This window comes from Vanessa cardui, chromosome 6, assembly GCF_905220365.1.
Source record: "Vanessa cardui chromosome 6, ilVanCard2.1, whole genome shotgun sequence".
Lineage (NCBI taxonomy): Eukaryota > Metazoa > Arthropoda > Insecta > Lepidoptera > Nymphalidae > Vanessa > Vanessa cardui.
The window spans coordinates 8922484-8992819 of NC_061128.1; the positions used below are offsets into that span (position 1 = coordinate 8922484).

The 70336-nt window shown below is 31.6% G+C and overlaps 9 protein-coding genes and 1 long non-coding RNA gene across 14 annotated transcripts in view; 4 read left to right on the forward strand and 6 right to left on the reverse strand.

Annotated features, from left to right (window-relative positions):
- Positions 1–5296: 5296 nt before the first annotated feature.
- On the reverse strand, positions 5297–6352 carry LOC124530215 (39S ribosomal protein L55, mitochondrial). Its single transcript, XM_047104261.1, has 2 exons — positions 6008–6352; positions 5297–5511 (listed from the first exon to the last, which is right to left on the reverse strand). The coding sequence occupies exons 1-2, from the start codon at positions 6200–6202 to the stop codon at positions 5368–5370; spliced, it is 339 nt and encodes a 112-aa protein (XP_046960217.1). The 5' UTR covers positions 6203–6352; the 3' UTR covers positions 5297–5367.
- Positions 6353–6914: 562 nt separating this feature from the next.
- On the forward strand, positions 6915–14914 carry LOC124530213 (choline transporter-like 1). 3 transcript variants are annotated; one of them, XM_047104258.1, is made up of 12 exons: positions 6915–7494; positions 7587–8124; positions 8220–8392; positions 8525–8584; positions 8661–8828; positions 8904–9030; positions 9126–9273; positions 10308–10448; positions 10670–10832; positions 11879–12100; positions 13369–13546; positions 14640–14914. In XM_047104258.1, the coding sequence occupies exons 1-11, from the start codon at positions 7390–7392 to the stop codon at positions 13510–13512; spliced, it is 1989 nt and encodes a 662-aa protein (XP_046960214.1). In that variant the 5' UTR covers positions 6915–7389; the 3' UTR covers positions 13513–13546; positions 14640–14914. The 3 variants fall into 3 exon arrangements, with proteins under 3 accessions (XP_046960214.1, XP_046960216.1, XP_046960215.1); XM_047104260.1 differs by having other exon boundaries at positions 9138–9273; XM_047104259.1 differs by having other exon boundaries at positions 6916–7494; positions 13369–13505.
- Positions 14915–15859: 945 nt separating this feature from the next.
- LOC124530590 (ribosome biogenesis protein BRX1 homolog) lies at positions 15860–17739 on the reverse strand. Its single transcript, XM_047104820.1, has 5 exons — positions 17509–17739; positions 17143–17419; positions 16719–17002; positions 16199–16436; positions 15860–16089 (listed from the first exon to the last, which is right to left on the reverse strand). The coding sequence occupies exons 1-5, from the start codon at positions 17629–17631 to the stop codon at positions 15893–15895; spliced, it is 1119 nt and encodes a 372-aa protein (XP_046960776.1). The 5' UTR covers positions 17632–17739; the 3' UTR covers positions 15860–15892.
- Positions 17740–19421: 1682 nt separating this feature from the next.
- LOC124530741 (D-2-hydroxyglutarate dehydrogenase, mitochondrial) lies at positions 19422–26869 on the forward strand. Its single transcript, XM_047105007.1, has 9 exons — positions 19422–19641; positions 20082–20229; positions 20610–20807; positions 23097–23290; positions 23651–23819; positions 24568–24697; positions 25170–25326; positions 25744–25906; positions 26465–26869. The coding sequence occupies exons 1-9, from the start codon at positions 19543–19545 to the stop codon at positions 26728–26730; spliced, it is 1524 nt and encodes a 507-aa protein (XP_046960963.1). The 5' UTR covers positions 19422–19542; the 3' UTR covers positions 26731–26869.
- Positions 26870–27340: 471 nt separating this feature from the next.
- Positions 27341–33303, reverse strand: LOC124530742 (polyadenylate-binding protein-interacting protein 1). Of its 2 annotated transcripts, none has more exons than XM_047105008.1 (8): positions 32991–33303; positions 32447–32661; positions 32034–32186; positions 31485–31703; positions 30760–30864; positions 30187–30385; positions 29399–29528; positions 27341–29249 (listed from the first exon to the last, which is right to left on the reverse strand). In XM_047105008.1, exons 1-8 carry the CDS (start codon positions 33097–33099, stop codon positions 29150–29152), a joined length of 1230 nt encoding a protein of 409 aa, XP_046960964.1. In that variant the 5' UTR covers positions 33100–33303; the 3' UTR covers positions 27341–29149. The 2 variants fall into 2 exon arrangements, with proteins under 2 accessions (XP_046960964.1, XP_046960965.1); XM_047105009.1 differs by lacking the exon at positions 32991–33303 and adding an exon at positions 32754–32858.
- A 1024-nt stretch (positions 33304–34327) lies between these two features.
- Positions 34328–36749, forward strand: LOC124530475. Its single transcript, XM_047104657.1, has 2 exons — positions 34328–35693; positions 35770–36749. Exons 1-2 carry the CDS (start codon positions 34328–34330, stop codon positions 36747–36749), a joined length of 2346 nt encoding a protein of 781 aa, XP_046960613.1.
- A 2265-nt stretch (positions 36750–39014) lies between these two features.
- LOC124530305 (iron-sulfur cluster assembly 1 homolog, mitochondrial) lies at positions 39015–40514 on the reverse strand. Of its 2 annotated transcripts, none has more exons than XM_047104415.1 (3): positions 40357–40514; positions 39905–40196; positions 39015–39562 (listed from the first exon to the last, which is right to left on the reverse strand). In XM_047104415.1, exons 2-3 carry the CDS (start codon positions 40194–40196, stop codon positions 39459–39461), a joined length of 396 nt encoding a protein of 131 aa, XP_046960371.1. In that variant the 5' UTR covers positions 40357–40514; the 3' UTR covers positions 39015–39458. The 2 variants fall into 2 exon arrangements, with proteins under 2 accessions (XP_046960371.1, XP_046960372.1); XM_047104416.1 differs by having other exon boundaries at positions 40387–40497.
- Positions 40515–40899: 385 nt separating this feature from the next.
- Positions 40900–50468, forward strand: LOC124530520 (pseudouridylate synthase 7 homolog). Its single transcript, XM_047104705.1, has 11 exons — positions 40900–41459; positions 41696–41906; positions 43947–44088; positions 44659–44779; positions 45294–45482; positions 46317–46491; positions 47008–47172; positions 47627–47765; positions 48151–48460; positions 49150–49295; positions 50177–50468. Exons 1-11 carry the CDS (start codon positions 41167–41169, stop codon positions 50449–50451), a joined length of 2166 nt encoding a protein of 721 aa, XP_046960661.1. The 5' UTR covers positions 40900–41166; the 3' UTR covers positions 50452–50468.
- Positions 50469–52387: 1919 nt separating this feature from the next.
- LOC124530476 (zinc finger protein 181-like) lies at positions 52388–55947 on the reverse strand. The gene is made up of 4 exons (XM_047104658.1): positions 55689–55947; positions 54407–54490; positions 53491–53576; positions 52388–52573 (listed from the first exon to the last, which is right to left on the reverse strand). Exons 1-4 carry the CDS (start codon positions 55945–55947, stop codon positions 52388–52390), a joined length of 615 nt encoding a protein of 204 aa, XP_046960614.1.
- A 12542-nt stretch (positions 55948–68489) lies between these two features.
- The window catches only part of LOC124530718, a 15006-nt gene continuing 13159 nt past the window's right edge, over positions 68490–70336 (reverse strand). The window contains exons 2-5 of the long non-coding RNA XR_006966480.1: positions 70044–70084; positions 69749–69901; positions 69227–69339; positions 68490–69032 (exon numbers count right to left, since the gene is read on the reverse strand). This is a non-coding gene — a long non-coding RNA (uncharacterized LOC124530718). The remainder of the gene's footprint in view (positions 69033–69226; positions 69340–69748; positions 69902–70043; positions 70085–70336) is intronic.

The following is a 70336-nucleotide window of genomic DNA, read 5'->3' on the forward strand; positions in this document are numbered from 1 at the left end:
TAGCGTTGTCATGGTGAAAAACCACACCCCTTCTGTTGATCAATTCTGGCCGCTTTCTCTCAATTTCTTGCTTCAATCTCATCAATTGTTCGCAATACAGTTCTGAATCGATGGTCCTGCCGGGTGGTAACAGCTCATAATAAATGATGCCCTTCCAATCCCACCATACACACAGCATTACCTTGTTGCGAGTTAATCCGGGTTTTGCCACAGTCTGTAAAGCTTGACCGGCCTTTGACCACGATCTTTTTCGCACGTTCTTGTCGTATGTGATCCACTTTTCATCACCAGTTATCAGCTTCTTCAAAAATGGTTCGGTTTCATTACGTCGTAATAAAGAATCACAAATGAGTACACGGTTCATTAGGTTTCTTTCAGTGAGTTCATGAGGCACCCATATATCGAGCTTTTTTGTGTACCCAGCTTTATTCAAATGAGTCAAAACCGTTTTGTGGTCAATTGCCAGTTCTTCAGCTACATCGTAACTACTAATATGCCGATCTTGCTCCACTTTTTCAAAAATGGCATCAATTTTGTCCGTAACAGGGCGACCAGAGCGAGATGCATCTTTGATATCAAAATTTCCGGCTTGAAAACGCTTAAACCAAACTTGCGCTACTCTCACAGATACTGCATTAGGTCCATAAACATCACAAATTTTTTTCGCGGCTTGAGTTGCATTTTTACCTTTTTTATAGTAAAATTTTAAAATGTATCGAATTTCTTCTTTAGATTCACTCATTTTAACAACAACAAAAACAAATGAAAATCACACAAATTCCGAATTTGAATTTGGAAGTGTCTTCTTTAAAATTAAAACTTTTTAATGATACCAAAACCAGCCAGATACAAATGGTATAGCCAAAGAGATTTTATTACAAGTTCATACATACTATATGCGAAAAGACTTTTTCCCCAACCTAATATGTCTACCTCGGGCAGACTTTGCGATTAGGTAGAAACAACCTCGAGGACGAGGTGAATAGAAGAATTCAGCTGGGTTGGGCAGCGTTTGGGAAGTTACGTCGAATCTTTACATCGTCAATCCCGCAGTGCCTTAAGACGAAAGTCTTTAACCAGTGCGTCCTACCCGTCATGACATACGGAGCCGAAACGTGGACACTCACGACAAGGCTAGTACACCAGTTTAAATTCGCTCAGCGTGCTATGGAAAGGGCTATGCTCGACGTTTCTCTGAGGGATCGCATCAGAAATGAGGTGATCCGTCAAAGAACCAAAGTCATCGACATAGCCCACCGGATTAGTAAGCTGAAGTGGCAGTGGGCTGGTCATATTTGTCGTAGAACCGACAACCGTTGGGGAAAACGTGTTCTAGAGTGGACACCGCGTCTCGGCAAACGTAGTGTAGGACGTCCTCTGGCACGGTGGAGTGACGATATACGCAAGGCGGCAGGCAGGAGCTGGTTGCGAGTAGCCGGAGAAAGACCACAGTGGCGTGCGCTTGGAGAGGCCTATATCCAGCAGTGGACAACAACAGGCTGATGATGATGATGATGATGATATGTAACTTTTTGGTATTGCTAATATTTGCAATATTTATTTATATATAAATTAGAATTCAATCCAACACCTTTGATGGAATGTTTGTTTTATGAATTCCACAATACATATTTCAGTATGGATTATATTTTCTATCCAGTAAACTTCTGTTCTTTAATTCTCATAATCTCTACAGGTAGACAACTTGTCAAAAGTTGTATATCAACCATGCTGGCAAAGGGCTGATCAGACCAGCTGGGATTGGGTACCTCAAGCTAGCTAGACCAGTAAACTATCAAACCTTCCTGCAAATTTTCAGAGGAAAATTTCAATTGAACATCAATCATAAGAATAATAAAATTATTTTATTATAAACATGCCTTGTTTTTTATTAATCTTGGTATTGTATGTCCCTATGGTATTTAGTAACTGTATTAATATGACTCAATATCTTTTATTCCTTTCTTCATCTAATTTGTTATAATAATATTTTTGTATAATTTAATAATTTAAATTTTAATTAATAATTTTTTTTTAACAAAAAATAGATCTCAATTTAATAAGCTTTAATTTTTATGCTTAATATTGTTACATTCTTGTTAAATTTTACATTCAATTGTGTTTTTTTACAATTTATTATGAACAAACTTTATACAAAAAAAACCTAAGGCCAATATTTTTATTATTCTGACTGCCTCATTTACAAAAAAAATTGCAAATATGAATTATACAATTAACTTAAAAAATATGATCTTAACTCTGTTAAACTGATTTCATGATGGAATTAGGATCTGGGTATAAAGATTCTTCTCAAGTTAAAAGACAAACTTAAGTTTTAGATCATTGATTTTGTTTTAACAAATTGAAAATAAAACAAATACATAATAAAATGATTGTATGGTTTTGGAACCACACATCATTTAGAATTGATAGTTTTATGGAGACCAGCTAGTTTGTGAGCATCACATTTAGGTAATGAGAACGACTTGTCTGTTTGAACGCTTTATTAATACTGACTCAATTATAACAATGCTTACATTTATATTTGCTTAGGAATGTGAAACATACAATGAAATTATGTTAATTTATGAGTGAACCCATACAATGATGTTTATTTTAATTTAAATTTTATTCTATGGTACCTCTAAGGGTTAAATCCTGGGGATGTCTGTGTGTGTCCCGCATATATTGTTCTATGTAATCACCTTCACAACCTACACATAATCCACACCTAAAAATTAATTGTTCATTCACTCTCGATAGCACTTGTGAGTTTGACTTAATCTGGTCGAAAGCCCAAGTGATTTTCTCCACTAACATTTCACGGCTTGTGATTTCACGTCCACTATACACCAATGTTTTGACGTGTCCCCATAAATAAAAATCTAATGGCGTGATATCCGGCGAGTGGCGACCTAGCGGGCCAGGCACGAGGTCCGCCGCGCCCAATACATCGACCAGGAAAATTGTTGTTTAAAAAATTCCTGACTTCGCGAGCATTATGCGCTGGCGCTCCGTCATGTTGATAATACATAACACGTAAATCAGCGAGGGGTATATCTTCCTCTAAATCTGGTAGTGTTTCAGTGAGAAAGCGCAGGTATGTTTCTCCATTGAGTCGCTCCAAAAACACAGGGCCTAGTAAACTGGAATTTACAATTCCTGCCCACAGATTGACGCTAAATCGGTGTTGAAAATGATGAGGTCTAGTTTCGTGTGGATTTTCATGGCACCACAAATGCTCATTGCGAGAATTGAACAAACCGACTCTGCCAAATGTTGCTTCGTCAGTCCATAAAATAGTTGGCCTCTCGATTAGCACCCAGTTACAAAAAGCAACTCGCGCGGGTTAATCGGGTTCGTTTAATTCTTGGACGCGAAGAAGGTGAAGAGGATATTTCCCTTCATTGTGTACAACACTCCATGCGAAGTATTGCGATACATTAAACCGCCGGGCTGCATCGTTGGTGCTCGCTGCTGGATTGGCTTCGAAGAACTCCAGGATGTCTTCTTCCTCTCAAACTGTGCGCCTTGGCGGACGACCACTATCTCTTAAAGGAGAACGGAATTGGCCGTAATCGCGTAATCGCTGTGTAGCAGCTAGCATTGTCACGTGGCTTGGAGTAGGCACATTTGGAAATTTAATCGCATATTGACGACATGCTTCTGAAACGTTGTCATCGCATTTCGCAAAAATGCGAACCATTTCAGTATATTCGATATTGGAATATGGCATAGTGAACTTATTAACTGAAATCAACGGACTGAAAACTGAAATTAGCAATAAGAACACGTTGCGCGGGCACATCAAAGCGTAAGACTGCGACGGCGCATCAAAGCGTTAATTATAGTAAAATTATTAATTCGAGTCAGTAAAATGACATTTCCAGTGTTGCAGGTTTTTAATCTCAAATAAATAGTGATGTGATAGAATCACGACTATAATTTTGGGAATTTCGACTAAAGCACTATTACTAATTCCAGTCAGTAAAATAACAAGTGCAACTGTCACTGATACTGTTCGGCAATCAATAGACATAGTCATGCTTTATTTTATTAAGTATCAAAGCGTTTTTTTTATTATAAATATTTAATACATATTGTATTAAATAATACGATTTTAGAAATATGGACCTTACCAGCGTATTAAAATTTCTCACTACAATATTATTACAAAGCTGACTCGAATTAAAAATCGTACTATAGGTTAAGTCAAGCGTGTTAACTCCGCTCATTTTGTAGGTGGAGCTAAAATCAGACTATTTTTTAACTGTTTTTTTTTTTCATTGCCGTATAGAGTTTTTAACATAAGAGAAATCAATTTTAATATTTTTAATTTTGTATGAAAGTAAAAATTAATGAGTTATGAAAAGTCATAAATCAAAAGTTGTTGTTTATGATGTTCTCAATCTAGCCCTGCGAGGTTGTTACTGTTTTACAAATAACCCTGTATATACCTTTATTTGAATAAGGGTTAAGCGCCGGTGCCGCTGCGGAAAAAGCTGAAGCCAAAAAAAGAACTAAATATTCGTGTATATCTAATTACTTTTTTGTTCCATTTGCTGTCGAAACGTTTGGCCCTTGGAGTAGTGGTGCTAAAAGCTTCATCAAAAATATAACACCTCGCCTCATTGTCTCTACTGGTGACAGGAGGACTGGTTCGTTTTTTGCCCAGAGGATCGTAATTGCGATTCGACGTCCTAATTGGGACGTTTGCTTTTAGTCGTTTTCATCATAATTATGCCAGTAATACGTTATAATATATCATAATTATGTAGTAATACGTTTTGCGTAATTAAAACATCTAGTTATCCCTTTTACTTATTGTTTTTTTTCAAGCTATCCTTTTTACTTGTAACGAAATGTAAAATAAACAATCCCCGGCGCGGCACACTTTTTTCTGTTGTTCAGTATGGCTATAACATATCTGTTTATTAGAATATCATTGTGATTTAGTAAATTAGTGGTAGTGTTTAATTAGAGTGTTAAAACTCTTATTAAAAATAGGAAAAATATAAACACAAGAAGACAAAATCAAATAATAATAACAAAAAAAAAATAGTAATAAAAATAATATTTGTAAAACAAACATTATTTTTTATTTTACTATGGTATATTTGTATAAAGGATCTGTTATTTTTTACTCTTGCCTCGCAGTGGCAATGTTATTAAATTTAAAGCATTCCTGATATTCAAACTTAAATTAAAAGTTAACATAAAGCAAAGTATATGCATATATTTACTTAGTTTTGTACTATTATAATAAATATATATATATTTGGAGTAATAAACTGTATCAAATACTGTTGTATATTTTTTAATTCTACAAATACATTAACTAACATATTAATAACTAATAATAATATACTATTTTTTCATATATTTTAAATATTTCTTCGCATTGAAGTTATCCTCAACTGAATCAGTAATTTTCACTTTTCTTCTTGGTTTTCTCTTTTCTAACCTAGCTTTTCGCTCTTCTTCAGGTAATGTACTTAAATCTAAAGGTAACTGAAAAAATAATATATGTAATGAAATTTGTTTAACAATATTAAACAATTTCATAAATTTAAGAAATATTAAATAAGAAAAAGGTAGACCTAATCCGACAGATCTAATACATATTTATGTACAAGTTTGTCTTTCAATCAAATCCATGCAAGCAGCTTTTGTGTATAAACAAAGTAGCAAACTAAGGTTATTTAAAACTCCAATGTTTTTATGTCAACATAACCATTCAAGATCATTTAAAGAGCAATTAATTTTCATATGCAAATGTCCAAATGTTAATAATTATATATTATAATATAATAATGCAACAACTCTATGAGAGATAAAATGTTGTTATCAACTGCATTTCTAAAGTAGAAAATTATGAATTAAAAATATAGAGGGTCTATGAGTTGGATAATATCTAACAGAATTGAACAAAGTACCATTTGTATTCATTACCAGTTTGAATAATATTGAATTGTAATTTATTTATAATAATATTAGAACTTTTTACCTTTATTATTTGTCTTGGTTCGTGATATCTAATATTGATTGAAGCTCCATTTGGTAGCACAACTTTCGTAGGATACATTCTTGTATAAATTTCTCTGTGAATTTTGGTTATACTAGATACATTGCAATTTAATCTTCGTATGCTACACAAATTGAATACAGAAGGACTAAGGTATAATATATTTTTTAAATTCATTATGTGTCTATGTTCTATTTTAAAGGAATATATGGATTTAGGTTTATAAATTTTATAATTAAAATTACAAGTCTGAAGCGAAGACAGTAATATCACGTCAAGTTAAATTGTCATTTGTCAATTTTTGACCTGCTTGTGTCATACCAACACAGAATTAAAAGAAAAGAAAGCCATAAAAAAAGAAGGGACACTTCTGTAATTGGAAAAGTGTTATGTCTAGATGGCTTTCATAATATATGAAATAAAGGTTACATAAATTGCATACATAACTTGGTTTCAAGCTAAGAAGAATTAATGTATAAAGTGCGATCTCTTTCTGAGCCTTGTGGAATTAGTCGTGACATTATCACGTAAGAGACGGGAAAGGGGTCGGGCTCGGGCCCGTGTATGGAACGTTACACGACTGTGTTAACACGCTGGCCCCATCTTATATCTGGGAAATAATGTTAAGAGTAGGTGCCGCTGAGGAAAAAGCTAAAGCAAAAAAAAATCCAAATGTTCGTCTCTCAAATTAAATGACTTTTTTGTCCCATTTGCTTTCGGAACACTTGGCCCTTAGAGTAGTGGAGCCAAAGGTTCATTAAAAGTATAACACCTCGCCGTATTATTAGTACAAGAAGGCTGGTTCGTTTTTGACCCAGAGGATAGGTTAGCGATTCAACGGGGAAATGCTGCTAGCATTCTTGCCACCATTCTCCGCGGTCATGATTTATACAGTATTTTTTTGAATGCTTATTTGTATATATTTAAGGACTCAATGTTAATAATTCTTATGTTATTAAATATTGTTTGCACCTTTACATGTAACAATATCAGCACTATTTCAAAATAGAGACTTAAGAAACTGTAATTTTTATCCACAAATACTTCTTATTATCTCTACAACCCAAAGTTATTTTTTAGAAAAAAGAATTCTGCATATGTTGAAGTAGTAGTTATTTGAAGTATGTAAAACATAATTATTTATCTATGGTCTACTACTTGTTATGGTAAACTTTAGTAAATTGTTTATGTTTTCATTTTGTTTGGCTTTGCTTGCAATTTTGGTAGGATTGTAGGCGTGGGTACTGGGTGTTTCTGTTTAGTAATTCAGTTTAAGTTATTGTGAATTATATCGTTGTGTGTGTTATAGCATTGCAAAATATGAAAATCGTATATATGTGAAACAGATATAAGAAAATAAAAAAATGGGCTGCACCCAAAGTGAAATTTCACCTCAAAATGAAACTCCTCGTAAAGGTTGTACCGATATATTATGGGTTGTAATTTACGTTATTTTCTGGATATTGATGGTATGTTATATTCCAATTATTAACTTTCTATTCTCCTCTATATTTCTCGTCATAAAGAAAATATATCTTATGTTATTAATTTTTTATTTCAGATAATTATAGCCTCTATATCATTTGTGTATGGGAATCCACAAAGATTAATAAATGGCTATGATTCATTTGGTAATACTTGTGGCGTCAAAACTAACAAAAAGCTTATTGATTATCCATTAGCTGGTATTAGTACTGCTGACAAAAGATATCTTTTTTTTTTAAATATAAAAGATATCCGTAAATCTCTCAAGATATGTGTGAAACAATGCCCAAATAGGAAGATGGAATCTTTTAAAGATATTCAAAATTTTTACAAGGAGACTGGTTCTAATCTCTGCAGTCATGACATAAACCTTGATAATACAACAAGTGCAAATGAATTGGATAATAGTTTAAAATGGCTGTGCCCTACTTTGCCTGTATACGACTCTTTTCCACTACTTAATAGGTGTTTTCCGAAATCGGCGAAAGATTTAGGAAAAAAGGTATTCGCAGATTTCTATGACTTGCTTAACAGTTGGGATACTATTGAGCAGATGCTATCTGACCTTTATTCCTCTTGGATGGAAATGATCATTTGTGTTATAGTTGCATTTAGTAAGTAATAGCCTATTATAATGTTGTTTGTTAATAAAGTAAATATGGTATAATATTTAGTTTTGTTATCATTTTAATGAGTATATTTTTTTTAGTTTGTTCGTTAGTAATGGTGTCTATTTTACACTTACTGGCCTCTTTGGTATCATGGATTTTTATGATCATAGTTTCAATTGCTAGTGTTGCTGGTACAGCTCTGTTATGGTATACATATCATGAATTAAGAACAAAACAAAAAGATTTTTCTGATACCACCATGTTTCTAGCTGTGAGTATGATAAATCTACATAAATGTGAAATATTTTTTTTAAGCTTTAATTTCATTTTGTATATATCTTTACTTGTAAATAGCATCATATGGCTTATTAGTTATTATTTTAATTATAAAAATTAATTTTAGGAGTCCCTCAAAAATGAAAAGGCCTTCCTGTGGTACGCAATCATAGCTACAATAATAACAGTAAGTATTATCTTTAGTTAAAAACACATACATAACATTATTAAAGCTTACTTTAAATTAACTTTGTTTATTTCAGGTAATACTCTTGCTGTTAGTCTGGGTTATGCGGTCAAGAGTATCGTTTTTGGCGGCATTATTTAAAGAAACAGCTCATTGTCTAGGATCAATTCCCGCATTATTCTTGCAGCCAATTATCACATTTTTCTTCCTAATATTATTTTTTACATTTTGGTCTCTTGTTGTGGTGAGATATAATATATCATAATTTGTTTGTAATAATTGCTTGTATTTAAATTATATATAATGATTGTGGTTTCAGGTTAGCTTAGCAACAGCTAATTATCCCGGAATAAATAATTTCCCTATAAATGGTACACTGTCAACAGCAAATGTACAAAATGCTGCTGTTCAAACACAAAATATGAACAAGAGCGCTAATTGGAAGAGTAAGTTAAAGAAAAATACTTAGTGTAGTTGTAATTACTATTGAAACATGTTATAATGTCTGTGTCCATACTCTACTACTAATGTTATCTCATAGGTTATATTCTAGATGACATACAGTTTGATCCAATGTGGGTAAAGAGCATGTGGTGGATGTGTCTGATTTGCCTCGTTTGGGGAAGTGAGTTTATACTTGGTTGCCAGCAGATGACAATTGCAGGTGCTGTTTCACATTGGTACTTTAGGTAATATATAATCTTTTAAATGTTTGTTCCTACTTTAAAGTATTGTGTGGTATTTATTAAAAAATTACGTGATGACAGTATCTTATATATTAATAGCATTAGCTGATTTTTATCCCAGTGATTAAAGGCAAAAATTGGCTATGGATTCATTTTAAAGCTCCAGTCGTACATGTGCAAAAAATTAAATATAATTCTTGAGTTTAGTAAATTGTTACTATTTAACAAAGACGTAGTAGGGTAGAGAGCGATACTACGGCTGTATAAGAAAAGAAATAGAAAAAGGTAAAAAATTTAATAAAGTAAATTATTTTCGACAAAGTCCGATTAAAAATTAAATTATTTTTAACTAGGTTACTTAGGTATCATCATTTTCGCTCCAAATGTAGATGAGTGAAATGCAGTTTATTTTTTATTTCAATAAAAAAAAGAACAGTTTAAGTTCTGAAATTTCTAAAAAATGTTTTGAATATACGCTAAGTTTCGTGGAAGACGCACTAGCATATTCTTATGCACTCAAAATCGTATGATGTGTTATGTGAATATATAGTGAAAGTTTATTAATTTTAAGACATCAAAAAATGCTACTGGCCGAAATAATTACACTTTTTTTAGGTGTGACTGAAAAAAAAACATTATAAATGAATTAATTACTGTCGCTAATTGCTAGTCTAGTGAATAACATTCGTGATGAAATTCAATTACAACGAGTTTAAATTATCATGACCCAAATAATTATCATGGCCGTCAAAAATATGAATTTAATTCATATCACTGGCGGCTTCTAGATTTAGTGACTAGCTTAAGCCAACGTCCTCTGTTCAGAAACTTATGGAGTTGGCAGTGTTCGTAATAATACTGCCAACTCCTTCATATTGATCATGCCTGGGATGTAAAAGCATATAAAAACCAATTCCCTTAGGCCTAAGCGTTTTAGGTCGTGTCGCTTTAGTCGTTCATATTTTTAATAAAAAAATTGCATCAATGAGTTTGCATATTTACTTCTTCGTTTTCTAAACAAAAATGTTTTCTTTCAGAGGCCCAAATGCTCATCCATCGCCAGTGTTATATTCGATTGGAAAACTTCTAAAGTATCACTTGGGTTCAGTAGCTAAGGGATCATTCTTAATAACACTTTTCAAAGTACCTCGACTGATTCTAACTTTTTTACATGCTAAGTAAGTGTAATTTCCGTTAATGTTCGATAACAAATTGCCTAGTTTCCGCTTTTATGTAACAAAATAAAAAAAATGTCATAGAATTAAAAAATAACGTACTACAAATTATGAAAGTCAATAAACAGTCTATGTACCCAAAAATAGAGAAAGTAAAAAGACAACTTATTGCTTTAATTTTTTATGCCATTGACTCTATTAACCTCAACAATTTTTTTTTATAGATTATCGGCAAGAGCTGAAAAGGGTTCAGACTGCGCCAAATGCGGCTTGAAATGTTGTATTTGCTGTTTTTATTGCTTGGAAAAGTTTATACGATATCTAAACCACAATGCATATACTATTATTACCATCGAACGGTGCAATTTTTGTAAAGCTGCGGCAAAGGTAATATATTCGATAAATACATAAATAAAACCCCCTTAAAGCTACTGCTCCGCCCGGTAAATTTTAGCGAGATGATATGTAGTATATAACTTTTCTTAATAATAAATCTTATAGAGATTAAAGATTTTTCAAAACATCAGCTTTATTTAAAATCTTTCAGATAAATACAACATGCTTTTACAGAGTTTTGTTTTATCCTCATTTACAACACTGTGATTCAGTTTTATAAATAGCAAATAATAATACTTACACAATGTAGGTTGGTAGTATGTAATCCTCTATTAGGTAATCTCTGTAAATGGAAATGTGGTCACGGTGACTGTTATATGAATCAGCATTACAGTTCAAGTATATCTTTCTAAGAACAATGCAGGCTTGTTGGATATAAGATTGTTGGTTGATAATTTATAATATAAATAATATTGCAATAATATTACATTCCATTTCCTACACATTTTTTTTTATTTTTAGTAACACTAATTATAGTAGTGCCATTGTTGTATTGTATTACACAGCCAAGGATTGTATTAATATAATAAGTTTTGGATAGAAATATTTCATTGTTTAAATTTTTTTAACAGCAACAACAGCCTGTAAATTCCCACTGCTGGGCTAAAGGCCTCCTTTCCCTTTGAGGAGAAGGTTTGGAACATATTCCACCACGCTGTTCCAATGCGGGTTGGTGGAATACACATGTGGCAGAATTTCTATGAAATTTGTCGCATCCGTTTATAATAATAATAACATTTTGTTCAGTTGTTAAAAAAAAACTTTTTTGGTTTACCTATCCATCAAAGTGAAGGTTCTATAAGTAGTCGTGTAAAATGTGAATGGGTAAATTTTAAAATAAAACGAGCTATAACGGATTTGAATCGCGTAAATTAATTATTTTTAACATCCCGACGCTGTAAAATGCTCGAAACGTCGGGATGTTTTAAAATAATTAATATACGCGATTCAAATCCGTTATAGCTAGTTTTATTTCAATGTGTAATCGGGTAAATTTTAATTAGTACTTTTATAATGTGAGCAAAATATAATTCCAGGCTTTTAGCACTATAGTGAACAACGCGTTACAAGTGGCGACAATCAACAGCGTGGGAGACTTCATCCTGTTCTTGGGCAAGTGCATCGTCACCGCGGTCACCGGTATCATCGGCCTACTGTTGTTAAAGCGGAACACGGATTTACATTTCTACGCAGTTCCTACCCTCGTCATATGCATATACTCGTTTTTCATCGCGCACTGTATACTTTCTTTATATGAGGTACGTAAAAGTAAAAGAAAAATTTAAAAGTTAAATAACAGTCTTTAGCCATCCTACTATTGGGTAAAGGCAGGAATCCTCTTTTAAAGAGAAGATTTGGAGTTTAGTCCAATTCGGGTTGATGGTCGGTTGGTCGATAAACGTATGATGTTTTCTTAAAACTAAACCTAAGGTTTGTTTTTCTTTGTAATTCGCGATTAGTATGTAATTTTTTCCATAACATTTACATTGAATAGTTTCATGAATACATCTTAAAACGTTGAATAATAATAAAGCTAAATATGGCTTTATTATTTATTATTAATAAAGAAAGTAGATGTAATGCGTAAGAGCAGTATGCTATCAAAACAATGATAGCAGATAAAACGTAGCTTGGTAGCCAATGCGCCAACTGAGGTATATTTTGTTGGGCAATCGAAATCGTAACTATTAGAAATGGTTGCCTTTGAATTTGTTCCCAATTCAATGGCAAAACATTCATAGAAGCAGATTATTATCCACGCAACCCTAATAAATAGTATAATGGTAACAATATATTAATGTTTATATATCAATATTATATGACATGCAAATATAATACTTATGAAAATTTTGCTATTATAATGTTAAAAAAAATATAAGAGAAGGGCCACTGCAAGTTTTACATTTGATACAATGTTGTTTTTTAATAATAATTACGAATTAAAGTAACTTGAAAAGGAACGTATTTCAAAACACTTAGCGTTCAGTGACGTCACTCCTGTTACGACTACTTATTTGAGGTTATAGTTGTAAAAAAGACATTATAACGAAAATTAATTGCGTATTTCGAATAAAAATGGAAGTTGGGTTTGTAAAAGCAGACTCCAGGTTCCACTTTTCAGCATGAAACCAATTTTTTCTCAGTTTTGTGTCATAAGGTACACTCAAAAACCATAAACTTTGTTGATGTAGATGAACACATTGGCACAAAACATACATCAATACGGCATTTTTCGGAGTATCGAATAGTCCGTTTTAAATTTTTACAAAAAAAAAGTATCTCAAAAATTGAGAAAAAATACATAACTATCAAAGTCAGTGATGACAAGTACGATCAATGGGCCACTGACAGACAGGAGTGACGTCTTACGAAATATAAATCCGTTTAAAATGAAAATTTTAAACCGCATTTTTTGCAGCAAATTAAGAGTATTTTGGATTCTTAATATACTTATGGTCTATCTTATATGGAGTTCTTTAAAATAGACACAAAAAATAAAAATGTCGCACCTTCCCTATTGCAACAGATGGTAGTGGACTGCCTGTTTCTCTGTGTGTGCGAGGATCGCAACATGAACAGCGCGGACGGGCGATGGAAGAACTCGCGCCTCGCAGAGCTGGGAACCGTCCGCGACAGAGCCGAGACACAGGACTTGCAAGAGAAGTACTGATTCTTGCTAGTGCATGCACCTGGCTTGTATTGTGGTAAGGGATGCTTTCGGCTTCGTAAAATTCATCAGTTTTAATCGTTATAGGTGATTGGGCTATCAAACCCTGCTCTTAAGGCGGGTCTAGATATGTGTAATATGTTTCGTGAAATGTAAGAATACGTGCGAATTCAGCGTGTGGACTCGACATTACACATTAACGCTCACACTGATTTTGCTTTGATCAAAAGTATTAAAAAAACTTCGTAATTCGGACTCTACAGACAAACTAAACACAGGATTTGTTTTGAGATCACGTGCCCTCAAAACTTCATTTCAAGATACATGTTACACGAATCTGGCATTTAATAATTTGAGGTTATAAGTTTAAATAAGATGAGAGACACTGTGTCCAAACTGCAAGGTCTAGACTAGAGTTTGTAGGAATCTGTTAATGTATGCATGGATGCATGTTAAGAGAACTAGAAAAACCAAGGTTCCTTCTATCTCATTATTTGGAATAATGGTTTTTTCAATGAATAGTAAATGTTATGTTTTAACTGGTGACTTACCATTTATGTATGTAGACTAAGCAAAATAACTTACAAAATTGAATAAATAGCTAATAGTAATTTTTTTACATGGGATAGCTTGCTTCTTGGTTTGTGGTACTTTGTATTATGTACTTTTATAATTTAATAGCGTATAATATATATGTGCATTATAATATGCAAAGTAGTGTGACTTTCTGTAGAGCAGTGTGGTATCAAAACAGGGAATGGCATATTGTTGTCTTACTTGTATGTCGCTAACTTAGGTAGTTATACCCAATCAATAACAGTTGAATTGAACTAGAAACAGTTGAATTTAGTTGTTACTTGCCAATATTGGTAAATAGCAACCAAAATTCTAGGAAAGATTTTACATTAACAAATGCTATTAATGTTTAAATTCAATTCCTATTTTGAAAATGACATATGTATTAATAATCAGAAAAATAATACAAGTAATGGTTAGTGGATATCTATTATTTATTGAATGAATCATTTATAATTTTTGTTGATAAGATAGGTGGCAGGAATTTTATATTTGTCTAAAACTTATGTTTCTAACAGTTTTTAATACTTACCCAAATTTACATTTTGTTTCAGATAATCGCGTTCGTTATATGAAGCATTCAAATTTCCTAAATTGCATTAACAGATTTGAATTATTCTCACGGTATTATTTAGGTGCAGTCGCACCTTTTTTTATACTTTTTTAAATAATATTTATTATAACTAATAAGTGTTCTAGGATCTAAGGTAATGTTTGTACTAGAATAGGAATCAATATTTGAATATTTATTACTACAATTTAATGTTGCTAAATATTCAATTGACATAATCTCAAAAATTGTGATTTTACTTTTTAAATGTGCTATTATTAAAAAAAAATATATTTAATCTGAAAAGAGTACAATTTATGAAGTAATGAATAATGAGTAGAGAAGTAATTTTGCATTTAGAGATTATCAAATGCCATTCCATTATTTATTACATTAACTTACTCATTGCACAAGTATGCATATCTTATATATTTCTAGGACACCAAATTTGGTGCTGTGTATCCTATTGTGGCTTATAGTTTCATAAGTATAATAGTATGTTAAATGAATACATATAGTTTATCAAAATCATGAATTCTCTAAACTCAGGGATTTGATTTTTAATTCATTTATTATTTGGATTATGAAAAAACTTTGATTGGAATCTCATTAATAATAAGGAATATCAGTAACAGTTTTTTACTAAATCATGTTTGTATGACAAAAATGCAATGCTGTCCCCTTCTAAGTAAACTAAGCATAATCAATATATTTTAAAACTGTGTTTTGTAAGTTTTAAATTTTTTATTAATTTTAATCGTAACGGGCAGTTTTTGCCATAGAATGTAACTTTACATATTTTTTTGAGCTCATATTTTTTAGATTTAGGTTAGATTATATATTTTTATAGAACTGTTTTCTATTCTTTTTGACATTTTTAATATAAGAGTATTATGAATTTGTTTTACCTTGTTACAAAAATCTCAAATCAATTATTTAGCCATCTTAATATAAATTATATTTAACCTGAAATTGTTACATAGTTTTCCTCTAATTCTACCTCACAAAATCACTTCCATTATTTACAAAGAGAAGTTTATTTGGAGTTTATATGTTTAAACTTGCTTCTAATAATTTGTCCTAAAGTACATAAATTAAAAAAAGTGTTCTCTATGACAATATTTAAGTGATTGTAGAATGTTTTTCTGCTTTTTTTGATCTTTTGTCAAACTTTTATTTAACTTGGAAATGTTTAAATATGCTTGGTATAAATAAAAACAAGTGTGAAATTATTAATATGATTTTTGTTGTCTCAAATCATTTTTTTATAACCTTTTTCTTGATGAACTTTTTTCTTTTCTTTATTTGATCCGATATTGCCTTACTCTTTGCCTTAAGTTGCTTACGCCTTATAGTTTTATCAGGCCTGCTTATCCTCATACTAAAAGCTGGCTTACTTTGTGTTTCATTTTCACTCTCATCACCTGTTGAGTCAATTTCTTGTTTAATTTGCTCTGAAAATAAAATTTTTGTTTTTATTTATATGAAAATCTATATAGTTTTAAATAATCAATAAATAAGTGTAAGTAAATATTAGTCAAAAAAATTAATCAGATGATATACCTTCCATAAGAGCATCTTCAGCTTTCTTAATGGGATCACCCTTAAAGAAATCGGCACCTTCTATATCAGGATAACCGGTTTCTGGTCTAGTAGCTTCATTCATTACTTTCTTCTCAATTCTTCTTTCATATTTGTTAGCAGCCTTTCTATTATATGCTTGCCTAAGCTTAGCAGGACTTACATACTTAGCATTTTCCCATAAAGTAGCACCTCCAAATGATCCCGAAAATATTTTTACCTGGTTGATAGATAAATTTTTTGTCAATAATTACTTATTAATGTAGCTACATAGATTTGTTTTTTAAACTATTATATATTATGACACCTTATAAATATACTTTTGTGAGTGTCTAAACAATACTAAGTTTTCTTTTCAATGTCAAAAGAAAACATAGTATTGAACAACTATAATTATGTATAATGTTAATGGTAATGACACACAGTGACAAAACAAATTAAAGAAACAGCTGATAAACTATTTTTATATGAAAGGCAAATATGAAATGGATAAAGTACTTACTGGGTTTAACACAAAGCGTGGACCTATTTCAGCTAGAGCTCCATCTTCAGACAAAATTTGGTAATTCCTAAACCAAATTCTATTGTCCAAAATCATGAATGTATATACATGATCAAAGAATGGTTGACTTTTAGGGTGATGTTTTGGAACTCCAAATATTTGAATGAGTAGTTCTTTCAAGAGACTATAATGAGGATCTTTAGTGAACTGCGGATCAAACGATAAGAGAGGCCTAGAACCTTTCAGACAGTTACCAGTCATCTTTAACTCACCCATTGTGTAAACTAAAAAAAATGTTAGATTAGTAATTAAGTGTAAACCAAGATATCAATTTATTTAAGCATTTATTTTAAATTTTACTAATTTCAAATTGAAGAAGTATAAATATACAATTTATTCAAACGAAATATAAAAATATACTTACTATTTTCGACTAAAAACTTAGCACTGGGTCCATTCGGTATATTAGAAAGCCATAGATACAAGTCTCTCATTTTTCTACCTTCGAATAGGATACATTTATTGCAGTTTTTCATTTCACTGATTTCGTTCACGACGTACAAATTTTTACTTCTTTCCATTTTAGACTCACTTTTATGATGTGGCATTATTTTTTTTAAATCCTCCATCAAATGCCGATGGCGATGGTTTATACCGCGTGCGGCAAAAACGAGTACCCTTTGTCTGTTGATCCATTTTATCTATAAAACGTAGATTTCAAGATATTGACTATACATAGCAGTAGAGCAAGGAAATAAAACACTTATTTTAAATACATAAAAAGTATTACCTGTTTAGGTGTAGGATCATCAGACATACGAACAGGCGGTAATATTACTTCATTTTCTTCCTTATTATTTTCCTTTACTTGCTTATCTTGTTTCTTAGTTTTCTTCGCTTTAACTTTCACCATTTTTAATAATTTAGTGCGTATTTAATTACTATGCAATTCGTATAACCACGTGTTTACGACATAAACAATTAAAATATAAATTTGACAACGAACGAATGAGAAATGACATTTCATAATCAGTGTTTCCACCATAAAAAAAATATACATATATCGCTGACATGAAAAGAGGTGCTATTTAATTTTTAATCTTTTGCTAAAAGACTAATAAATAAAATAGTTTTTCTGAGCTAGTAGATGCATTTAAATATAATTTGGATCATAATAAAGGAATAATGAAACAAATTAATTCAAATGTATTATAAAACACTTTTTGCTGAAGCAGAAGAAGTTGATGCCCGATTGGCATATGCGTATTTTACCAAGGCATATTTTCTCTATCATGCTGTCAGTGTTCAGTACTACTTTGCCTACGACCTAATTAACCCAGGGGTTAAATCGAAAAAGCATTTTAACATTGCACTGTGAAAAGGCAGTAAGAAGTTGGGTAGGGCTGCCATGATAAAACTTCGAACTGTCAAATCAGGACAGGTACAATTTTTGCGTGCATACTGCAAACAGCGTTGTTTCATAACTTGGTAAGCGTGGTGATGTATATTAGCTTTTTTAATGGAATGTAGCCCACATTGCAAAGTTTCTGATATGGGATGTCTTTATTAAATTAGTGTACTAATTTCAAAAAGACTTAATAACAGCATTCATCTTTTGCTGCTTAAGCAACCTGTACGTGTGTACGTTTTAGTTGAATAAAGGTTATTCATACAATTTTTATGTGTTTTTTTCTTTTACCTGTACCTACATAATTTTTTTAAGCATACTTAATTTATATAATAGGCTATTTGACTGGTTTTAAAATCCATTTTATATTATTTAGTAGAGGTTAAGGAACCCAGTAAAGGTTGATTTTTTTATTTCTAGTACATATTTGCCGAAAAATATCATATTAAAAATTCCATATTTAAATAACGCGCGAAAACGCTACTTGGACAATATGGCACTGCAATGGGGTCGGTGACGTCACTTTGCTGTATTTTAATCTGTGGTACATATAGTAGAAAAGCAAGGTTTACAAGAAAGTGACTTCATCATAAGCCCGGCCAATCAGGAGCGTTTTGTGTCACATGACAAACGTTTGAAAAAATGCATTTTTATTTATTGATTTTTGAATAAATTAAGTATTATTTTCAAGTTTCGTTAGTAAATAACCATCTTAAAACTCATAATATGCACTGATTACAATAATTCACAATTTATTTTTCGCATTGTCAAATAGCCTATTGTAAAATGAGGATTGGTCCCTTTTTTAATAACTCTAAATCTCAGTTACATCCTGTTTGGGCAAAATTTTACGAAAGCTTTAGAAATAGACAAATTACCAAAAATCCTGTTATTGATTGAAAGAGTTTGTATTTTATTAATAAACATTAAACAATATATTATTATTATAGCACTTTTTAAGTTAAGCCTTTTGCAAGTATCAATTGGTAAAACGATGAATGTGAAAGCCTAAGGTTCCATTCATAAATCATGAAATTTTATTTTCTTACCGCACACTATAATCGAAATAATATTAGTATTTATTTACTCGTACTTGAATAAAGAAACAAATTTAAGTATTAAAAATAAATATAGGTACTATAATAAATATGTAGTTGAATTTTTTCAAACACTAATTTAGATGTTTTAAGAAACATTAATAGCAGCACATTATATATAATTATACTTATTGTATTTTAATACTTCTACGTCAAGATATCGAATTGCGTAATGCACTACGCGAGTTGTGACTTATAATTTAGTAGATAAGCAAACGCGGTTGCGAATGCTTGCGCAATAGTGGTGTGAAAGTATCTACGCATTAAAATTAAATTTCGCGTATGCCGATTATCGCAGCACTTTTATATACTATTAACTATGATAAAATCAATAGCAACTCTTATTTCAAATTTAAATAAGTCTAATATTATCTCTCAAGCAAAATACACAACAAGCTTCCTTCCACAATTTTCATCAGTAAGTGAGCTGTATGTAATTGTATGTTATTTATCAATTGACATTTATTTATATCAACACATTTAAAATGTATTACAAGTAATATCGTTAAGATGACAAAATTAGTGTTATCTTCTTAATTAATGGTTTATGTTAGTGTTAAAAGTAATGTAACAAACTTAAATAAATCACATAAAATAGTATATATAGATATATATAGTAGTCAAAATTATATACAAATTTATGGCGAATGGCATACTTAATTACCATAAAATACTTAAGGTTTAATCGTATATAAGGTGTAACCTCAGTTGTTTCCAATATTATCACATTATTTGTATCATGTTATATTACTGGTGAAAGTTATTTAATTTAGAACATACACACAAGCCATATGCGCGGGTTATAAACGGGTGATAACAAGATACACACACGTATACATTATGCAAATTGATTTATAGGAAAAATATGCAGTGAAAAGGAAAAATTTTGGCATTTTAAAATCAGCAGATGTTGAATATTTTAAATCTGTTTTAAGCGAAGATCGGGTATTGACCGATGAATCAGATGTTCTCCCGTTTAATATCGATTGGATTAAAAATTGTAGAGGTTTGTATTCACTTTTAAAAATATTTTTTTTTTTTTACTTAGGTATTATAACCTGCAATTAACACTAACTTAAGTTAGATTGGAAGAGGTCCTCGGAGGTTTTAAAGATAAATCCCTTTATACACGTACCTAAAATTTAAAATAGCATTAATTATGGATTCACTAATAGCTTCATTTTTTGTTTTTTTTTTAAATGTATAGAATAAACAATCAAATAGTAATAATGTTACGTAAATTATTATCGTTCAATATTGCTTATATTTACCGTTTTCAGTCATCATTAAACATTAAGATAGCAGTCTAGTTATAAATTCTTGAAAGATAATGTTAGTTTTATTTGAATGAAATCATCCAAATAATACAGATTTTTTTTGGCACAGGGCAATCAAAAATAGTTTTAAAACCAAAAACAACAGATGAAGTGTCTCAGATCCTTTCGTACTGCAACAAAAATCGTTTAGCAGTATGTCCTCAAGGCGGAAATACCGGACTGGTCGGAGGTTCAGTTCCAGTTTTCGACGAAATTGTCATAAATCTTGTTCATATGAACAAAATAATCAGTTTAGATGACATATCAGGTAGGAATTATTATTTAAATAATAACTATATCTTATGTATCCAACCTAACCTCATATGAATCCACGTAACAACAATTCGCTAAGAATGTATTTCAAATCTGCTACACTTTACGCGGTATCTAAATAGAATGATTAATAATTTATTATCTCTAAGGTCTATTAAAAAGTATTGATATAGGTAGAATTTTGTATGTTCTGAGGTAAGATTTCGTTTACCGTAACACCACAATTTTTTTTAATTTTGTTTCATCCTGAAAATTAAATTAATAAAAAATAGTTTTCAAAAAGCTTACCCCTTCCTTTTCGGTTATAAAACATTAGCGATTCAATTCCGATGTAACTACGACTACTCTTCGCAAAAACCAACTTCAGAAAACGTAACAGAGGCTAATTCTCTTATTTTAATCGGTTGCGATCCCGATTACATTTCGAACTAACTAACTAACTTAGAATAGAAATAAATAAAATTTTAACAAAAAGAAAAACCGACTTCAAACAAAACAGTATTTTAAAACAAATTAAAATGCACTAAAAAGTAATAAAAATAATTGCATATTTAACACATTTTTGAGAGTCCTCCTAGGTAAAATGAAATGAAAAATATTAGACTACTTAAAAGTCGATTTACGATCATATAACGTAGTTATAGTTATTGTTATATTTGGAGCCGGTGTCAGCCACGGGTACACGCTTCAACAATCAAAAGAAAGAAGCGATACGAGCCTCTTGATTGACCCAGTATAATATCGTATAAAAGTTAATTTGTAAGAAACATTTCTTAAAGTATTCTCGTATTGTTTTTTGATAGGTATAGTATAGGGTTGGCTGACACCGACTCCAAATATAGCAATAATTATAACTACATTATATAATCGTAAATCGACTTATAAGTAGTCTATTATTTTTCATTTCATTTTACCTAGGAGGACTCTCAAAAATGTTTTAAATATGCAATTATTTTTATTACTTTTTAGTACATTTTAATTTGTTTTAAAATACTGTTTTGTTTGAAGTCGGTTTTTCTTTTTGTTAAAATTTTATTTATTTTTTGATTTTAAGTGAAGCTGATGTAGACTAACATTTTTTTCTTAATATGGATAGATTAAGCGTGCCGTTTATATGAATCAGAAACTACTTCAGGGACAATTTCAAAAGAAACTTTCGAATAAAGCAAAAATAGACTTTCGAAAATGCGGCTTTAATACGTCATGCGGCATAAACTACAAGGTACCACCCTCGAATGAGCTGTAATCGACCTCAGTAAAAAAAACTTTGCAAAAGAGCTATTCGTATGCTATGTCGTACATCATATGACATCACATCATATACACAAAATTTGATTAAAGACAGAAAGAAATTCTGCCCCAAATCGCACCCTAACTGTAAGCCGTTTAGGAGTTATCTTTAAAACTACGCAACGTATTTTGATGCGGTTTTTTTTAATAGATAGTGTAATTCAAGGGGAAGGTTTGTGTATGTAATAAATGAACAATACAGTAAAGAAACACTGACAATTTTAGAAGTTTGCAATGTGATGTCGTAAATAAACAAATTCTTTAGTATATTTAGTATCAGTATTGCACCCGTGAGAAGTCGGGCGGGTCGCTAATTGATTATAATATTCGATTATTACAATTACATAAACACAACCACGTTCCGGAAGGTGAATCAAATATCCATGTAACCCATAAATAAAAGATTCGACCGAGTATTGCTAACGTGCTCCTCAGAATTGTTCCGTTCCCTCCCGTTCCCTTAATTTGTCATGGATCCTGTGCTCAGAATCTTACCAAACTTTCACCAAACTACCCTTAAAGTATATCTTTTATAATAAAAAAAGAATCATCAAAATTGGTTAACGTGATTTTGAGTTATTCACCTATTTGTCGCGCATATACATAATGCAAATTTAAGACTTATGTCGTTTTCATACGGATACCATCATCGGAAAAAAATAAAAAAAAAATGGGACCCCACGGGAAGCACTACCTTTCAAACAAAAAAAAAATTATCAAAATCGGTCCACCCAGTAAAAAGTTAAGAGGTAACAAACATAAAAAAAAAAAAAAAAAAAAAAAAAAAAAAAAATACAGACGAATTGATAACCTCCTCCTTTTTGAAGTCGGTTGAAAAGTGAACGACAATGATTACTCAATGATTGAATCCATTGAGTGTCAATTTGTTAAAAGAATTGGCGTCCAGTGGTTTTGCCGTGCATTCATAAGATACCTAACGTGAATAATTGCCTATTAAAAATTTTGATATAGATGAGTATATATATTTTAACAGGTGCCTTAGTATGTGAAGCGGGATGTATTTTAGAAAATCTAGATAACTATGTTCGTGATCACAACCTTATTATGCCACTGGACCTCGGCGCCAAAGGCTCATGTCATATCGGTGGAAATATTAGCACCAATGCGGGAGGTCTCAGACTACTCAGATATGGCAATCTGCACGGGTCCGTTTTAGGAATCGAAGCTGTGAGTATTTATAAATCTATACTTATAAAGGCTGTGATGATTTTTGGGATTTTCACATGAGCAGAACTAACTGTATGTTACCTACTTTTACATGTTTATATTTACAAAATATATGTATGTGATTTTCAAAATTAGCACTGACCATTTCTCTGGTTAAATTTTCGAATTTGATGGCTCTCAAAATGATAATTTAAAAAAATGTATTTAATTACATCGGAATCCTTAGATACTTAACCTTCCATTTCTTTGAAAAAAACAATCAAACCCAGGCTAAAAAAGAATAATAAATTAATTTATCGTTTTTCGTACTTAATGTAGAAGAAGTCATAAATATAAGTCATTCATAGTCACATATTGCAGGTGAAAGCAGATGGCACTGTCGTTGATTGTCTTCGAACTCTCAAGAAGGACAACACGGGTTACCACTTAAAACACCTATTCATAGGTTCCGAAGGCACTTTGGGAGTAGTTACTAAAGTCGCTATTCATTGCCCCGCGCTACCCAAGGCAGTGTCTCTTGGTTTCTTCGGTAGGCGATTCTATATAATTAAACACACTATTATTTTATGACAAAAAGTATAAAATGAAAGATTTACACGGCATTTCGGAATAAAGGTTACCCAAATAGCACCTACATACTAGAGAACGTGCTTAAAATAAACATACACTAACGTATTTTTAATAAGTGCGGCAAAAATAGAGATCAAATTTAAAATACAACAACAACAACAGCCTGTAAATTCCCACTGCTGGGCTAAAGGTCTCCTCTCCCTTTGAGGAGAAAGTTTGGAACATATTCCAACACGCTGTTTCAATGCAGATTGGTGGAATACACATGTGGCAGAATTTCTAGAAATTTGTCACATGCAGGTTTCCTCACGGTGTTTTCCTTCACCGCTGAACACGAGATGAATTATAAAGACAAATTAAGCACATGAAACAGCGGTGCTTGCCCGGACTTGAACCCGTTAACATCGGTTAAGATGCAGGCGTTCTAACCACTGGGCCATCTCGACTCTTTCTTCTCAAATTTAAAATAAAATGTTATAAAAAAATCTATTTTAGAGACTATTTCTTGTTTTGGTTCAAATACTAGAACCAACTACGAATGTAATTCAAACTCGGAAATACTGTAGATACACCTACATATTTATGCATAGTCTTTATCTCATTAACTAACTAACTATATTCATATCGAATTTCTTCAACGAGAAATGTTATTTTAACAGTAAGTTTACCTATATACCTTTATTACAAGAAACTCGAACTTTTTGCAGGTGTAGAGAATTTTGAAAATCTTCTTAAGCTATACAAAAGTGCTAAGTCGTCGTTGGGAGAAATACTTTCAGCGTTCGAAATGGCGGACAACAAATCAATTAGTTTAACTGTTGAAAATTGCAAACTTTCGTAAGTATCATTTTAAATTAACATTTGATTGCATACGAATTTATCAGTTTATTTTGTAGTGTTTGCGTGTTTCTATATTTGAATAATCAATTATGTAATATCCTTATCTGTTTTTGTCTTTCGTGTGTCTCGTATTATTTGCTTAGTTTTCAATTTATCAATTTATCAATATATTTTTTATATTCTAAAAAATATTATTTAAAAGAAAACCTAAAAAAATATTAAATAAAAATCAAATCCGGCAAATACCTCCGTTTGTGTATGAAATTCCTGAATTAGTGTGTTATGAGTTAGAAATTACTTTTAAATAGCAGTAGAGTTTCTTTGATTTGAAACAATAAGGACCAATTAATAATAACACAGGTATATCTTTACCCGAAATAAATTAGAGTCATATAGACACCGAGATAATCATTTAGTCTTATTAGATGTTAGGAAAAAAATAATGTACAATACATTACTTTATGTATAGAAACCCAATAGGTGACTACCCGTTCTATGTGCTGATCGAGACTCACGGCAGTGACGAGACCCATGATAACGAGAAGCTGACCCGGTTTCTCTCCCAAGAAATGGAGAGTGGACTCATATTAGACGGAACTGTTACCTCCGAGCCTGCTAAAATTAAGGTATTCATTAGTAAAATGTGTCCCCTACTTGTGCACAGTACACACAAGTAGTGGAGAAATTTTTGTAGGGGTAGGTGCAACCCACTTGTCTTACTACTACCACTAGTTACCTATATACCTATTGTTGGGTCCATTTGAATGATACGTGAGCCAATGTAACTATAAGCGCAATATATAAAAAATATTTTAATGTAAGTCACAGGTCACAGGCACATGTTATCTTACTAAGAGACTTACTTATTTATATGGCCGGTGGTGACTTGTGAATATGGGTACACCCATTTTTAAGTCAATCGGAATTCAGAACAGAAAAGAATCAATAGATTAGTAAAACATATGGTTTATATTATGTGTACACGCAATTACAATGTCTCTGCAACATCCTGCGATTTTTAATTGTAAAATAAATGTATTTAGAGTATATGGCACATCCGGGAGAGCATAGCGGGCGCGGGTTTGATAAACGGCTACGTTTTCAAATATGACGTGTCGCTGCCGCTACGAAACTACTACGACCTCGTGCTCACGCTGCGGGCGCGTGTGGGCGAGCGCGCGCGCGTCTTCGGCTACGGACACGTCGGTGCGTAACAACAAAACAATATGCATTATAACAACAAAATGCGTAACGAGCTGCATTTGTATGCTCCATTGAGTTTCGTAAATACCTTATCAATTTGTCACTAAAATGTAGATAACGCCAGGAACCATCTAAGTTGATTTAGGGTAAAATATGATTTAAAAAAAAATATTACAATATATTTTCAGTATTTTAATCTATATAAGAAGTATAAGGTGTTTTTTTAATTTTAGATATAATAAATACATTTTTAAGTATAGGGCTGAACAAAGATATCTGTAGGTGCTGTAGTTAATGATATTATTTTTGAGTGTTATTAAAAAGAACCACTTGAATTCGGAAAGACAACATTGGAATATGAATGTTTGAACAATAATCCAAAACGAACCAAACTCAATTTACTTGTAAAACAAATAAAGATATACAGTACAAATAAAAATGTACAGAACTAGTTGTCATGTTCAGTGATAAGTCTTTTGCACAGCGACTATCATTTTCAATGTCAACTATTTAAGTTACAAATGTTATCGTTTATATAATAAAAATAAATGTTGTTGACAGGCGACGGGAACATTCACATAAACGTGAGCGCGCCGGAATATAGTAAAGAGTTACGCGCCATATTGGAACCATTTATCTACGAAGAGGTCGCGAAGGTCGGAGGATCCATTAGTGCCGAACATGGGGTTGGCTTTAGAAAGCCACAATACATACACTACAGCAAAGACAAGACTGCGTTACAACTCATGAGAGATCTGAAACAATCTATGGATCCCAATGGAATACTCAACCCATACAAAGTCTTGCCAGACGTAACTGATGTTTGAAAAAGATTGATGTTGTAGATATACTTTAAATTGAATAACTTATATGTTCTATTTTGGGAGCCCCATTTTATATTTCGAATTGTTAAAAAACGTTTTAACAAAAAACTGGTTAAATTTTTTTAAATAAAACTCAAATATATTTAAATGACTTTTATTAAAATATCCATTTATTCTTATAACATTCATAATATCACTGCAAAAAAATACAATGGAATATTATAAACATACGCCTAATTGCTTCAAATAAATAAAACCGATATTGCATAAACACATTCAAAAATTATTTTATTATGTAATGTTGAGAATAATAATAATAACACAAAAGTATTACTTCTCAGTATTTATTACAGCCATTAGGATTCACGGCGCTCATGACACGACCACACTCTCCCAAACATTATCGTACACGCATTATTATGTAATGACAACAAATAAATGTAACAATTTGGCATAATGTTGACCTCCACAACAAAATATTGTCATCATTTCAATAAAACTTAATAACATTAAATTAAAAGTTCTATCACATGCTTCTAAAGTAAATTATAAACCGTGACAAGTAAACTATAAAGCAAAAATTATTTGGGTTTTAACTATCTTCTTATTTAAAAAAAAATTCGAGTATTAATGATTAATTTGAAAAATGATTTTAAAATAACATATCATTAACATAAAAATGCATGTGTATGTTTACCGGAATGTTTTTCTTGCCACGAATTAGTTCAGAATATATTAGAAGGTAATAAAAGAAATATCGTGTTTAATTTAACCGTTTGGTAAAAGAATTTGTGCTGTTTTCTATTATTCGTTCAGTAATAATAGATAAGGCTATGGGAAAATGTCATTTGTGTTATAAATATACTCTACGTGTTAAGAGGAAGATATTCGATATTAAGATTGAATATGGCATTTATTGTCGTAAATTAGACAAAATAAATGGAAAAGTAATGAGATCACTAAACATTTTTAACATTTTAGACAAAATGTAAACAAGAATAAAGTAGATAAAACATGCTTATTTCTATTAGAAGAGGTGGGTACTACATACTTTATTATATATAAGACGGATAATCAGAGTAATAATAGTATTATTAAAAATCTTTAAACGTGAACCAACACATCAAAAACAAAGCTATGCCTTTTATGATCAAGTTGTAAAAAAGTTCATCAAAATCAATGAAATACACCTTAAGTTTACATCATTCTCTAAATTACATTTTAATTGTATTAGCTTATTTCAATTAACTGCATCGCGATCATATTGTAAGGCCTTTTCTATTGCGTTTTGTGATAACAGCACCACTTTCGTATATAACTATTATGGAAGAATTCAATGTGTAACATAATTTATACGTTTTCGTTTTACCTTTTATGCCATACTCATTCAAATGACTAATGTTTTTAAAACTACATGTTTCACTGAAATTTCTTTTGAGAAATTGTAAGACTAAATAGACAATTATTAATAAAAGAAAATATGTATCGATTATTTTGACACCTAAAGCCGCATCTACACATGTGGGCGAGTAATGTACACGTCCCTAGAAATATTAAGTATATAAGTAGAATACGTTGACGGTAGATCATCTACACGATAGTCCAATTTTTGTCGAGAATGTGTAAATGCGGTATGAAATATAATTTTATCGTAACCTTAAAAAGGCTTGTTTGTTTTGAACTTACTTCATAGTCAATGTAGGTGTCGAAATGAACGATTCTTGCGATTTTATATAAAAAGAAACTCGTTATGCAACAAAAGTCGGCTTGCCAATTCTACTCTTCTACCAATTGAGTTTTTAAAATTGATTTAAGAAATTTTAGTTGCCTACTTGTTTACATTTAGTCTATAATCATTATGTACTGTTACTGCATGCTCGATTATAAAATAGTAATATTAAAAATATGTTAATTAAAAACTACTCATTAGTCACGTCACGTCGTAAAGCAAGCAAGTTTCCAGAGTCACAGACCAAATTGTGTTTTAGATAATTCATTTAAAAAAAGAAATATACATTATATGTTATAAAGCATTATCTATTCGAACTATGAGCCTTCGAGCTTTAACATTCAATACTTAAAGAGCTTTTTAAGAGTATCTAGATATAATTCTTTTAAAATATGAATAATTTATTGCGATATAACCATACGTGTGTATACTTACATTACAATTTTTATTAATTTATTATTGCTCGATTTATGGCATGAGTACACTATTGTTGTATGTAGTAAAGGCAAAATATTTTAATACGTTTATGTACCTTATGTTCATGCATATTTTTATAAAGTGATTATAAGCATTCACCGAAACTCTTTTTATTGTTTTATAAAGTTTTATTCTTTTTTTATACTTTTCACAATTGTCCTAATATAAAGACGCAATCTGGTCTGTTCCGGACGTGTCGTACGGGGAGAGATGCGGTTATCGTTTGATTTGATTGGAAATCTTGAGGAATTCCAAGTATGCATCCTGCATCTCTAGGTCCATGCCTGTGTCCCAGGCCTCGTTCTCCAACTCCTCACTAAAGCCCATATTATTTCAGATATTAAAAAAAAAATACATTTATAGATGTCGTCAAAGCAAAAAGAAACAGCTTTTTAGTTATTAAACTTTAAATAAAAGAAATATAAATATATATTAATCTTAGCCATATTTAAAATCATAACTCACAGAATGTCGTCATCGAGCGAAGCAGGCTTGTTCGGCAAGTTACTCTGCAGGAAGTTGCACTCTTCCGTCGTCAGCGACTGACCGTCGGCCAGGTACCCGCCTACCAGCCCATCCGTTTCGGAGTTTGTTTCTACAGATCGAAAAATTAATATCGAAGAAGTAATAAAAAGAAAAATCCACTGCTATTTTAATACTTTATTAAAAAAAAAAATAGATTAAAAGTGAGGAATAGTTAATTTTTTGTCTTTCTTCACTTGCCAGTTTTATGTCTTTGTGGACCAGACTTATTTCAGATATTTCAAATATATAAAATCTGTTTATATATATGTATTTATACAAGCGATCCGATTACGTAGTCGGGGTGGACAGCTAATAGCTTATGTGGGTGTGTGGGTGTGTGGGTGTGTGGGTGTGCGGGTGTATGGGTGTGCGGGTGTGTGGGTGTGCGGGTGTGTGGGGTGTGTCAAATATCATTATTTTTAATCTGTATATATATATATAAATATTTATACAAGCGATCCGATCACGTAGTCGGGGTAGACAGCTAATAGCTTATGTGGGTGTGTGGGGTGTGCGGGTGTGTGGGGTGTGTCAAATATCATTATTTTTAATCTGTATATATATATATATATAAATATTTATACAAGCGATCCGATTACGTAGTCGGGGTAGACAGCTAATAGCTTATGTGGGTGTGTGGGTGTGTAGGTGTGCGGGTGTGCGGGTGTGTGGATGTGCGGGTGTGTGGGTGTGTGGGTGTGTGTGTGTGTGCGTGTGTGCGCGCGTACGTGGGGGGGCGGGCGCGGCGCGGCGGCGCGTGTCGGCGGGCGCGCGGCTCTCCTCGGGCTCGTGCTCGGCGAGCCCCCAGCGCGCCGTGCGCAGCTCCAGCACGCGCTGCACGCACGCCAGCTGCGACCGGTACTTGAGTCTCTCGAACGCCGCGTGCATGCTCGCCGGACAGTCCGCGTCCAGCGCGATGCCCGACAGCTGCATATTTATTATTACTTTAGAAATTAATTCATTGGGGTTTGCCCTTATGCATTAAGGAACTTAATTTAGCATATAATATATCACAGCCTGTAAATTCCCACTGCTGAGCTAAAGGCCTCCTCTACCTTTGAGGAGAAGGTTTGGAACATATTCCACCACGCTGTTCCAATATGGGTTGGTGGAATATACATATAATATATACTTATTATATATTTTTAAATGTAGCTCACTTTGTATTCAATTATAAAATAAAGGGAATCAACTATGACCGAACTCAATATAGTTAAACTTGTGGATATACATATTTTCTTAGCACAATATTTATATTTATTAAAAAAATAAAAATAAAATAATATTTAACTATCACTCACTTTTAACAACTGGCAGACAGCTTTAATATTGACTTCTTTATCTGTGTCGAGCAGGTGTAACAATACTTTGCAAAGACTTTCTCCCAATGACCTTATTCGTCCTCTCTGTAAAAATAAATCAGAAAAAAAAATTTTAGCATAATAACATTGATTAATAGACAATAAGTTCATGTAAAGTGTTATATTGTTTTTTAATATACCACTGAAATATATATTTTTTATACTATATAAGTATTAAAAATAAAGATGCAAAGACAAATATAAAATTTAAATACAATGTTGCTTGCATAATAAAATAATTCATACACTTCTGAAGTATGTTATTTAAGTATGTAGCATAAATTGACTGTATGTCTCAAAATTATTTATTCATGTTCTTTGACAATAGAATGTAATGTTTTAATTATAAAATAATTTTCATCATTTCAGCATATTGTAATTTCTCCCAGTAACTTAATGTTATCCAATTCATATAAAAGCAATTCAATTATTTTTATTTTAATCTAAACCATTCTAAAATATTTGAGTTCAAGAGATTAGAAAATATGACTATTTTTGTTACCCTGTTTTGCAACAGATTTTACTATCACCTACAAATTTAATAATATCTTATAATGATGATATGAAACTACATTTTTAAGAATAATGAATAAATGTACTTTCACTCATGTCTTAACTGAAACAATTATCAAATATAATATTATTTTAATGAATGTCATAGTTACCTGATTATCTTCAAGTTGTGTGTATATTTCAGCTAAAAACATTGCAAAACCACGCATATTCTCCTCAGATGTTTCGATGCCACTTATGATTTTGTTCTCTTCAGTCGAACAACGTTCAAGTAGACATGCACGGAAAGTAGAGTCTTCCTGAGGTACCACTGAATCATACATGGAGCACAGACGAGCTCCGTTGTAACGGAAATTTGCTTCAGCAATTGACTGCAATAGATAGAACTAATTGTAGCATAGACACATAAATAAATTCAGGTCAGGCATATTTAATACTGTAATTGTGTCAAATAACAAAGTATTTTTAACATATAATAGCTTTTTACCTAAAATAAATACATTGCAAAACACATTCATATCATCATCCTGTAATGTAATGAAAGAGATACATATTTTATTTTTGTCTTCAAATATACTTTTTTTTTAATTTGGATTATAAGTCTGGTACAGTCAAGTTTCAGACAGTCTCAATTAGTTAAATAAAACAAACACTCTTATAGATATATATTAATAATTATAAAGTCTCATTTGCAAACTTACCTGATTAACAATAGCTTCAACAAGTGGTCGGGTGTAGTCCACATCATTTAGGGTTAAAATAAACGAATCGACAAGTGGTCCACATAAAGTGTCAAATTTGCCCGGGTCAACTGTTATCTCACACATGACTGTAATCAGGCTGGCTATATTACCCTATAATAAATTGCAAGAAATATCCATTTTTAGAGGGTTTTTTTTTTTTTAATTAAACATTTAAGGTTATTTAGCAGTTATGTAAGAAAAAATTGTCCTACATAAACTTTTATTGTAAACCTACTTTTATTTGAATTAATGTTAAAAGTTCAGACTTCAAATTATTACTCATAGCTTTTTAAAAAGTAATGTTACCAAGTAACATATATCAATTTATTAAAAAAAAATCACAAAACATTAAAAGATGTGTGTATACATACCCGCAAATCAATATTTTCAGTTTCTTCAATTGAATTTGACATCTCATACAAATTATAAGTGTCTAGTTCTTGCGCTTGACGAATTCTATCTTGAGGAGAAGAAAACCGCTGCACTCTATACGGTTCAGGTGGATATGCTACAGGAGCTTGACGTACATAGTTGGGAGGATACCATTCTGCTGCTTCGGCTGATAGTTTAGACTTAAGAGGTTCAGCTGTGGATAAAACTTTAACTTTAATACCATTTTATAATCCAGTTCCAAATTAGTTCTATATTTATTTTTATATATAACAAATATTTAAATACCAGTAATCATTTCTTAAATATTTAAATTAAGGATTATTTATACTACTTCATTTAGTAGCAGGACCGGTTACTTTATGTCAAACTACGCCGACGTCACCATAAATGAAAATTCTTACAACTTTCACCTGAGTTATATGTAGACATAATATATATGTAGTTATAAACGATTAGTGACATTGATCGGTATATATTTACTTTTAAAAAGAAATACGTATAATTCTAAATAAAGAAATTTACTTTTAGTTTCCTCATGTAAATGCTTGGGCTGACGGAGCTCGCGAGGCTTTTCGGGTTGATTCCAACCACGGCCTCTGCCTCTAGATCCTCCAACCTCCCCGTTATTCATTTCAAGAAATATCTGCGATATTTGCACTCAATAAAAACAGTACGTTGACAAATCTTCGAACAAATTCCATACACCGCAACAATAATCACTTTAAATTAGTTTTCTAGTCTTGTTCGTTGATTTCGACACGTAAACAAAGGCAAATACTTCAACAACGTTTTACGACACTACCTCCATGTTTTATTTGAGCGAGTGAGACAAAATGAAATCACAGAATGGAAAAGTGTATTGGATGCGTTCATAAATAATTATTTTATTTTATAAAACATATTCTAAGATTTAATTTTAAATATGTGATAATTTTATGTAAACTTTTATTTTTAAATCAAATGATAAAATATGAAACAGAATACAACGATAATACGAATTAAATTATATATTATGTTTCTATTTAGCATTGATACAATTCGGGACGGTAATTCTTATCGCATGTCCTATTTTAACTTTATAGGTTTTAATGTCTTACAAATTATATTTTTGAGTTACCAGGTTTTCAAATACGTCAAAAATGCAATTACTAAAATTTATTTTATAAAAAATATCAATTAAAATCATTTGTTTTCTGATTAATTTAAAAATACATTAATAAATCAATACGAAACAAGGTCTGCCGATTATTTTAAAAACAACATTACTATGATCATATACCGTAAAATGGGGGGAATAGAATTCACGGGGGCAATAGAAAAAAAAAACGAACTAAGTTTAGACGACTCTCCTACATACAGTCTCTTCAATATTATTTTAGTAGAAACTATATTTTATTTTGGCAATACCGTTAGTTTTTTTTTTACCATAGACAAATGACTCAACTGTCATTTTGATACAGAAAATTACCGGTAAAGTTGCCGTTTAAAAACAGCCGAAATTTAGCTCATCAAAACTTTAAGTTTTTAAAATTAATACTGCGTTTTTGTGAGTTTTGATTCTTAATGCTGAATGTAAGTACAATATTCTTACTAGATTTCACTAAAGTTATTGTTTTTAAAGCAATTTAAATTCATAAAATTATAAAAATACTCTGTCAGGTAAATTTGGGTACAAAAAGGGGTCAATAGAAATCAAAGAGGGGTCAATAGAAGTCTAGAAGGGGTTTAATAGATATAGTAAAGGGGTGAATAGACATAAGTACGGGGTGAAAAGGATCACTTACGGGGTCAATAGATTTTGTTATGCTAGGGTTGCGTCTGCTGTGTAAATGATTTTATTTCGTATTTTAGGTTGCACCATGCCGCGAAAATATCAGCCAGATCCCATAAAAAAACAGTACAAAAAGTACGATAAAACCATCATATGCAAGGCAGTGGAGGAATTGGCATTACCAGGTGCCAAATTAAAATTGGTTGCCGAAAAATATAATATAAATATTTCCGTGTTATACCGTCACAGCAAAAGAGAGATGAAACCTCAAGGCGGTCAAACCGCTTTAACAGAAGCGGACGAAGAATACCTGATTACCAATATAAATGCATGCTCAGAATGGGGGTATCCTCTGGATACAATGGATCTGCGATTTATTGTTAAAATGTATCTTGACAAATTAGGTATCAAGCATAAGCGGTTTAAGAATAATTTTCCTGGACCTGACTTGGTGGAAGGTTTTCTCAAAAGACACTCGGATAAAATTGCAAAACGCATTTGTCAAAATATAAAAAGAAGCAGGGCAGCAGTTTCACCCGATACCATAAGAGAATACCATTCAGAGTTGCAAAAAAGTTTAGATGGCGTACCGCCTACCCACATCTTAAACTACGATGAAACGAATTTAAGCGATGACCCAGGTCGAAAAAAAGTTTTGATGAAACGTGGCACCAAATACCCCGAGAGGGTAATGAATCACTCAAAAGCTTCCACATCTTTAATGATTGCCGGAACAGCTGCAGGGAAACTACTTCCTCCGTATGTTGTGTACAAAGCTCAGAATCGGTATGATTCATGGGTAAAGTACGGACCTAAAGGCGCGCGATATAACTCATCTTCGTCTGGCTGGTTCGAAGGAAAGACCTTTGAAGACTGGATAACAACTATTGCTATTCCATATTTCGACAGGGTGCCAGGAAGAAAGGTTTTAATTGGTGACAATTTGTCATCTCATCTTTCTGCGCATTTGATTGCAAAATGTAAAGAAAAAAATATCGATTTTGTATTCCTGCCAGCAAACTCAACACATTTGACGCAGCCTCTGGACGTCGCTTTCTTCCGTCCTATGAAGCATGCGTGGAGGGAACTGCTACTAAAATGGAAAAAAAAAGATGGGCGTTGTCTTGGAACTGTCCCCAAGGGATGTTTTCCAAGATTATTGAAATTGCTAATGGAAGAACTTTCACGCAATGCGGAAACCAATTTAAAGGCGGGGTTCAAAAAATGTGGTATTAATCCTTTGAACGTCGATGAAATTTTGTCGAGATTGCCACAAAGTGGTCAAGAGGGTCAAGACCCTGAAGCTCACAGAGAGGTTATCAATGAATCTGTCTTAACTTTTCTGAAAGAAATGCGATTCGGAAGCATGAATATTAGAGAACCAACAAAAAAACGAAAACTAAATGTTGTTGCCGGTCAAAGTGTCGCTGAAGAAGATTTGGAGGATATCTCTAGTATGCATGGATGCATCATCATCATCAAGCAAAAAGGAAAAGAAAATAAAGACAAAAAAGAACAAAAATAACAAAGCTAAAAATGCAAAAACTGTGACGCTGGAGAATTTTGAAGATGATGAAGAACTTCCTGATACAGCAGAAACCAATGTACCTGTAACGCCGAATAAAAAAAGGAAACACGAAGATATAGACAAAGAAACCCTGGAGAAAAAGAAGAAAAATATAGAAGATGCGCGTGCGTTAGAAGAAATTTATATGCCTTCAACATCGGGCTCGGGATGGAAGGGGAAGGGGAACGGGAAGGGAAAGGGAAAATTATCACAAATACCTGAAAAAGAAGACAAAAATACGTCGAAAAAAGTAATCGTTGAGATAATAGACCAATTTAGACCAAAATCGAAGGGACTGGAACATGGATGTGAAGAAACGGAAGCGAACTTATGTAAAACTGAAGATGACGGGACAGGCGCTAGGGAAGAGGCTACGCATGATGAAGGAGTTAATTTATTCGAGTTAAGCAAAAATAATTTAAGAGAAGATAAAGAGCTTGAATTGGCTGTTAATTCAATTAAATTAAGTGAAAATATTTCAGAGGAATTTGAAAAGATTGAGACGAATATTCCATTTGATATTGAATCAATGCCTGTTTATTTTTTTGATGAAAATGCAGCCCAGGAAGTCGTTATTGACGATTTACCGTCTAAAAGTTGCAAAAAGAATAAAATAAATATTACTAAGGTACAAATTATCACAGATAAAAATATAAAGAACGTGAAGAAAGAAATAAAAGTGACATCAAATTTAAGACATGTCAGAAAAAAAACAGAAGAAGGAAAAAACACAGAAATAAAAAGCGACAAAAGATCAAACTTACGACCTGTTACGTTAAAAGAGAATCTGAAGATACCTCCACCTAATGAATGTAAACGAATACAATCACATGACAATGTTAAGATTAAGACTGAAAAACAAAGTCTGCTAGCACATAGTAAAAAGAATTATTACAATAACAGTGAAGAAATTTTGAAAGTTTTGTCTGAAAATGGGAATTAAGTTTGAAAGTGATAACTGTTTTAAACAAATTTTAAGTAGTAATGTCATGTTCCTATTTTGATCTCAACTTAGTAATTTAAGGTACCTTTGTATTGTAGCTTTTAAGTTTCACTGATCATGAAGATTTGTGAAATTTACGCAAAGAAATAAGTAGATCATCATGATGATGATGATGAGTAGAAAGGTAAGAAAGCACTTAACAATTGTATTTTTTTGTTGATTTTATTTTGAGAAATTACTGGAAGGTTTTTTTAAGTTTTTGTTTATTTTACTAGAAGATTTCTTAAATTTTTGTTTGTTTTCCATTTAGAATTTTGATATTTTGGAATTACTGCATACTTTTATATTTTTGTTGATGTCTATTAAATTAAGTGTAAGGCTCGAATTATATTTCGTAACAAATGGTGGCAGCCCTATCATTTTTTTCTAATAACCCCTTTTACATTTCTTTTCACCCCAATGGCGGGGTGAATAGAAAATCTGCACATTTTGATATTTTTTTCGTGAATATTACACGGGACATCCGATTTTACGATTAATCCATAGTAATTAAGATCCCGGACACCTGATAAAACCCTAAAACATATCAAACTAAGCTGTTATATCACCTAAACTTCTAAATAAAGTTTAAAATAGTTTCTATTCCCCCCATTTTACGGTACCTAAAAATCTAAATAAAATGACTACAAATAATGATAATATAAACGAATTTGGACTAAAGTATGCTCTTTAAATTTCCTACAAAATGAATGAAAAACTATATCCAATGTAAAAAAAACTTACTTAATTCCAGTATAAATTAATAATTTAGAAGCAAAAACAGTTCAATAGCCAAGTTATAAGTAAGATATTTTGTAGCTTAGCCTAATTTAAGTTTGTTATTAACAACAACTACCAAACGACTAGTTTTGGCAGTTGAATCTCATGATTTTTTTTTTATATTTTAATTATTTTGCGGTCTACAGACAAGACGCCGTAAATTAGGGATTTCATTTGATTCAAGTCATGAAATCAACCGGCGTTTGGTCTGGACTCCTATCAGGCAACGGAAAGGGTCAGGTTTACTCTACTACAATTAGGCAAATTGATCGAACTATCGCGTAGCATGAGTAACAAATTGTGCAGTACACCTCTCTTGCTGGCGGTACAAGATTTTTTGTCTCGTAATCCTCTTTTTATAAGTAAGTCTTCGATAGGAGGATAGGATTTTTGTGCACTTTCCCACTCCAACGAAGATGTAATTGTGATAGTTAGTAATCTTGATCTAATTTGGCTTCAAATTGACCAGACTATTTTTTCAAACAAGACTCCTGAATCCGAATTATGCACGACTCTGGAATAATTTGCACAGGAGAATAATGGTAAGGATGCAATTCTGCAATACTGCATTATGCACTGTAGATCATGCTGTGTACGTTATGCTATTTTATTAGAATTTCCCGGATTCGCTTATTAAAAACTGATACATTTCATTCATTAGGTATGCATTAAACCTAATAGCGAGACATTCAAAAAGCGAAATTAACTGTTGTTCGCATATGAAGTTCCACAAGCTCCTTTCTGGTCATTTTATTTTGATTCATTTGAAATAAGTTTCTAGTTGTTATACTTTTTTGGGGAGCTAAGAAAACAGTTGTTTTTAAAATAAGTTTCATGATGATTTTTTTTGTTTAAAGACATTTTTGTGGAAATAAAGTCACAAAAACATTAATTTAATATAATTTTCCTTTTTTCATTCATTTCTCGCATTTTTTAATTTGAACCATTAATTATTGTTTTAATATTGACAAATAACCAATGTTTAATTGTTTTTATAAATAAGAAGAAAAAAGAATAGATATTTATTTTAAATAAATTTTTGAAGTTGCACTTCAAAAATTTTGAAAAAAATCTATAAATTGTGTGAACTCAAAAATGGTTCACTTTTCTTTAACGCATGGGGGTAAAAATTATCGAAAATAGTCACCTCTATTACCTCCTATAGGTACTTCGAATTACCAATAATCCTGTACATATATTATATATTATTGTGTTACCAAATGGTAGGTTACAAAAATTGCAATTGTATGTTTGGATTGTAAAGCCATAGTTCTTATCCTAGGGTATGTCAGGCAATTTATTTAATTTAAATTTAATTTCGGATATCTTATTATTAAATTATGTATTTTCATATTTCAAGCTATCAAAATTTTTAGCATAGTTAGGGCTAGGCGATCATTTTTATCTATGATATGAATGACTGCTGTCAGTCATAATCAAACAAGGTTTATATTTTCTTTACTGGTTATATTATTTTTTACCATAATTAAAGCATTAACTAAATAAGTTAAACAAAATGATGGTAATTTTACAATTAACTAAAATTATAATTATATGAGATGTCTTAACACTAATTGCTATACAACAATCTATCTATACAATTATGCTATTCTATACAAGAAAACACAATATCTATCTATATACAAATCTAATATTTAAAAAAAAAATTGTGTCAAGCTTAAAATAAACCCAGTGTTTTTTCATCCAAAAATAAAATATAATAGAAAAATAACAGTAAAAATTTAACAATGGTTTTTTTTAGATTTTTAAAAATAAATTCATTCACACTTCTTTAAGCATACCATGTAAAAATGTGTGTGCTTGGTTTGCTTAAAGCAGTCATATTATGATTTTAAAAATACTATATCATACTAAGTAATTTGGGATTTTTTATACACTGAAGGATTCTCCACAACCACATGTCCCTTTGATGTTAGGATTATTAAACACAAATTCTGCCGACAGCTTATCTTCTACAAAATCCATTTCAGTTCCTAAAATTAGACAAAAAAAGCCTTGATTTATAAATACATATATTTTTCTTTTTTTTAAATTTATAGTCTGGACATCTACACCAGTATCTAAAAATTAAAACAAATCTAATAATGATATTGTTAGATGTTTCAATTTATTAATATTTTATATATTTTTTAGTATATTACTAAGCAGTTTTTCGTTTTTTGGAATAGTGTTGTGTTAATAACTTCAATAGATTAATTATTTTAATCCTTAATTTTCGATGAAAATTGAATCTATTTATCATAAAAAACATAATCAAGTGTCTTTTTAATGTTCTTATTAAATTAAATTGAAATTATCAGCTCCTTAATACATACCTAATAATGTCAACTGTGCTTTTTTGTCAATTATAATAGTCACACCGTCTTGTTTTACTTCTTCATCAAGTTTTCCTTTAGCAGAAGCATAATCAAGAGTATAAGATAATCCATTGCAACCTCTTTGTCTAACACCAACTTTTAAGCCAATAAAACCTTTAGCCTCTTCCTTTGCCATAATTTCTTTAATTTTTTGAACTGCTGATGGGGTTAATATAAGAGCTGCTCTAGAAGGCAGCATTCGTTTCTTTACAGCCCGCACAGTCGCACTTGCTATAGTTCTTGTAGCCATCTAAAACAAGACATATGGGAAGAAAATATAATTCCTCGAATTGATTTATATAATTTAAAGGGACAAAAAATTTAAGAATTTGTACTGCAACAAAAAGTATTATTTCGAAAAATAGGTTCTTTTTTATGTATAACATATATTTTAAAGTGAATTGGTATACCTTATTTTTAATTTTACGCACAACTTTTACCTTCAATTTTGGAACTATAATAACTTTTTATTTTTGCTCTAATTTTCTGTCAAAATTGTCAAAAGCAAATTTTTCATTCAAAATTCACAAAGCTGTCACATTTGTTGTATTATCTGGTGTTATTTACAGAAGCAAATGTATTTCATCATGCGGCGTAGTCGTAAATATTATACATTTATATTTCAAATCGGTATTAAAGCTTTAATTTATATTAGTTAAATATCTGTAAATTTACTATTTTGTGATGTATTAAAGATTATGAAGTATATGTGAAATTGCAAATAATGAGGCGAAATACAAAATATAATATTTATTATTAATATAAGCTATTATTTATTTCATAATAATCATTATTCTTTCATTTCACGTTTTTTTTAGTTTACAATAACAACAAACGACATATATTTTATATTGAAACAATTATCTCACATAATTTATTTAGTATTTATTATTTTCAACATGAACGTTTAACGTGAATGAGCCGTAATTGTCATATTTTAGGTTGTTTCTCAGATTCTAAACAGCACATGCGTCAAGTGTACAAAAATCAACCTAATTATCGCTTAACTAACGTCAACAAGTTATAGATAGTTACAACAGCAACAAATGCAGTAAATAAATATTACTAGATAAAATTGTATTTGATATAATAAATATTAAATAAAACGAACTTATCTAATTTAATGCACGCATATAAAAGGTTTAATTAAGTAGTAACGTAAAAAAAAAACATATCCGCAATTAGATTTTAGGTTATCTCTTTGTAACTTAAAATACCGGATGAATAATAATTGGAATCGCAATCAAATGCGGGGTGGAAATAATAGGGGTCGAGGCCATGGTCGAGGTAGAGGACCTGGTGGATTTTGGCCTCAGAGAGGCTTTCGAGGTTCTAATTGGCGTGGATTCAATCGAGGCGGCCCCAGACAAAACTTTGACGGTAGAAAATTTAACCAACAATGGATGCAAAAAACGAAGCGTGATGGGCCTAGCAAAAGGCTCTCGGAACAAGATATCGGAGTTACGGAGTATTTAAGTGATCATGAGGGTTTTAATGGCATTATTAAATCTAGGTAAAGATATACACAACGACTATCCTTGTAGCAGATTACATTAGCAAACATAGTACATTAGTAGCTAGCTACTAGATACTAAATCTAAGTTAGTAAGATAGTCTTATAAATCTTAAAGAAAATACCATTCTAAATTATATTTAAACTACACATAATTTATTGTATATAATGTGTAGAAAGTATAATTATTTATAGTGAAATAACTTTTATGGTTATATTATTTGTTTATGTTGCAGATTTTCAGATTTTCAAGTGTCTGAAATTAATGAGAAAGGTGAAATTGCAAAACTTACTGATCTTTCTGCACCTCAGCCTCCCATAGATGAGGATGTTGTGGATGATGAAGACCTGATCCTTAATAAATATAATCTAGAGATTCTTCCCATGGAAACATGGGACAATATTAATAAATTGGCTATATCTCCTGAAAAACTTGAACCAGTAAAAGTAAGTTTTATATGAACATAGTTTATTAAAGTTCCTCATTGTTGCAAAAAAGTTTATACATAACTAAATTTCTAAATTTTTAGAAAAGTAATACTGAAGTACCTTATCTTAACAAATGTGATTAGTGATTGTAGTCTTTCTTTGTTCTTTACCCAACTGCTACCATACATACATATATTTATTTCTTGTATTTAAAATAAGTCAAGACTATAAGGTTTGTTGAGGTTAATAAAAACTCAAAGAAGAGTTCAGTGTCTCTTAGAGCTGCCAGAACCTCTTTAATTAACTTTATACAGTTGGGACACTGAAGAGTGAATGGTGTTTATAATTTCTGGAGAACTACGAAGCATTTGATAGTTGACTTTGGTCGAATATATTTTATGTTTGAACATGTGTTAAGTCTGATTATTTGATATATAAAAGGCTTTGGGTCTAGTCACTTACTAATTTAGAAGTATAAGATGTTTGGTCCACAGGCGAAAGTTTTCTGTTTTTAATATTTCATTTGCTATATTTCAATGCTTAAAGAAGTATAATAATTTTAGAGTTGAATTAAGAAGTGGATTAAGTAGTCAGGCACATGATTAGATTTCCATATAATAAGTGTAAGTTTATTCTACAGTGTGAAATAGGTTGTTTTTGTCTTTGGTTTTGTTAAACTCTTTCCTTAGGTAATATTTCTTTTGATTGTATTCTCAAAAATGAAAACTTCGTAAATTTTTCGACTTTATACCACTTCTTTTAGTTGAAAGATATTTGATGAGAAGCTATTGATTTTATAGATAGTTGTGAGTCAATAGGATTAGAATCTATTTGGTGTACAAGTTTCCTAGCAGGTTATCCAAGAGTTGATTGAGTATTTAGTGATGTTGGTCAAGATTTTCGAAATGCACTTGAAGATGAAGCGGTTAAGAATAAGGCTCTAGACTATATTTTTACATAAAATTTTAATGAATCAACACACACCTCAACCTTTCTATTGAATCAGTCCATCTAATAAATATATTTTCATTTAAAGTTACTTGGAATGCCTGTGATGTAATTTTTGCATCTCCTACACTTGAAACCCGTGTTCCTTATGCTAGTGATTCCTTGTAGGGTCGGCATTAGAAATTCGCATCCCGAATTTGATGATAGTAGGGGTTGTTTCTTAAAGGGGTTGTTCCCCTCTCTCGAAATTTACCACTCCCAACCCGCGGAAACCCATAGTTTTTTTTTAATGTGCGTTTAAAGTTACGTATAACGGATCGATATTTTACATTATAATTAACCTTAAATCATTATTTTTATGTTTATTAGCTTTTTTCTGTATTATATTTTAACAAATACTATATTAATTTATAGTAAAAAAAACGTGTAAAAGTTTAATTTAATTTTGTAGTGAAGCGATTCTTTTGTAAAGAAAATAATAATCACCCAGAAGATTTTACGAACATGATAATAGAATACAATATAACATAAAATATAAAAAAGATCCATTTATCGCATTATTAAATTTAGTCAAGTATATATACAGATAAATTGTTCTTATAAATTTCTAAAATATACCTATTGTTGTTTCTATTTTTCACCCAAAATTAACAGCTGTGAGGGGCACAGGAGTGGCGAAGCCACTCCGGCAACAAAAATAGTAGATAGTTATAGTAGCTAAGGATAGGTTAGGTTAGGTTAGATTTTATGACCAAACGCTGCGCAAGCCGAGCGAGCGAAGCGAGCGTGCCGCGGCAGCGGCCGGCGCAGCGCCAGAAATCACATTGTATACCAATAATTGGAATTTTATATCTCTCTCCTTCCAAAATTTAACTAACAGTACGAATTTTGATGATTTTAGTATTGAAATTTAAAAATTGAAAAAAAAAAAAAACTAATGATTTCCGCGCGGGGGGAGTGTTGGTGTAGGTACTACACCACCCCCCCTTACCCCCCACCCCTTCCCCAACCTTAAATTCGGGATGCGAATTTCTAATGCAATCCCCCTTGTAAAGTGATGTTGATTTATGGATACGAAAGTGTTTGAAACTCAAATGTGATATGTTTTAGGTGGATGTTACTGGCATGTCAAAGGAAGAAAGAACTAAGATTCATGATGCAGTTAAGAAAGCTTTTGGGGAAAGCATTGTTGGTAGCACTGTCACTGAAAATGATAAAAAGTTTGTTGTCTTTGAGAAGTATAGGAAAGGAGGTCAGTGGATAGTGGAAACCTTTTTAATATAATTAGAAACCAAATTTTTCCATTATCAATTCCAAATATTATCATCAAGCATGTATAATAGATGCTTTACTTTCAAATTAACAATGGTACTCATGTTATATTTAAATGTAATAAACTTTGCTATTATGGCGAAAAAAAATGTCTTAAATTAAATTATGCAGTTGTGTATATTTTCAATTTTAGTTATGTTTAATGTTGTATGAGATAGTAATGGTAGCTAAGTGAATATTTCAGGTTATAAAACCATATCTTTTCGCAATTTCGTGGTAAAAAGTGTTTATTTACTATAGCATCACATTACATTTCTAGATTTGTCACATCTCTAAAAGGTGCTTTTAGTTTGCAGAATCTTGTCAGAAGGTTATGTTAAACAGAACATAACTTTTAATTGTAGTAAATATAATTTGCGTCCAGTCAGGACACAGTTTGCGAGATCTGTTTGAGCTTTCAAAAGCGAACAACCCAGTGATTAATGTATATATTATGCGATATTAATATATGTAACGTTCCAATTTATAGATAGAGATACCTTTTTTACAGTGCGTATAGACAACAGAGTGAAGTGGGTGTGGCCTGGAGAGTATGTTCGCTTCATTGTATATAAAGAGAACTGTGATACTATGGAAGCCGCACAACGTATCGCAGATCGATTGAGATTAAAGTAATATTTTTTTAATATTATCATAATATGTTTGTATTGAGTGTTAAAAGTATAAGAAAGTAAAGTAACAGCCTGTAAATTAGCCACTGCTGGGCTAAGGCCTCCTCTTCTATTAAGGAGAGGGTTTGGAACATATTCCACCACACTGTTCCAATGCAGGTTGGTGGAATGCACATGTGGCAGAATTTCGATGAAATGAGACACATGCAGGTTTCCTCACGATTTTTTCCTTCACCGCTGAGCATGAGATGAATTATAAACACAAATTAAGCACATATATATATATATAGTGGTGCTTGACTGGGTTTGAACCCAAACTCATTGATTGAGATGCACATGATTCATATTCTTGTAATTTTATATATATTATAGTTGTTTGCGAAACAAGTGAATATCTTTTGTTTTATTTTGAATGTTGTTGCTAAGTAATAATAATAAAAGCAACTTTACGTTTGGACAATCCAATTGAATTCGCGAACACTTTTGGATAAAGTATATTTTTTTTACATTACAGTATAAAGCCGTCAATGGTCGGTTATGCCGGTACCAAAGATAGAAGAGCAAAGACATCTCAATGGTTCAGTCTGCGTAAAGTAGATCCCAGGAAGATAGTCAATGCGTGCAAGGACTTGAGGGAAATCCGAGTCGGGAACTTTAGCTTCAGCAACGATAACCTCAAATTGGGAATGTTACAGGGAAATGTGTAAGTGTGTGTATGTGTTTTTTTTACTTTAATTCAGCTAACATAATGGGCTATTTGACAATGCGAAAAATAATTTGTGAATTATTGTAATCAGTGTTTATTATGAGTTTAAAAATGGTTATTTAGTAACGAATGTCGAAAATAATACTTAATTTATTCAAAAATGCATAAATAAAAATGCATTTTTTCAAACATTTGTCACGTGACATAAAACGCTCCTGATTGGCCGGGTTTATGATGATGTCACTTCGTCTTGTAAACCTTGCTTTTCTACTATATATATCACAGATTAAAATACAGGAAAGTGACGTCACCGACCCCATTGCAGCGCCATATTGTACAAGTAGCGTTTTTACTCGCTATTTACATATAAAATTTAATATGTACTAGAAATAAAAAAATTAACTTTTACTGGGTTCCTTAACTTCTACTAAATAATATAAGATGGATTTTAAAAACCAGTCAAATAGCCTATTATTAACACCGCAGGTACTTTCTCTCTCTCTTGTACAATGTATGGGGTATGAGTTCAAACTTTTCCAATGATCGGTAGAACCATGCTTGGCAGAATTTCATTCGGCATGTTGGTTTCCTCTAAATGTTTTTCATCACCGCCAAGTACGAGGAAATATAGCGTTTCTTCTTGGAGTTGTCTGGATTCACTGTCATCCATAACATATTTTCAAAAATATGAATTTAAGAATTTGGTTTATTTATTTTCTAATTAAATATCAATGTAGTTCATATACAGGTATAAATGATATATTATGTTGTATGTTATGTTCAGTAATTTAAATACAGGTAAAGTTATATACATTTGTTTTAAAAATCCAGGTTCCGTATATGTCTCCGGAATGTGACGGCGTCAGACGAGTGTATCGATAAAGCGTGCACGTTACTACAGAAGAACGGTTTTATAAACTACTACGGACTACAAAGATTCGGCTCTCGTATAGATATGCCGACCTACGAGATAGGAAAGAAACTATTACAGGGGAATTTTCAAGAGGTAAGTGTTTAGTAAGATGATTAAAATCTTTATATCTGTATAAACATTTAGTCTAGGATACTCATGCATACAATGGTATTATGTTTTCATAAAAAAAATTTGCATTTTGAGTTCGATGTTGTCATCCAAACTTCGGATGACAACGTCGTGAGTGAAGCAAAGTGGAATAGTGTTGTATTATAGCTTTAGTGGTAGACGGTATTGTGACGGTAGCAGGATATCCTTTGGCGGAGTTTGTCCAAAAAGTAAATAAACTAATTCTTTGCTCACTCATAAAAATAATGTTTACATTCTTAGTATTAATTATTTTATACTGAATAGGCTGTCACACATTAATGTGTACACACATAACAAAGTTAAGTTCTATTGTCCATTTTAAAGTCGTTCGATATCCTATTATATTAAAGTTAAATTTCGCGAGATCCAATTTGATTCAAACTATCACCAAAATTTTATGTTTTATGTGGCTTTTCGATGTTCCAGAGATATTTATCTCTCTATAATCTCCTCCCGCAGGCTATCGAGTGCATGCTGTCGGAGTGCGAGGATGTGTTGGCGGCATACCGGGCGGAAGGGGCGCGCGCCGCGCTCGCGAGAGTGTCGCGTAACGGCGGCAACGAGGCGAGAGTGTTGCGCGCACTCGCGCTCCGCCCGCACGACCTACTCGGCGCGCTAGACAAGGTGATCTTTAATGCACTGTTTTTTTTTTTTTTTTTAATTTACAACATCCACAGGCTCGTAGATTCCCGTGCCTTTTTTTATATTTTATACTAAACATCAGCAGATCTTCGCTGGAAATCATTCTTGTCGTCTTCTTGAGAGACGTGGTCCACACTGATATATTATTTTTTTTAAATAATATATACATAATCTATAATAAATAATATATAATTAAAAAATATAGCAGTTTAATGCACTGTTAATACTAGTTACTCATGCCGCCATTCTTAGTCACTTCCCCGATATTTTCTCTCTATAAGTCCATATCAAAAGTCGGTTCGTTTAAAAAAAGAATTCGGTTCCGCTATCATAATTTACGAAGTATTGAATGTCATCAGGTCGCGCGCAAAGCGAGACGTCGGTTCGTTTAAAAAAAGAATTCGGTTCCGCTATCATAATTTACGAATGTTATCAGGTCGCACGCAACGCGAGACTGCTGTACATCCACTCGTACCAGTCGCTGGTGTGGAACCGCGTGGTGTCGGAGCGCCTGCGCCGCGCCGGCCGCTCGGCCGCCGTGGGGGACCTCGTGCCGGCGCACGGACACGCGGACGGTTAGCGAGCGCTTGTACCACTATTGTACTCCACTAGGCATTGTTACGTCTTGTTTTATTTGTCTATTTCACATGAGTTCGATTAAGATCAGAGTCTCTATTGACACGATCTGATTGACTGATCTGAGTAACCTAAATCTTTTTAAATATGAAACTATTAATGAAAAAAAAATTGAATTTTTTTCTACTTTGCACTTACTGCTTAGCTTAAAAGGGGTTGGAGCGTTTTCAATTCGTTCATATTTAGAAATTTAGTAAAAAAAAATTATCCTTTTCAATAGACCATACATATATTATAAGAAAAAAAATGAACGGTTTTCTTTTAAATCGTAAAAGAAAACCGGTCATTTTTTTCTAATAATAATGTTTTTTCAATACTTTGTAGAAGCGATAGAGGAAGAATCGGATAATGATGATAGCCAAACAGATTTACAAACTGACGAACCATCCGAAGATACCGCGACCCCCACAAATGATACACCAAAACCAGCAGAACAAACAGATGCTCCAGCTAAGAAGCTTATACCGGTAAAGGTATTGACTCAAGAGGACATTGACAGCGGGAAATACACCATTTTCGACATCGTACTACCGCTGCCCGGGTACAGTGTCGAATATCCACCCAACATGGTAGATTATTATAAGGAATTGTTAGAAAAAGATGGATTAAATCTGGACATGAAACACAAGTATAAGTAAGTTAGCACACAATTTTTTTAATAAACTTATCATTTTGCGTTTACTAATTTCATAAATAAGATAACAGTGCTTGCCATATCGCCATGAGTCTGACTAATGACTACTAAAGTATAGCCGTTAAAAGTGTTTCCTTGAGTTTATAAACAATTCGGCCGGATAGAATTCCTAATACATGACAAGATTAATAGCAAAAATTTTAAGAAGTTTAACTCTTTATAAAGTGCTAATAAAGTACTTGTAAATAGAGTACTTAGCTGAAAATTATATTTAATTTGATTTTTAATTTAATTATTAATTTTTATTTATTATTAATTTATTTTTATTAATCGTAAGATTTTTTTCTAATAATAATATGCCCAGTGGTTAGAACGCGTGCATCTTAACCGATGATTGCGGGTTCAAACCCAGGCAAGCACCGCTGTTTCATGTGCTTAATTTGTCTTTATAATTCATCTCGTGCTCAGCGGTGAAGGAAAACATCGTGAGGAAACCTGCATGTGACAAATTTCATAGAAATTCTGCCACATGTGTATTCCACCAACCCGCATTGGAACAGCGTGGTGGAATATGTTCCACACCTTCTCCTCAAAGGGAGAGGAGGCCTTTAGCCCAGCAGTGGGAATTTACAGGCTGTTGTTGTTATAAGATTTGCTTTTTGCGGAAATAAATGATCGTTATTATACAGGAGCTACAGCATGTGCGGCGGCTACCGACGCTGCGCGCTGCGGCCGCGCGCGCTGGAGTGGCGGCGCGCGCACTACGCGCACCACGCGCACGACCTGCTGCTGTCCGACCGCGACCTGCTCGACGGCCGGAGCGCGCCCGCCGACGGTGAGTGCCGACCGCGTCTTTTTTTTTTTTTTTTTTGAAAAACGCTTTACGCGCTTCCCCCACGTGATGGAAGTGGGGGGGGTGTGTGGGACTCCCCAGTTTCCTGGACGCCGAGTGCAGCCAGGACCACCGGGTTTACCCACTAAAAAACCAGCGGTACCCTCTCCGTCGTCCGGCGGGCGCCGCGGGATCGCTTACGCATGCTACCGTGACATGCCGACTGCGTCTGCTTGAATGATAGACGTTTTTTTTTTTTTTTTATTGTATAGGTTGGCGGACGAGCATATGGGCCACCCGATGGTAAGTGGTCAACATCACCAATAGACAATGACGCTGTAAGAAATATTAACTATTCCTTACACCGTCAGTGTGCCACCAACCTTGGGAACTAAGATGTTATGTCCCTTGTGCCTGTAGTTACACTGGCTCACTCACCCTTCAAACCGGAACACAACAGTACTGAGTACTGTTATTTGGCGGTAGAATAATTGATGAGTGGGTGGTACCTACCCAGACGGGCTTGCACAAAGCCCTACCACCAAGTAAAATACAAGTGAAAAGAAAATACTATTTGCGTATTCATTGCTTAATGTCACTTGTAAATGGCCCATTGCTGTGGACCTTCTCTCCCTGTGGAAGAAAGGCTAGGAAGGTTGGTGCTTATTCTACCATGCTGATCCAATACGGGTTGGTACACACGTGCGGTAGAGTTCCGTTGAAATTTTGTCAGTCTCGCCTCTATAAAATAAGGGATACAATAATGTATTTGGGATACATACACGAATAGTTTTTTTCCTTAAATATATTATATATCAAAATATATGTTTTATTTTTTTATTGATAAATATATTTTATTAATTGGATAATGGTTTTTTTTTCAGATGGTAAATACAAAGCTCTGCTCCTAACTATGACTTTACCAACGAGTTGTTACGCCACGATGGCTCTCAGAGAATTACTGAGAGTAGACACATCGAGTGACAACCAAGCGCTCCAGAACAACTACCACGAGGATGGAAATGATAAAAATGGCAAAGATAATAAAGATGTTGAAGCTAATGAAAATGTTAGTTCGGGAGAGAAAAGGAAAATTGACGACGATAAAGATCTCGACGAAGATTTAGTTAAGAAAACTAAACAAAATGATGATGAATAAATATTTAATTATTATTATGTAATCGGCTTTTTATTTGAGTTACAACCTATATTATATGATGTTGTTCAAATATTATCTGTCGCGAAAAAATGACAATACATGGGAGATTATAACTTCAAAAATGTATGCTATATAGCAACAACAGACCATTTGTTTATTAAAATATGGTCTGAAATAGTTAATTTTTTTTTAACTTTAACTTGATAGATAATTAAATAATTAGTATCACAGATTTACTTTGCAATGAAATATTTAAGGTAACTTAATTACAACAATTTTACCAAATAGCAAAAAAAAACTTTAATAAAAAAACATTATATAGATCTAGACTCATGATTCATGACGAAGATTCAACTTAAAATATATTTTAAAATAGATATAACCGTAAATGTTTAACTAAATAGTTAATAAATACCACATGTTTATTTTAAAGTGAAAATAATAACATAAAAATGCAAATTAGATTATATGTGTTAATATACGCTGATTATAATTAAACGTGGGGTGGGTTCTTTCTTTTCACTCAGCAAGACGCCCTTACTGAGTGAAAAGATTTATAAGAACATTACATTTACAAGTATTCGTGTTAAAAGAAGCAGAAAAGTCACTAAAAAGTCACAGGTGCACGAAAATTAAAAAGTCAAAACTCAAGAATGTCCCAATTGGGAGGTTATGGTTGATTTATGCAAGCAAGGTCAGTCGTGATCGGTGGCAATAATCGGTAACAAAAATGCCCTTGTGTATAAAATGTATCGATAATTACTCTAAAATAAATTATACACTAAGCTTCATATATCACTTAAAAAGTAAAATTCTTTATCGTAAATGCTTTATCGTATCAGATTAACATAATTTTAATTTTTAAATAAAATAAATTACATATGCGTACGAAATCCGACAGGAATTTATAAAACGAAATATGGTGACTTTATCACTAGAGCACCGATCACTTACTTAAGCAACCTTTGGTTAGTTCCTTATTTTTTTCAGGACCAAGTTAATACCAGTTAATACTAATACGGATTGATTAGCAAATTTAAAAAATAAAAAGCTTTTTTTTTTCATATTTGTTTTAATAAATGGCCAGTATTAAATGAGCGCTTACTTTTTAATTAATATCTATTGTTGATAATTAGCCCTGTATATTTTTTTCACTAAGTTCTCTGCTTATATATACTGCAATGTATTTTATTTTATTTTCCTTTTTATATTTACTGTTCTGTTATTTAAATATATTTAACAGAAATTGCTATGCATAATTAATTACAGTGGTCTTATTCAAATAAATATTTGTTCCCACGTGTGGAAAGCACTAAATGAGAACTGAATTATTAACACTTCGATTTATTGTCGCAGTGAGTGGCACATTAGGAGAACACTACTAGTTAAATTAAAAGCTACCAGTTTTGTCATTTTTGGTCAAAATTCTCTCATATATCCTACTATCTGCTACCCGCAGGTTTGTACGCGTGGAAGTTGAGTATATTTAAAGAATCACTTAAAAGCTTTTGTACCACATTGGTACGAGTACTTTAAACTTTTGGGTAAAATATCTAGAATTGCTTATACATCTATCTACTCATTTTGAACCAGTATCCTAAAAATAAATTTTCATGTTTCTAACTTCCAAAATGACGGATTTACATACAAATTTTCAACCCTTATTTCACCCTCTGAATTTCCAAAATCCCTTTCTAAGTAACTGACTACTTACCAAATTTCATGATGCTCGGCGATGATGAACCAGATAGTCAGGACATCTTATTTTATAAGTTTAGATAGATGTAGCTATTGAATTTTAACAATGTTACTTAATACTATGGTATGTAAAATCTCAGCTTATAATCATTTTTAAATATGGGTAAAGACGCTATAATATTAGTAGGTAGGATATATTATGTTAAGACAAAAAGTTGAGTTATGTAGGTATATAATTTTATTCATCGAAATTGTTGTGCAATTGCTTGAACCTTGGGGGTATTGTAAAGGGCCACAGATCGCCATGTTTGCTGACATTTCCTGCAGATTGTCTGTCGAGTCCTGCGTGAGATGCAACGTGAGCACGGAGTTCTCCTGGCGTGGGAAATGAGCGTGTGCACCACGTGCATTTGTGTGGCTTGTTCTAGAAATGTAACACAGTTATTAGTATGTTATAGAAAATAATCCTAATAAATTCCTATTTAACTTCAACTGTAGACAATTAGGCGACAAACATTGCTATAACATTTGGAACAAGTTTTGATCAAACGAATAGTTAAATTAAGAGTCTAAATTAAAGAAGTAAAAAAATGTCACCGTTTTAAGATAACGTAATAATAATAGTTTTACAAGCTTATTTCCAACTTATTTATAACTTATCAGTTCTGTCAGCTAATACAATCTCAGGTACAGTACAGTATAGTTAGGTCGTAGAAGTATTACATTTTTTTATATTGACCATATCAGTTATACCTAACTAATAACCTTATATTTTAAAAATAAATAAGGGGAAAACAACATTATTGATATAGGTTGTTTTAAAAATATGATCTTTCTTGGGGCAAGGTATCCGCTTCTATAATAAAATTCCGCAGACATTTTTAACTTTTCCATTTAGTAAATTCAAATCGTTTATAAAAATACATTGGTAAAAAATGCATATTATTCGACACAAGATTTTGTAGATGATAAAAAAGCGTGGAATTAATACCTGTTGACTTCCAGGCAGGATATGTTAATTTAAATAATTCTATTAACTAACATAACATTGTATTTTTTAAATGTTGAAAAAGAGTAACTACTGAGTTTCTTGCCGGTTCTTCTCAGTAGAATCTACTTTCCGAACCGGTGGTAGCTTCACTTAATTGTTAAATGACAATTCAAAAGTGCTTGTAAAAGCCCACTTGAATAAAGTTAATATGATTGATTTGATTTTGAATTTAATCACAATGCATTTGCGTCATTAGAATTCATATTGCTATTCTACGTAGCGCGTTATACCGTTGAGTTATTGATGTTTAATTACACATTAATATAGTATAAGAACAATAAAATATAAACCTTAGTATGCGTCATTCGATGGTAGTAGAGATTAGAGCTGGCTGTGAAGCATTTTCCACATTCAGGACACTTGTGCGGCTTCTCACCTGTAAAAAAACTGAATGTTTTCTATTGCTTCGACGTATATAGATATTTCTTGATCAGTTAGTTAGTAATCAGTTAATAAATCAATTATTTGATAATTCAATACAGTTCTGAATCAGAAATGAACGACGAAACTAGTAATTTGTAATGTTTGTGTTTTAAGATTTTATTTTAATATGAGTATGTATAATTTGGTTGGTTTGTAAACTGTTTGAAGTAAATTAAACTAAGCTTTTACACTTCCGGACGTTTAATAAAAAACGCTTGCATAAATATGGTATCTAATTATTTTATATGCTTACAACCTTCACGTTTATAGATTCGGATATGTGTCTTTTAAAGATTAAAGATTGCTCTTATTACACGAATCGAGTTGTTGTATAATTGCTACTGATTAGTTATGTTTAAAATATACGTTATTTAATCATAAAGCTTAATTGACTTTAAAATGACGTAAGCTATAACAAAGTAAAATAAATACTTTTTAAAAGGCACCATATCTTACAAGATTTTTACCACACCATATGAGTAAAATTATTTGAAAAGTAGCGTGCACTATTTGGTTGTATAAAATATCAATTATAATAACTCGTATACTCAAGATTCTACACAAGTGAAGGAGGCAATTAAAAATTAATGATCTCACTTTGTTCCAAATTTGAATTAATTAAATAAAATAACCCTAATGAAAATCATACTAGGTTTGTAACTTTCAATGCGATAGCTCTTTAGAGGTTAGAAAATAAAATTAAATAATAAATATCCTATGTGCAACAAACAAACAAATTATATTGAATGAAATTCGAATATTAAACATAAATTTCTTTCATACCAGTGTGAATCCGTCGATGAGTGTTCAATGAACTTGATGTGCTGAAGCCTTTGCTGCATACGTTGCAAATATGAGGTTTTTCACCTGTTGAAAAAGCGGCGACGTATCGTTTATATATATATTATATATGTATATATAATATAAATAAATATCTTAAAATTAATCTGTAATTGATTTTAATTAAAAAGAGATACGGGTGGCTTAATTGGGATTTTGAGCTCGGAGTTGATTGTATTTTTTCCGTTGTATAAACATTAAAGATATAATATGTATGTTTGAATAAAGATAATAAGTGGTGTTTTGTTTTATAATTATATTTATTTCTTTAATAGTATTATAATCAGTCTCAATCGTTTTTGGCGATCTTTATTTGATAGTCCATCAATGCAACAGTCATTTAATTAAGTAGGAACTATAATAAAATGTAAATTAGGAAAAAATTAACTATTCACAAAAACCCATGCTATCTGTGGTATAGTACGGACAAAATGACATATAATTTCTTAAGAATACAGTTCACAAATAAATTGTTTAATATTTTCTACATAGGTAGCTGAATTAAATTTATGGTGTATAAGGCAAGACTTATTCCGTAATTCCGTAGTTCTTGAATTTGGATACAGGAAAGAGGTTTTTTTTAAATATATCTATGTCTACAGACATGCGGTCCGTGCTTTTGGTGTATTTTATTTTCTATTTGTTTATACATTAATGTTCCTGCAAGTTTTATTACCACGTATCATTGTTAAAGTTTTAGGATTACATTTTTTTTGTTCGCTATATGTTTAAAATATTTTTTTATCATTTGATAAAATATAACGCTAAAATGAAAAATATTATGATAAATCATAGAGAGTAATACAATGCAACATTACGAGATATTTTACAAATACAAAATTTTTGTTTATATCATAACTATTCTAAATTTAAATCCGACTTTTAAATAGCCAAAGAGAATTTTTTGAAATAAATTGTTTTATTATGTATTTATTTATCATAAATAAGAATTAAAGTTAAAAAAGACGAAATTATAAAACAATTCATCACGCTTTACAAAATCACACCAATATATTTTTTTTAATGTTGAATAAATGTAGATTCTTATAAGGTACTTTGAGAAGCGTAAGGTGTAAGAAATGGGTGTTATCGGAGTAGCAGTAAGTATAGTTATTATAATGTTATCAGTTTTTTAAATGTTTATTTACGTGTTCTCACAAAAGTCACTACGTAGCTCGAGTGTCTATTCTTAAATTAAAATTAAAACTGCGGTTGTGCACTTTACCTGTATGGGTACGCATGTGACGTTTTAATAATGAAGGGCGGTCGAAGGTCTTCAGACACACTTGACACGGCAGCACTGATTTCATACTCGCCGCTCTTTGCGTCAACGGAGGGTTCCTTTTGTCGACGAGACTTGTCCGTTCATAGAGTTTCACCAAGTGATCGTTTAGTCCGGCGAGGAATTTCAAATCTATAACGTTCAGTATTTTGTTGGATTTGTTCCTGGTAGATAAATCTAAAGGTTCCGTTTGAAAATTCATTGTTGATACCAATAAAATTTGAGCTATCAATGTAATCGAGAATTTGTTAAACATGTATTTGATTACAACCAGGACATATTTAGTAATTATTTTTATTAGGTTTCTCAAAATGCTACGAATTCAAGTATATGATTTCTTTTCGAATTTCCATAGATAAATGTGATAAGTTTTTCCTATTACTCCCTTAAATAGCCTAAGGGTTGACACGTATAAATGACGACGTTATATCGGGCAGTATTGAATTGTGTAACGGTGTAGATCGTTTGGAGTATTGTGGTGACGGTAACAATAAGCTCCGTAGAGCATCGGCCACTAATCGACGTGATTTGGCGGTTTTTTCGTCAAAATCATGAAACTAAAAAAATATTTATCAATATGCCTAGAATAATTAAAATAGGACAGTACTTTAAGAAAGTTTTTATAAAAAATGTAAATAGAAGTAGAATAAGTTACACAATCTACTTGATTATTTTATTTAAAAATTAATGATTGAATTGATTTTCAGACAAATCATTGGTAATTTTGTGTATTTGATAAAACTATTAGCAAATTCTTCTTCCTCTTTATACAGTACAAAATAAAGTCGCTTACTGAGTTACTGCTGTCGGTCCCTCTGTATGCATAGATCTTTAAAATTACGTAAACGGAATTTGATGCGGTTTTTTTATAGATTAAGTGATTCCTGAGGAAGATTTTGGTATATAATACATGGACAATTTAGTAAGGAAATGCTGACCATTTTAGAAGTTTCTAATGTGATGTCAAAAATAAACAAATTCTGTATTTTCGATATCAGTATTGCACCTATGCGAAACCGGGTCGGGTTATATATATGTATTATACAAAGACATATTTTCTAATTGTTCGTTGGAAATTTACCAAAATTAGTTAAATGCCATATCCAACAAATTTCCAAGTTGCAAGTATTGTATTGAAGAAAACGTAATCGGTTATAAAGGTGACGAGGCAACAAAATGTTTGGATTTTCACGCTTTGTGCGACAAACGGAGGCGATATTTGTTATTTGTACATTATACTGATGATGTCGAAGGTATTGTGAGTTTACAATGAATACGAATTTCCGATTAACAAACTCACCATATTTGTGAAATAAAGTGACGTTGCGATCGCTTGTGAAAACTTTGTCGAAAATATTTAAATGTAATAAGGTAAGGTAGCTGTAATGTGAATAGCTTTAAAATTAGTAACGAATCGTAGCCGTGGTGATACATTCATTTTGTCACCTAAATAGGTATTATGTAACACTAAATTTCATAGAATAAGTAATTTACTTATTGTATGAAATTTACGCCAAACAGCAGTACGTAATATTGTTGTGGTTCGATAGTATTTCTATGGGTAGCGAAGTATAGATGGATTAATTGTCAGCAATATCTTTTAATTAATTAATTGCATTAGGTTCAACAAGCGTTAAAGTGCCGATTACTCTTTAAGGAAATCTCTGGGCATGGGCTCTATACCCAATATAATATATGTGGAAAGGAGCACAATAAATAAAGCTAGTTACGTATATAATAAAAAACTAATGAACTAAATAAGTACACATGATTATATATATTGTCGTTGATTATAAAACATCTATACTTATAATATAAATTAAAAGTAGCTCTATCTGTTTGTTGCGCTTACATATCTAATCGACTGAATCGATTTTGATAAAATTTGGTACGGAACAACTTTTCAAGATTCAAATTCACACTCTTTTGCCTGTAGTCACACTGGCTTATTCACCTTTCAAACCGAAACACAACAATATTAGGCATTTATGTTGTCGTAGAAATATGTTGTGAGTGTTTGGTAGTTATCCAGACGGGCCCGCATAGATCCATACACCCAAGAAAACCATCCCGAGTATTGCTCAACTATTTCTATTGTAAATGAAAATAATGCTTGGAATAATTAATTTTATCGGCCATACAAATGTATGTATGAAACGTTTGATCAACATCAATCGTGTAAACTGAGTTTTTATTTTGCCCAATTATTATTATTATCCGTGTCGTCAAACACGTCTTTGGTTGCATAATATTGGATTTTGGAAAAGGTTATTGTACTTTTTTATCCAATTAAAAGGGGTCCCGTGGAGTTAAATTTAACGGGCGAACCAAGTAAAATATACACATATATGTACCTATTTTTTGATTCATCAATTTAATTCGATTATATTCTTTAGTGAATGGCGTGCTGTCTTGAACAATCTGCGCAGTAATTTATTAATAAGTGTATAGCCCGGTCAATCTAGACATACGAAGTTACATAATTTTACAACAAGCTGAAAATGCTTAAACATGTTCAAAACAATAATTAAAAATAATAATTCGAAGTTCCGAATCACCGGGGTACCTGGAAAAAAATTGATTTGAAAATCGCGTTATACCTCAGGAATGGTTGCTCTAAGAGATGAGATGGCCCAGTGGTTAGAACGCGTGCATTTTTACCGATGATTGTGTGTTCAAACCCAGGCAAGTACCATTCAATGTTCATGTGCTTAATTTGTTATATAATATGTTCCAAAAACCTTCTTCTCAAAGGGAGAAGAGGCCTTTGTCCAATAGTGGAAATTTACAGGCTATTGTTGTTGTTGTTGGATACTCTAAAAAAATTATAAATATACTTTTTAAAAATAATTTTATATGCTTCAATGTTTGTCTGAGGTAATTTTGCGATAAAATAACCTTTTGCCTGAAAATCACCGGTATTTTTGAACTTTCACCTCAAATAAAAAAAAATCCAGGTATTATAAGAATGATTTGGAACTTCTAAATATTATTTTTAATTATGTTTTAAACAAGTGAAAGCATTTTCGGCTTATTTGATTTAATAAGCTGAAAATGCTTTCACTGGGTCGAGATGGCCCAGTAGTTAGAACGTGGGCATCTTAACCGATGATTACGGGTTCAAACCCAGGCAAGCACCGCTGATTCATGTGTTTAATTTGTCTTTATAATTCATCTAGTGCTCAGCGGTGAAGGAAAACATCGTGAGGAAAGCTGCATGTGACAAATTTCATTAAAATTCCGCCACATGTGTATTCCACCAACCCGCATTGGAACAGCGTGGTGCAATATGTTCCAAACCTTCTCCTCAAAGGGAGAGGAGGCCTTTATGAAAGAAGTGGGAATTTACAGGCTGTTGTTGTTGTTGTTGGTTTAATTTGATTATAATATGTTTTCTATTGTGTCAATGTTGTTATGATGATTTTTACTGATGCAAACATTAACGTCAGATTCAGATTCGACTGGATTTTTGTTTTGGTACACGATTTCCCTTTGCTTGAAATTATTTTCCCCTTTGTCCCAGAAATTTATATGAATGTGAGTTATTGTTATTTTTATTTTCTAATCAGTTTCTTTTTGTCCCTATTCTATAGCCATATCGCTAGTTGTAATGTTATTAGTACGTTTTACAGGTATCCATTTTATAAACGAGTTATGATATGACTAGGATTTCTTTTGTATTCAGGCGTATATGAGCTTTATACTCGCTATTACATTACTGTGCTTAATAATAGAAATTTGGAGCAAGGTTTTTTGTTATTCCTTTAAGGCCTATCGTATTCGATAGGGTCTTTCATCATTTTTTAATCATATTAACTTTAATCTGCTTTATTCTTGGTAACTGCTTATTTTTTGTAACTTCGGTGTGCAAGTTTGATCTAGTCAGCGAATATTTCGGAATTAATTAAATGATTATCAACAAGACCTTAAAGGTGAGTTTATTTGTTTGATACAAACATCAAATGTAATCATTCCTTACGAAAGAAATCATAGCAAGTATAGTATATTTAAATGCGAAAGCGTTTTTGTTGGTTCGTTCTACTTTCATGGCATTAGCTATCGGAGATTGACATAGGCTTCTATTTCGAAATCGCAATAGAGCAAAACTTTTAAAAATTGAAGGTATCTATGGTAATCTATAGTTAACTTTTATTGAAACCTACAGTATCGGCAAGGCTATTTATTTCAGTTTTAGTAATAAAATATTATATATAATTCGATATGACGATGTCATTGTCGTTGCAGAATATAAATACTATCAAATACGAAGTTTCGCATCGTAAGACGAAAAACAACAAAAAATACTCCCAACTCAAATGCCGTCTTATTCAAATGCGTTCGCAAATCGGATTTTCTTTCGTCTTGTTAAGAGCATTTGTTTAACTTTCCTTCCCGTTTTCTGTTCTTCTATTTATTTTGTTTTATTTTGTTCATAGCTAAAATAGAAGTTTAAACCATCTTAATTTCGTTGAGGTTTATAAGACTTCGCCTACCTAAATAAAAAAAAACAATAAACAATTACTTACCTATTAGTATCTGTAGTAAATATTCTTTTTAAATGACGAACTTGGCGTGGTATATTCGGTTAGAATTAAAGATTGAAATTGAATATATTTATTGTTCTTTTTTGTATTGTCACGTTTTTTTTTTTTTTTTTTTATCAAATATGCATTTAATTTTCGTCGTTTTTTATTATACTTCCATTGTCATAAAAGCTGACAATTAAACTTCGCTTGAAGCACATGTTATAAGAAAAAATACGCAACTAGCAAAATATTAATTATTTTTCATCAACATTAACATCAACAGACTTTAAATTTCCCACTGCCGAGCTAAGGCCTCCTTGTTTTGAGGAGCATATTCCACCACGCTGCTCTAATGCCTGTTGGTGGATACACGTGTGGCAGAATTTTGTTGAAATTAGTCACATGTAGGTTTCGTCACGATGTTTTTTTTCACCGCTAAGCACGAGATGAATTACAAACACAAATTAAGAACATGAAAATTCAGTAGAGCTTGCCTGTGTTTGAGTCCGTAATCATCGGTTAAGATGTACACTTTCTAACCGCTGGGCCATCTCGGCTCATTATTAAATATTATGTACCAACATACTTATTAAATATTATTATTTTTAGGCCCAAGATCTGATATCTTTATTTAAACAGAGTATTATAGAAATTGCACTTTGTCTTAAAAATGCTTTTGGTTGAGTCTATATTTTGTACCGATTTCAGATTAATAGGATACACATATGATTCCAAAAATACAAATTTTAGATTTTTTTAAAAAAGAGTTACTTAATGTAGATAAAATGTAGATTTATATAAAAGATTATAAAGAGAGTGAAGATTCTCGTTTAAAAATTATGGTAACGCTTAATGTTTCATAAGTAAAAATTCATTTGAATAGACACATGTCTATTTTAACGTCTTTTATTGATGAGAAATAGTGATAACAATTTTGTAATTGTTTTATATTTTTTTTTTGTACAGTTGACAAAATCGTACCAATAAAGCAGACAATAGCCGGAATGACAGATTCAAATCCGGGAAAGCAACTGAGAGATTTCCTATGCTTCGTTTGTGCTGACAATACATCGGCAGTAAATGAAAACATCCTTTATATACATAAGAAGTAATACATGTATGTGATTTATTTCAAATTCCGATTTGAAAATAATTGGATATTAACGGGCTGATACTTTAAAATGTATAGATACTATAATAACGACCAATTAAAAATCACAATTTTGCGGTGGCTAGTCCTAATCAAGGATAAAAGGGAATTTTGTACCATCAAGAATAAATCACAATAAAACCATATTAAAACAAAATAAGTGTTTTTTTATTGTAAATGTCAGTAAAAATCGATAATCGCCCAACAGTTTCTTTAATTCCGTATAGTTCAAAGCATCATCAAATTCGTTTGAAGCTCGTAGAACAAAGGATCTCGGTATAAAAATAAAACAGATCTCGCAATATTTGGCAAAATTACGGCCGCCATCGATCGACGCGCCTCTTGCATAAATGCATTAGCCTGAAGATAGGCGCCGCGCACTATTGCTGCGGTGTACGTCATAACAGGTAGCGATTGTCTACTTTCGCATAAAATTAAAAATTTATTGTGAAGAAATTTTGTTGGCTGATATTACTTGGTAGCTCTAGCCCGTTTGTTTTCATGAGTAGTTGATACCTACCCAGTTTGTTTTCATATATACTGGGTACAATTGTTTGGTCAGTAATAGTAATTTTGTGTTTCGATTCGAAGGGTGTGTGGGCCAGTGTATCTGGAGGTACAAGGGATATAACATCCTTATAGTAAGCATTAGGTAATATTAATGAAAGTTCTACGTTTTTTCAATAGATTTTAACTAAATAATAATAACATTTTTTTAGTCGTAAAGTATTTCTTCTCACTTTTGGTAATGCTCGAATATTTGTTGATTTTTCGACGATCTTTATTATTAACTACTTCTGATATAGTATGTGGAGATTATTGTGGATATAAAGGGGAGTTAGGTATATTTAAAATTGATAAGAGAAGTAAATTTGATGTAATCTAATATCATTTGTGAATTGTAAGCAAGGTAAAATATTCATCTCCTACATTCATATTTAGTCACATGTCACATAATAATGGCTTTGACATAAGAAAATACAGTATCTTAAAATACTTTAATAAATAAATTATGTGTGATATAAAAAACGCTACAAGTTTGTAATTCGTTTATCTTCAGCTGCCCTAAATTTATTCTTAATAAAGCGCCAAAAGGCCGGCCGGATGTATTTTTTGATATCTCTTACTTTGAGGATGAAACGAAATCGAGGGTAGAATCCTTCAGGGATGGTTTAATGTGTCGATAGTTCTACGCGCTGAGATCGCTTTGGGATCAATTTCCAACCAATATAGCTTACGTACGATATTACTCATTTTCTGACCTTTTTTAATAATTTTGAACCATTTCTCAGGAACTATTTATACATTTAAATAATATTGTTCAAGTATTGAGTATTTTATCATGTTTTCTGAATATTTTTAATTTTTTTTTGTTGTTTTACACGTCTTCGTCACGTTCATACACGTACAACACGTGTAAGTTGTAAGCGAATATATATAGTTTTTAATAATGTTGTTGAAAGTTTAAAGTATATGTTTGACAGTATTAATCTATGGAAAGCGAAATATAGATATTGTTTTGTGTTGAGCGTTTTTAATTCATATAACGAATTATTTTAATGTGAACCACAGTAACTTTCAAGTATAATATAGAAAAAATAAAAATTAAAGTGTGATATTCTTTTATATAAAATATTTTATGAACACTACATGTGAATGTGATTAAAATTTTATTTTTATTTTCTAAATTAAATTAACACACATTAGCAAATCACGTTTTCTAAAATATTTTGAATTATTAAACGTGCTTGTTTACTATGGTTTTTCAAATGATAAATTTATTAAATGCAGCAAATAAGCACTTTAAAAACTATTAATTTTTTTTAATCTGCTATCTTTGGTCATACATTCTAAACTCTGTTGTACATATTAATTTCCGAAACGAGTAGTTTTTTAACATTTTTTCAAATGTTAAGTTTTCATATTGAGATTTTTACATTGACTTTGTAAGATCTACGAGTTTGATTCATGAGGCTAATAATGTCACAAAATTGAAGATTTGTTTGATTAATTGCAATGGCAACATTAAAAAATGCAAGATGGAGTCATTCCCTCCATATTTGAATTAAGAAATATTCTATATTATGAAACTATATTCATATGTATTTTTATAAAGTTAATTATTTTAGTTAGTATTATTTTTGCAACTTTTAAAACCTACTCAACTTGATAGTTGTGTCAAAAATATCAATGCTGTGGGTATTATTACGTTTTGTTATTTAGAATAATATTTACAAAATGTTACTAGGATAAAAATAATTGTAAATATATAAAAAAAAAAATAATTAAATGTTTCATCAAATATTCTTATGAACGAATAAATGAAAATACCTTTAATAAGACAAAATACGAAATGGCGTTCTCAAAGAGCAAGTCACTTTGTGAATCTGAAACTAACCGGGCTGTGCAAAGTAATAAGTCCGAGATAAAAACCTCCGAGCTGGGCGTGGCCTACGATGGGCGTGGCTGGGAGGAACGGGGAGGTGCCTGGAAACCATGTCGAGAGGCTTTTATTTTGTTTTTCATTCGAATTGTATTTAAAGAAATGGAGTTTTCGATGAAATTCTACGTATATATTTACTCGCTTTAATTTTCTTGGTCTGATTCTTTTTATTTCGATGTCTGTTTTATTAAATTTTGTAATTGGATTAAATAAACTTATAATGTTTTTTCATTTTGTTACAATTTTATAAACGAAGAAATATTTCATAATAAAGGAACAATGTCGTTTGCGTTGTTTTTTAAAAAACTACGTTCTCATGAGAGTTTTATTATGATATTAAATATAAATAATAATAAGTAACGTTACATAATATAACCTTATATGTATTAAAGGTTATATTATGTTAGTGGCTAAGACTAACATAATCAGATGATTCTCGCTTAATTTAAATTAATTAATTAATGCACAAAAATCTTGTTAAAGATTATATTTAATTGTCGCGTTTTAATAAAGCCCTTCACCATGTTTCTGTGAGTCTTCATTTGCCCATCTCAAGCTTATAGTTACATTTTAATAATAGTGACCAAGAATCAAAAACAATTGCAAATCACAGAAATTGACAACTTTTTTCGCGTAAATACATGTACCTATATTACGTATTAGTAACTACTTACTAATTATGTTCTTTATATTCTTAATTTAATAGATAAATTTTATAACTCAAGGAAGATCTAAAATGTATCACTCTAGAATATCGTAAAATCACTCTCTTGGTTAATGATTATTGGATAATAACAACACAAATACTTTTTCATATTTATTAGTAAGGGTTGAAAATTATCTTAAGTTTTGTTTTAACTGTTACTTTTAACGTAATGTCAAATCTTAACAGATTTACATTTTAGTATAATATAACTATTGCGGCTTTAGATATAATACATACATATATGTCATTAAACTTGTCAGATCAATCATTAAAAGGTTAAGTCATAGTTATAACTTCGACTGTAACTAAAGGACTCTAATGAACTATTAACGGATTGCGAAAGTGATAATTTTTGAATAATTTAGAATATTCTGTTATTTTGTTGAAAATTATATATGGTAACTTCATTAAGTATGATTCTTTAAATTAATTACATCAAAGTTTTGTTATGGTTTTGTCATTTACATATCAGAAAGTAGCAGCTTGCAGCAATCAGCAGAAACACTACTTATTCTGTTAGGGTTATCAAATCAAATCAAATTGATTCATTTATTTAATATGTACATAAAAGCATTACAGTTACTCCACCGGTTTGGTAAAGAAAATACCCTGACCTGAGAAGAACAAACGACAGAAATTCTTATTTTTATTTTTATCAATTTTATTATTTATAATTATCCAATATGAAAGAAACAAAAACGACGCGTCCGTCTAACTCCCAAGGTATGCATGCCATTTACCATAAATTCGAAAATTGTATATAATATGTTTTCCTAATATGTTTTCGCATACAAGCGTTTTTTTAATAAAAGAATAATAATTTGGCAACTGCCATTTTTAACGCTTCTGGGGACTACTTATACACAACATATTTAAAAAGTAATTTTATGTAAGTAAACCTTCTTCGTTTATCTCTCTCCCTGTTTAGTAAAAACCGTATTAAAGTCCGTTCGGTGGTTTATAAAAAGTAAGAGGAAATACAGACTGAGGAAAACCGCGTTTGTGTTTTATATAAAGATAAAGATTACCGGTATGTACATGGTTAGATAATTAGAATATAACCTAGCTTGTTCATAGCTATAGGTTTAGGTACTATTAAATAATACACTGATTAATAAAATTAAAAAAAAATTCAAATCGTACATAGCACACAGCCTTAACCTTTTAGGAATTATTTATAAATTGTCATTAACTTATTTGAATCTTTATCAGTAGATTAATAATAGAGTAATATAATAATAACAATAATTGCATTAAAATCAGTCCCACAAAGATAGATAAAATAATAAATGATCTTAATATAAATATTATCACTTATACTCCAATATTTTATTACCTATGACGATAAAAGGAAACTCAAAAAAAATTAATCATGTTTTGTGAACGCAATAAAGGTCCCCATCACCTTTGCAGTTCTTTCAATTTCATCATGTATATTTAAATGAGGTTTGTATTACAGTCTGTACGCTTTACCTTTAATATGTACGGAACATTCTTATTATCCTGTTGTTTACGTGTTTCCATTTTAACGCGGTAGCTATATTTTCCAAAAAAAAAATCGTTTATCTTACATGATTTAAATGAATGCTTATATTTATGTGTTGGCTTTACATGGTTTAGATTTTAAATAAAAAAAAAATAAAAGTCCAAATCCTTTTCTAGGAGTGTAATATTATTCAAACTTTACAAAAATATAATTTAATATTAAGATAATATGTAAGGTTATTTTGTAAAATAATAAAATATTTAAAAAAAAAACGTTTTTGATTATGTCGAAAACTCTGTTTCAATAGCTAGTAAAGCTTCGTGAAGACTTAAACCAGTCCACAGAGTGATGTAGCAGGTGAAGATGTAAGGCCAAGTGCATGTGCCTATAAATAGAAGAAAAAAGTTAGTTAATGTTACATAGATGAGCGCCTAACTAACTTTGGGAACATTAGCTATAATGATTTCAGCAACTGATTTTCTTATATAAATATAGAATAATAGGATAAATTTTAACGGTCTGTTACGTATTCTAATCACTAATTGGGATACATATGAAGACTTGTGATCTTTACCTTAATGTTGAAAGTAGCACGGAATTAATGAATATACCAAATTTTTTAATTACATATTATTAAAATTGATTAGCGAAGATACTAGTACTTATTACTTGTTTTATACTTTCACTAAACATGAGTAACACAACTCAATTTTTATCGTTTGGTATATTTATACAGAATAAAGCTATAATAAATATATATCGTTTTTATTTTAGGACTAAATAAAATCGTGACGTTCGAGGTAACGGAGATGTCTTAGAGGCTGCAAGCCGCGCGTCTTTTTCCAATTTCCCCGTCGGCGACGCGTCGTGAAAATCCTCTTTTGATTTATTTTTTAATTCGGCGTCTCATTTCAATTTATGGTCGGCGGCTTTGAGGCATTTGTACCTGTCCTAACTTGTCTCTATGTTAATGTCTTATTCTGAACGCGTTCACTTTGATAAATTGGATTAGAAATAATTGATAAACACATTAGTGTTTACATATAAATAACGAAATAAGTGCTTTTTTTAATATTTTATTTTCTTTCTATTTCATCAATTTTTACATAATTCAGGATCATTTTTTTATACCGTTTATCTGTTTTGTCTTTATATAAGTACTATTTTTATCACAGTCCTTATATGGTTTGGTTCAAAGTATACTCATTTTAAAACGTCAATAGAACAGTAAGTTTTATAAAGGTTAAACAAATACTTCCGAAGTAATATTTTACCAAACGTTTTCGTAGGGACGGGACGGGACGGGAACAAGATGGCGCGGCAAAAAGCACAAAGTAACAGATGATCCTAATTTAAATATCTGCGAGGGACAGTGAGGGTGTTTAGGAGTTAGTAAAAAGGGTCTATTTTACACTATGTCGTTTCTCACGTAGTTTTTTTTAATATCCATAGAGTATCTATATTTTTTCGTAACATAGTGATTTACAACATATTGAGAATTAGTGGTATGCAATATACTCGTATTCCATGAATCTGAATCTCATAACTTTCTCTTTTTTTTGTGATCCATTCCATTCGAGCAAAGCATCGAGCTAGTAATCTATACTGATACCGTAAAATGGTAATGTTTGTTTGAATGTAGGGTTTATGATGAAATTCTAAAAAATATTTATATTTAGCTAAATTATTCCCGAGAGCGTGGAGGGTTAAAAAGCATATTTATCTGGTATATTTTTATTTTTTTAATAATAAATTACACCCTTGCGAAGTCGAGATGAGTCGCTAGTATATAATATATTCTCATAGTATATAATATCCTGATTATTTCTTTCGTTTGATATCCATTTCATTTAATATCTCAACGACACTATATCAAATCATACTATATAGTTAGATTAAAATGAATGTTATTATCTACACAGATTTGTAAATTAATTTATTTTTATTATATATTCTCAATCAACATCAAAAAGTAGCATACAGAGCTACAGAATTTAGGAAAAATAATTTAACTGTATAGGAGTAGTTCTTCATAGAATATTTTATCGTGTAATGTGTACCGCTCAGTGATCAAGACAATATCGTGGGATCAAAGCGACGGTGACCGGCACTCAACGACAATATTAGCCATCGATTTATTACGTGAAAAAAATAAGGTACTTACGTATTAAGGTCATCGCATAAATATGTATAAGGCTTAGATTAATTAAGAAAGTATGACGCTACTAAACGTAAGATATTAAATGACTATATAAATTAATAATAAGGTATTCTTTAATATTCTTTATTATGTGCACTATATGCATATTATTCATATTTTTTGGGATATTTTTCCTATACATACTTTGAATATTATGAATAATTTTATAGGGATAATGTGTAAATTCTGAAGCAATAAAACTAAGTCGTGAGAGAAATAAAAGACAAGATATGAAAAAAAACATATAATAAAGTCGTTGGCCAAAAGAAAATATAAAAAATTTGCTTAACATTACAAAACAAATGTGAAATAAAACAAGTCCTACTCTACGAAAGGCACGCACTTAAATTTAACTTACACCTACGTTGCACTTGTAACAAAAACACTAATATTAACTTAACTATCGGTTTCGCTCGTTTAACCTGGACTTAACTGACTGTTAGAAATAGTTTACACAAAAACAAAAAACTATAGCTTAAATAAATACAACTTGTCAAAAGTAGAATCTTATTTTATTATCGCAAAGCTAACTTATGTCTTAACTCCCACAAGAATAGCTAAAACGCTTAAAGAAACTATTCTAAATTTAGTAACGGAAAAGTAAATAGTTAACGTCTCCATCTGGTTTACAAACATTAGCAAACGAGTTTAACAAAGAATATAGCCTAGTGACAGCCCGCGGTTCGTGGCTCTCGTCTGACGGATATGTCTTCAATATGCTACTTGCTACAATGTTAGTAAGTTACATAGTCCATTTTTTCTTAATATTATAATATCTGGAACAAACCAATAGTATGTCAATACTAGCAGCAAATTTAGGACTTTTAAGAATTAAAAAAATGAGTATAAACAACACTAGACCCAAATAACTAGTGACATAACGGGACACATCTCTTACATGTGCATGCATGCATAAGCATGGCGATGGGCTATTGTTATCATTGAGGATGGGAAAAAGAAATATACTTACAGTTATGGTTAAGTGAATACTGTACGTAAACTGCCCGCGGCTGGTTGACTTCAAACGTGGCTGGCCGCGTGATCGGCAGTCTACGTCAGCGTGTACTAGAATCATACTAACGGCTGAAACAAGACAACAATAATTTTGGCATCTGCATGATTTGTAATTGCACAAAAGAAAAGGCTATGGTACGCCAATGCAAAAATGACATTTTCGGACAAATTTCTTTGGCTTCCACAAAATCAGCAGAAAAACATAATAGATAAACAGGTTACCTAGTTTATTAACTAGTTATTCATTAAAAAAGAAGTTTAGAGTTACAATATTTCAGCTATCTATCAGCTAACTGTTTAAGGCAGCATGAATGCAACGAGGAACGAATCAAACAAACTTATAAGAAGACACGTGGCCTTCAACCGTGAAGGCGTACCACGTGGTTTCAGAGTTCTGCTGGTCCACTGCGGGATGAAACGATTTTAAAAGACTTATTGCACTAATATGAATATGAATTATGATAAAGACGGTACTTACAACTAAACTAAGCGCGTGTTCTGAGCGCGGCTCGCGTATGGTGGCGAGTCGGCGACAGCAGCGCGGGCCAGCCGCGCGGCCGGGCGGCGTCGCTTAACGCCGGCGGCCGCCGCACCGGGCGCCGGTCTGCTGCCGGGAGCAGGCTGCATCTGCCTAATAAAATACACATGTTAAAAATCTCTAGGAACCTACTTTGAGGTTATTGGCAAATTAACATCATACATATATATTAGCATTACATGTGCTAATTCTAATATGTAATGAACAAATATACAACAATAAACAATGAACTTACTCCCTTCAACAGACCACGTGTGCCGCGGACACCCTGGCTCACTGTAACAAAATAACTTACTTAGAACTAACTAGTTAACTTCACTTATATTATTGGAGTAGATATTTAAATTAATAATTAAAATACAATAGTTATTTTTAAAATCGTAGAAAAAAAGCGTATGGGTAAATGAAAGAAATAAAAACTACTCACGTCCCGCGTCATCGCCCGAGTGCAACTTGCGCGTGCGCACTTTGCCTTTTATACAGGAGATAAGACAGTTTACAAGCAAATAGATGTAACTTATACATCAT

Excerpts from the sequence above, each read along its gene's own strand:
- LOC124530305 (XM_047104415.1), bottom strand. The coding sequence starts at position 40,196 with ATGGCTACAAGAACTATAGCAAGTGCGACTGTGCGGGCTGTAAAGAAA. Across the intron at positions 39,563-39,904 it reads AGCACAGTTGACATTATTAG|GAACTGAAATGGATTTTGTA; the intron begins GTATGTATTAAG and ends GTCTAATTTTAG.
- LOC124530475 (XM_047104657.1), top strand. The coding sequence starts at position 34,328 with ATGCCGCGAAAATATCAGCCAGATCCCATAAAAAAACAGTACAAAAAG. Across the intron at positions 35,694-35,769 it reads AGATTTGGAGGATATCTCTA|CTAAAAATGCAAAAACTGTG; the intron begins GTATGCATGGAT and ends AAAATAACAAAG.
- LOC124530590 (XM_047104820.1), bottom strand. The coding sequence starts at position 17,631 with ATGGTGAAAGTTAAAGCGAAGAAAACTAAGAAACAAGATAAGCAAGTA. Across the intron at positions 17,420-17,508 it reads ATGATCCTACACCTAAACAG|ATAAAATGGATCAACAGACA; the intron begins GTAATACTTTTT and ends TACGTTTTATAG. Across the intron at positions 16,090-16,198 it reads TGAAGATGCTCTTATGGAAG|AGCAAATTAAACAAGAAATT; the intron begins GTATATCATCTG and ends TTTTATTTTCAG.
- LOC124530476 (XM_047104658.1), bottom strand. The coding sequence starts at position 55,947 with ATGAATTTTCAAACGGAACCTTTAGATTTATCTACCAGGAACAAATCC. Across the intron at positions 54,491-55,688 it reads TCACATGCGTACCCATACAG|GTGAAAAACCTCATATTTGC; the intron begins GTAAAGTGCACA and ends CTTTTTCAACAG. Across the intron at positions 52,574-53,490 it reads ATCGAATGACGCATACTAAG|AACAAGCCACACAAATGCAC; the intron begins GTTTATATTTTA and ends TTACATTTCTAG.
- LOC124530213 (XM_047104258.1), top strand. The coding sequence starts at position 7,390 with ATGGGCTGCACCCAAAGTGAAATTTCACCTCAAAATGAAACTCCTCGT. Across the intron at positions 9,031-9,125 it reads CAAGAGCGCTAATTGGAAGA|GTTATATTCTAGATGACATA; the intron begins GTAAGTTAAAGA and ends GTTATCTCATAG. Across the intron at positions 12,101-13,368 it reads GTATACTTTCTTTATATGAG|ATGGTAGTGGACTGCCTGTT; the intron begins GTACGTAAAAGT and ends CTATTGCAACAG.
- LOC124530741 (XM_047105007.1), top strand. The coding sequence starts at position 19,543 with ATGATAAAATCAATAGCAACTCTTATTTCAAATTTAAATAAGTCTAAT. Across the intron at positions 19,642-20,081 it reads TCCTTCCACAATTTTCATCA|GAAAAATATGCAGTGAAAAG; the intron begins GTAAGTGAGCTG and ends ATTGATTTATAG. Across the intron at positions 24,698-25,169 it reads GTTGAAAATTGCAAACTTTC|AAACCCAATAGGTGACTACC; the intron begins GTAAGTATCATT and ends CTTTATGTATAG.
- LOC124530520 (XM_047104705.1), top strand. The coding sequence starts at position 41,167 with ATGAATAATAATTGGAATCGCAATCAAATGCGGGGTGGAAATAATAGG. Across the intron at positions 41,460-41,695 it reads AATGGCATTATTAAATCTAG|ATTTTCAGATTTTCAAGTGT; the intron begins GTAAAGATATAC and ends TTTATGTTGCAG. Across the intron at positions 41,907-43,946 it reads AAAAACTTGAACCAGTAAAA|GTGGATGTTACTGGCATGTC; the intron begins GTAAGTTTTATA and ends GATATGTTTTAG.
- LOC124530742 (XM_047105008.1), bottom strand. The coding sequence starts at position 33,099 with ATGAATAACGGGGAGGTTGGAGGATCTAGAGGCAGAGGCCGTGGTTGG. Across the intron at positions 30,865-31,484 it reads CACAACTTGAAGATAATCAG|AGAGGACGAATAAGGTCATT; the intron begins GTAACTATGACA and ends TTATTTTTACAG. Across the intron at positions 30,386-30,759 it reads CTGTCTGCCAGTTGTTAAAA|CTGTCGGGCATCGCGCTGGA; the intron begins GTGAGTGATAGT and ends ATAAATATGCAG.
- LOC124530215 (XM_047104261.1), bottom strand. The coding sequence starts at position 6,202 with ATGAATTTAAAAAATATATTATACCTTAGTCCTTCTGTATTCAATTTG. Across the intron at positions 5,512-6,007 it reads AACCAAGACAAATAATAAAG|TTACCTTTAGATTTAAGTAC; the intron begins GTAAAAAGTTCT and ends TTATTTTTTCAG.